Genomic DNA, 68,843 nt, shown 5'->3' with positions numbered 1-68,843 from the left:
CGGCATGCTGTTGTCGTTTGTAGGCACTCCTAGATTGCGTATCTCCGTCTTTTATTTCGCCGTTGAGATGCTCATCAAAGAATTGCTTCTACCTGTCGACCACCTCGCACTCGTTTGTGACTAGATCTCCTCCCTCGTCACTACACATTTCAAATTTAGGTATGTAGCCCTTACGAGTTTGGTTCACCTTCTTGCAAAGCTTGCGCGTGTCATTAGCCTGAAATAGTTGTTCCAGCTCCTCATGATCTCTGTTCTCCTTCTGGTGCTTTAAAATTTTTCACCTCAGGATCGTGGTCAACTCATATCGCGCTCGCCGATACTTGGCCAAATTCTTTCTCGTGGATATGCTTAGATATTCCAAGCTCTTTTTTCCTCTCTATCGCTTGTTGGCATTCTCCATCAAACCAATCATTTCGTGCGTTCAAGGTTTTCCCTCCTAGCACCGTGTTTGCGGCCTCGTCGATGGCCGAGCGTATCAACATGCTCCATTCGTTTTCGAGGGTCGAAGCATCTAGCTCGACAGAGGAAGCCAGGGCTTCATCCAATACGCGCGCTTAGTTTTCGGCCACTCGCGGGTTGTCTAATTGCCGAATGTTTAACCAAGAAGGGCGACTTTGTCACGAGATATATACCGTCGATAATTTTAAGCGCACATGTACTGCGACTAGCTAATGGTCCGAGTCGATATCCACACCCCGTAGGGAGCGTACGTTGGTGATGTTCGTGTCACACCGGCCCTCGATGAGAATATGGTCGTTTTGGTTTAAAGATTGTAACTTACGACTAGCTCGGTCGGACTCTTGGTTACAGGGTCGGCTACCCACCAATGTACTGGAGGAGACTCACTTCCCAGAAACTTACCTCGGACTATCAAGCGAACATAACACGAAATACACATGCAAGACAGACATAGGGCTCAGCGATCAAAATTTATACAATACAAATCATTTTTATACTTATATTTATATGCAATTGTGCATTATTTAAACGGTGCGGCCGACTGGAACTGTTGGGGCCCTGTAGACAGGAACATGCAGACGTAGAGAGGGAGAGAGGGTGACGTACCTTGGCTGGAACGATGATGTGGATCGAGCTTCTAAAGTCCTGACGGTCGCTCTATCCACGGCGCTCGTGAACGACGTAAGGACTCATCGGTTCTGGCGTCGAAGAGCGGGGCCAGGCTCAACCAGACCTCCTCGGGCCTTCCCCTCCGAAACGTTCGTCCCTACCGACGAACACGTGTGACTCGACGATGGCGTAACTCGTCGGCCACCAGCACCTCCTCTGTCACCGGTGACACGTGGTCAAAATAGCTTCTTACTCGGCCGGAACGAGATTTCCGTGATGGTTGCGGGTATAAAGCAACCGACCGATGTCGGCCGCGTTGATGACAACCTTCCAGGAATCCACCCGAAGATGTTTTCCGAGATGCTTCAATCCTCCCTTGGCGAGCGAACCGAAATGATGAATTCACGATGGCGACTGAAGACGTGTTACAAGATGAATCCGGTTTTCCTCTTGCTGTTGCATACGTCCGTTGGCTCTAGCTCAGTCAGAAGAAGGCTGTTCCTCCGGACGAAATATCACACGTGGACCGATCAACTACGGGCCGTTTTTCCTTTCGTAACGGCTCAACTACCGCGGAATCGACTTTTGCCCGCGGCGATGGAACTTTTCACCGGTAGTCAAAGTAGAGAATCACTTGTTAGGTTTTTTCTTGAGAACAGGCAACAACGCTCCTGCCTCTTGATCGGTCTAACCACGAATGACACGTCGCTGTTCGCTCCTCTGTCACCACTCTATCCCCCTTTCACCCTCTCCCTCTGACGAAACCGGAGACAGTGGTGCTGCGCTGATTTTGCGGCAACCTAAAATTCGCCGAAGAGATGTTAGTCGTCTTTTTTTTCAGGGTTGGATTTTTTTAATGCGGTTCTTTGCCGTCTTTTTTCTGGTCTGTACAATTATTATTTTGCGCGTCGACTCCATGCGTAGTCTAACATCATTTATTTTGGGCTGGGTGACTAATTAGCTGGGTGGTGAATTTATTGTTAGTACTTACCTAACTTACAAACTATTACAACAAAATGAGCCACAAAAATGCTAACGAAGAGAAAACAAAAGTTACTGAAACAACGAATACTTCAATTTTAATTAACAAGAAAACTAAATGCATGCCTTAAATGTATATTTAATGCCTTGTTGCCGATGTCGACGGTAACAAGATCGTTGATTAGGTGATCTCCAGGTGGCTTTGTAGATATCTTTGCAGAAAATGAAAGTGCTTCTGATCACCAAGCTTCGGGAAGCTGCAAAGTTGATGGATTGCAGGCCGTTATCGTTTGTGTCGGTGTACAGGTAATGGGGCCCGATTACTGGTCCATACATTGGTTTCCTGCCGACCTGTGTGTTCATATCTCCGAGGACGATCTAAATGTTCCGTGGTGAGCAGCTATCGTAGGCCCAGTTCGCATAGAACACTTCCTTCTCGTCGTCTGGTTTACCTTTATGTGGACAATGCACGTTTATGATGGTGTACTTGAAGAAACGGCCTTTTATACTCAACATGTACATCAAGGAGAGATCGCTTTCCAGTCCATTGCTCGATCCTGCGTTTTGCCCATCACTACGACGCTCCCCAATAGAAAATTTTGACAGATGCTGTTTTACGCATCTATCGACCAAATAGGATGCCGAAGAAATCAACCAATTAATCAACCGACTTCATCGGATCGCGTTGGGTGGTTGTCTCCGTCACCCGACGCATTGGTATATTTAATCTGTTACCGTCGGGTAACGATTAAATCAGATGATGATCGGTTTACTCTGTACAGAATGATGTTTTGACAGCTAAGTCTGATTGATTTTTGAACAAGGCCAGTTTACTTCTAATTTACTTGTTCTTTATTTGAATAGTTAGGTAAGTATCCTTTACATAAAAAGACAGCTGCATTGAATTTGTAACTTATTATCGCTATTTTAGTTGGAATTTCGCACTGAAAATTATCGTGCGACAATTTTTTCCTATCGGATTGTGGAGCCACACAACGGAAATAGAGGTTAGGTCCAGTAACAAGCTGCTCTTGACTCGGTTTATATCTTCCTTAAAGGAACTCCGTCCGGATCTGCGTCGCCGTCAATAAGGCATGGAATCGAAAAGCTCCTGCGACAAGTTCATCTCCTTTGTCACGATGGGAACGGATTGGTTCTGCGGAGGAAATTGATCGATTGGCTTCATGAAGGATGAGCAGGTTAGTGAAATTAAACTATAGGAGTCAATATAAGTGTTCGTGTATGTTCCGCAGAAGAGAGAAATTTCTTCAATGAACAGCTTTTTTCGATTCCAATTAATTACCTTCTGATCGTTACAGGTTGTCATCGCGCCGACGTCGCTCGTGCTATTTCAAGCAGTCTTCTTCGTTCAACTCGGTCTTGGGCCGCTGGTCGCTAATTCTCAGAAGTCGAAAGTCGCTTTTAAACTGGTCGAGCGATCCCGCACGGTGGGCATCTCTGTTCCTGAGGCAGGAGGAGTTGTTGAAGAGGGCCACTTTCAGGGCATTATTAGGAGCATTTTTATTAGAATTAGGTTTGGTTCTATAGACTTCAATATAATGCTCAAATTGATCCACCTATTTTGTCTGTATTGATAAATTTTATGTCCCGAATAATCGACCTATTTCGTATGGTTCCGTAGGTTACAAAATTTTCTCCATCGATTAATCCACCTATTTCGTATGATTTACGTATTTCGTCATCTGATTCCTCCACCGATTCGATCGGCTTTGGTAGGCAAGTTAACTACATACACCAATTAATCCACCTATTTCGTCGATATATTGACAAATTTTATCTCCCGATTAATCAACCTATTTCATTTGGTTCCATCAGACACCTTTATTTCATCACCCGACTAAACAGCCAATTTAGTCGGTTTTAGTCGATCGATTAAACGTACCGACGAATCGGTAGATCGCCCTGTTAAACTCCCATAAGCGTCGTTGCAACAATCGGCCGATTCGTCGGGTCCAAAATCGGGCGATCCAGCCGACGCGAACCTACTAAATCGGGGGAAAAGTAGGGGGGATTTTTTATTGGGTCGTTGCCAGCTCGTTGGTCGCTCCATTGCTCTGGTAAAATTAGGCTTTGCCGCCACGAATCCTACACACTTTCTCGCCTTTGCGAAAGATCTTCTGCAGTGCCACGATGTCGAGCTGTCGGGGTTCTAACTGGTTGAGCAGCACCCTGTCACCAGTAACGAAATTTAGCGATCTGCAGTTCCATGTACCAAGTTTCTATTCCATGTCCTTATTTCGTCGCCTTTATCCATACTGAATGTTCCGATTAGAAATTTCTTGATTCTTTCTAGTGTTTTGGATTTAGATAGGTAGCCGTACCACGGCCTACGCTACCGAATCTCGTGATGGGGCTGCTATATCTTATAAACCTTTGCACGGTGCCTAACCTCAACTCTGGTTTGACGTTTTTGTGTGTTTTGTTTTGATTCCCTTTATAACCTAATTTTATTGCTAGTGGGTTTTTTATTTGTAATTCGTACCACTTGTTTGCGGAAACCGGAAATGTCCGACTTTTCCGAAGTAGAAAAACGATAGCAGTTCTGCACAACATATATTTTTGCCATTTTTGCAGTTTTTTGCTTCTGGGTCTTGCGAATAAGTAATCAAAACAAACCCCACAACACTGTCAAACCTGGGTTGAAAAAAACGCACTGACATCTGCGTGCAATGCTTTATAGTGTCGAGACAGCACTGTTATAACATATTAAAGTTATACATTGGCAAAGTATTTGTTCAGCGAAAGAAAAGGAAAATACGGGTACGTGTGGGTATTTTCGAGCTATTAGGCCAATAATCAGTGTTGGGCTCCGCTAATTCGCTAATTCGCTAACCGATACAATCGTGGAAAATAATCGTGGAAATTTCGCTTATCACTAATCGCAGACTGCAAATTAACAGTCACTGTTTATTTTTGAACATATCGCAACAACTTACATTGTAATCTATTACTGTACAAATTATTACTAATTTGTATATATTACACAACTTTTCTTAATTTAACAAAGATCAAAACCTATTATAATGGATAAAATGCTTTACAGTTTATCAATTTTAAAATAAACAGCGGCACTTCATTTGGAATTATGGACCAGCAACAATTTGGCTAGTCTCAGTATAAATTATAAAGTATAACTAGCGTTTCTCGATTGGTCGGTTAGAGAATTAGCGAATTAGCGGTGCCCAACACTGCCAATAATACAACATTCATGAATTACGTTGAAACTATTGGATAACTATTCGAGACAAGATTTTCATACCAATTGGTTGATAACATTTACTGAATATCTTACCGTTGGAATACGGTCGCGAAAAGTCCACCCGGAAGTTATACGATCAAAAGCTGACGAAACCTACGTGAAAGCAGACTTGAACCAGATTCCGGGGAGCCAGTATTTTACAGCAAAGGGAAAGGGGAAGTTTGATGTTCCAGAGAACCTCTGAAAACAGAAGATACCCAACAAATATTTTTGTTTAAGAGTAGCTTGTTCAACTACTGTATAGCTAAAAACAATGGAACAAGCGCTTGATAAGCTGCTATACAACAAAAATATTCCTTGGGTATCGAAGTTTGCCAAGAAATTCCTGATTTGGCAAGCAATTTGTTAATGTGGAAAGCGGAGTATACCTTTCTTGACCACAGACAGGAATGGTCCAATCACTTTGACTTAATTTTGATTCATTTGACAGTACCGCCTCCGCCGATCAAAATTTGACAGAGTTATGTATCGGATATTTGTAGAACTAGTTATTATCTACAATTTTGCTGAATAAAGTTTTGTTTTATCTTTTGTAGTTGCGGTGCTACAATGCTACTTAGTACCTCATTAGTAACTAAGTGAACGAGATTTTTGACACTTATCCCAAGTAACATTTTTGTTGTATAATAGTTTATTAAACTGTTGAACAGCTGATTCACGTGGAACAAGTGCTCGATAAACTATTGTACAACAAAAATGTTACTTGGGATCTTACGCACACTTCGTCGCGTATACGTATACACGATTTGTTTTTATTTGGACAAACATTTTCGGAAGCAAATCTCGCGTCACTTTTCATTTCGTCCAATGTAACAAATGTAAACAAATCCGGTTTATCACAACAAATTATTGCTCTTTTTAAACTCTATGTTATACAAAAACACCTGCCCAAATAGAATTATTTTGAGGTTAAAAAGTTAGCATTATCAAAATGTCCAATGTGCACATTCGAATTACGGATGACTGACTGTTACTTCGGTTGTTCTCATCTGATGTCCAAAGTGCAAAAAAAATCAAAACAAACCCAATCTGTACATTGGACGTTTAGCAAGTGAAAGTTTTTTTCGCATTATTTATGCATTTTAAGTGAAACAAGCAGCCTAATATTGAAAAATAGCCTCGAAAATAGCGTAGCACGGCAACGCACGTATTTTACGGTGATCTCGCTTAATTTATGTGCAATAGCCTGGAAAAATAAAAACGTCCAAAGTACAGCACGAGATGGTAAACAGTCCAATGTAACTTTTTCCATAATAAACCAAAACTGCTTAGTTTTAATTAGATTTTTAAAATCTCCGTTAAATATTGAATGTTATTATTCATCAACCACGTTGAGTGAATGACTGAAAATTATTTCATTTTGAAACAATTTAAAGTTCAATTCGAAGAACTTCGATCTCGTTTTTCTCAATATGGTGGAATTGTTACATTGGACGAAATCAAAAGTGACGCGAGAAATCTTTTGCCGACGCAAACAATCCGCCAATACAGTGGCACATCTGCAAGCAAATCTTTAATCCTTATTTTACAGTCATTTCCTCACCAATATTCACCTCATTGGTATATTACAATCTGAAATCAAGAGCAACATTTCAAATAGGCCGATGTCAAAACTGACAGTTTCGAGAAAATCGATGATGAAACTTGAGCATCATTTTTTAACTCCTCATTTGATATAAACAGTGTTGCTTAGAATTGAATGTCGCATTTTGATGCAAAAACATAATAGTTTAATGTGTAATGCAACAACTAGCAGAAAAAACATTGATTAACTTTGTAATTTGCAAAAATATGCATTAGGCCGTATTTATAACGTTTTCGGCGAAGGGCCCTTTTCATAAGGCCGATTTGATTATTGATTGTTATTTGGGCTTTTCTGATGAGGCTTTTGTTTACTGTCATTGGTGATATGACATTGTTGTTGAGGCTGTTTTTATTCAATGTTTTGCATTCGGCCAATTTTTTGTTTTGATCATGAACCTCCAGAAACAGTGGGAAATAGCTGAAAGATACATCTCCAGTTTATTATGTTCAAATATTATAGAAATTTATGTTAAATAACGCAATAACGTATTTACAAAAGCAGCATGTCTTGTAAATGAGATTGAGATCCGTTAATTACAAATACGTGAGTTTTCTGTTGCGGAAGTTGCTGCATTCTGCACATTGACGATGTGGCAGAGACGGTAACTTGACACATGGACACAATTAGACGTCAGCTGCCGATTAAGAGTCATCCGGCTGTAGTGTTCGACATCGGAACGAAAATTGAAGTGCCGGTTAAGAATCGGCACTAACTTTTTAGTCAGATCAATTTTCGTTCCGATGTCGAACACTATCCGGCTGTGCACGGTTTGAACCATTCATTATTAAAAGCTTTTGGTCAGGACTCCAATTATGGCAGTTCAATGAAAAAGTTGTGCTTTGATCTATAAATCTTATGACTATTATGCAGATTTTCGAAGCCTAGGCTGAAGTTCACCTGTTAAGTAGTGCCGATTTACGTCAAAGAATCTAAACTAGCTATCGCAAAAACCATTAACGGCTGGCGGTTAGTGTTTGACAAAAATTATCCAGATCCAGCTGTGTCAATTCGTTCGGTGTTGCGATTGAAGATCTGAAAGCAAATCCCGAAAGTATTGCTGGGACTGAAACTTAAACGGGGTCTATCTATATATGTCGGTCACAGAGAATTTCGTCATAACTATTGCCAACTGATTCGAAAAATTGTATTAACCGGGCCAGAAGAATTGAAAAAGATCATAGGAACTAAATGCTCTCCAGGACACAATTCTGGTATTAGTTTTCAGTCGCATAATCCATGTAAAAGGGTTGACCTGGACACCTAGAAAATATTTTGCTCCGCTTCGATTCCCAAGTCCACGGTAGAGAAAAATCCAAATACAAACTGGTGGAGATCGCGCATTTTCCCCTAGTAAAGCTCCAGTCGGCTCAGGCTTTGGGAGCCAATTTTAATATTTCAATCTCAAAATGAAATTTTTCATTTAAGTCGCCAGTTTGCCATCTTCAAGCCATAAGAAAGCCAAGGCGGTACCGTAATTTACGATTGTATCATTTTGCTCGAAACATCCGTTGATAACTTTTTTAAATTATTCATCATTTCATATTCAGATCAATTATGCTCGGCTCGACATCGAATAAAAGCTTTTCTAACGTTTAAAGTTTGGAATTTGTCAATAAAATTGAAACAAATCTTAATGTTAATAAAGTTAAAGTTGTAATTAACTGTATATATATATATATATATATATATATATCACGTTTTTTTCTAACCATAGTTGATTGAATTGAATCGGGCTCAGTTGGTTACCATCAATAAGGCAAATTTTTTACATGGTATCGGCATTCCACAAGTTCCGTCCATCAATGCTTTGCGTGAAGATAAAATGTGAACCTGGGTCTAAAAATCCTATATTTATATTTGTGCAGCTTCCCTGTGAAAGCACATTGATATCAATTAAAAAAAAGCGCAGACTTTAAATCACTACTCACCGGTAGACGTATGTGGTGGTATTCCGTGAAACATGTCAATCAGTCATATAATAGAGCCGTTGGTATCATCAATAGCGTCCTAACGTCCCTAGAGAATTTCAACTCCTTTGTTCCTAGAAATGAAAACAAACACTCCCGTTGTCTTCATACCGATCACCGGGTTCGGCGTGCGACAAAAGATGTTCGCCGCCAACTACTCCTGGCAACGATATTCTCATACATTGAAGTCGATAGATATCAATCTTCAGAAATAAATAGCGCATTGGGTTTTAACATTGGGTTGAGAAATCTAACATTATTTTCGACGGTCAACTAGATCAGTACATTGCTTCTGGCATCAAACAGCGATCGCTTCCTGTGAGCAGCCGAACAAAAATCTTCAAATATTGCTTCGTATTCGTTCTATACACGTTCTTGTGCTTATCGGCATTGTTAAGCACCGATGGCAATCATCAGCAATATGCGGTTTCTAAACATTTCACTGACTGATGAACGGACAGCACCGGAAAACTCATTAGCAATATACCTAGTTTATGAACTGCTTGTGACAAAATCTTGATAAGAGAAAATATTTATTTTATTAAATTATACCGTTGCAAGTATTATTTGAAAATATTTACCTTGAATTCTTTTACTCTTTACGTAAACATGGGAGGTTTTTTATGAATTTGGCAGAATTGTGGCCGATTGTACATTTTTGATCTTTAATTTTTTATGCCTTCAGTGTAATTACCGTTCAATCTATTTACTTTTCCGCTCCACCGTCCTTTTATCTTTTTTCTTCATTACTTCATTACAACTCTTGATTCTTCTGTCCTCTATAATCGTTATCTGTGCAATCCAGGTAGTCCACTGGCCAATCGTCTTCAATTCCATCTAAATCTGCTTCGAAATGATCAACTGCTTGAGATTTCTTTTTTCTTCCTGGTTTAGCAGGCACCATGTTTTTGAGTAGGGTCTGATAATATTGTTTATTTTTTATAAATGGCAATAACCTTTTCAAGTCCTCTAATTTTTCTTGCGCCAACGAAATTGGCTCGCTTTCAATTGGAAGCAGATTTGGAAATGGGTCATTCACTCCTTCAGTGAAAACAAAGCTGTTATAATCATCTTCATCTGTTTTATAAAAAACAACTCCCGGCGCATTCGTGCGGTACTCAAACAAACGGATTTTTTTAAACTGTATACGCTCTCCAGCACAGTTTATTTTTGGACGTTTGTACCGTTGAGCTAAATTCTTAAGAGAAAGAAAATCGATTCGCTGCATTTCGACAACATTCATTGGAACCTTTCTCCTAATTTGGGATATGAACACCGCCCAATCCCGCGGCGTCTCAATGTCCATATTGTTTCGTTTTTTTGCACGCTCTATAGCCGCATGCACAGTGTCGACCTCCATATGGGAGTGACCAGATGTCATAAAATTATGTCGGATAGTTAAATCGAGCCCTTCTCTCATACGCATTTCGGTAAACATTGACAATGCCATGCATATTACAATATTGTGGTTCTGTCCGCCACATCGATCGGAGTACAAATTGATAACTTTGATAGGGTTTACATTTGCATCTCTTTGCTTCAATAATGTGTCGAGATTGCGTAGCAAACAAGATCCTATTTCTTGTGACCCGCGGCGAGCAATAGTTTCATCCCATAGATAACAACGGGCATGATTTTGCTCATTGAATGTTTCAAATACAGTTAGATTAAGCGTATAGAGTTGACGACTGTAGAATGCCTGCCCACACAGTAAGTGCGGCGTCGGCAGGCATTTTTGCAAGTCGAATGATGCTGTATATACCGAATTATCCTTTTTTGCTTCTTGGACATCCTTTTTTTTTAATTCGTACATGCTTTTGGCTTGCGCCTGATGCTTATCCCTTGTAGCTATAAGTTTTTCCTTTTCAGGTGCTGTAGAAGTTTGCTTAATTAAAACGTTAAGCTTATCACATTCTCCGCAAGTGTCGGATCTTGGTTTTCTGAAGCTAAAGTTAAATGAATTAAATATTTTTCTGTAAGTGTTGTAATGCACAGCGTGACCACTAGTTGTACTATTCTGTGCAAGATATAAATCATGCATTTTTGCTACTGACAAATCGCTCGATAAGTATAGCTTCGAAGTTTTTTCTCTTGAGTAGTGTGCAGTGTATGCAGGGAACGAACGAATATGATTTTCGATGCGTTGCTTAGTTTCTTCGCTAATTTGTATTCTGCAGCCATTTTCACTCCGCCTATCGTCCTCAGCTACACCAAATCCGGCAATTTTTTTTTCTGCGAGACCACGTACTTTTTTCTCCTTTACGTCAAATGTAGCTAGATACATCAACTTGCAAACACGAACCAACCCGCCGACTCCGGGAAGAAAATATTTTCGGCTGTAGGTTCTTCTAGAATTCACTACCTAAACATAATATTGTATATGATCAGTTTGTCGGTATTGGTTTCAAGCTACAATTATACATTATTTCTCCGATTGAATCAGCCTCTTTTTGGGGTGATAAAACTTATCAATATAGGATATTTTTTACCTACAATCTACCAAATTAATTAATAAAATATATTAGTTTTCCAACATTCTCAGGGTGATCATTCATGATAAAAGGAAAGCCTTGGGATTTAACGTCTTTTCTAAGACTTCACCCTTCTTTTCCGACAGGCTTCACAGCCGGCTATTAGAGTACAGGACAGTTACGGGGCTGGTGCAGCAATCCTACTGACTCTCTGTAGCAGCCCCGCCTAGCCGAGATTCGAACATGTTGCCTGGTCAGGGATGGTTCGATCACTTTGCCTCAATTTTGATTCATTTAATAGTACTGTCTCAGCCGAGAAAAATTTGACAAAGTTATGCATGGAACATTTGTATTACGAGTTATTTACAATTTCGCTGAATAAAGTTTTGCTATATCTTTTGTAGTAACGGTGCTACCAAGCTAGTAACTCATTAGTGACTAAATGGATTGTCTACTATTCCCCCGAAAACCATTCCCCAGAATTCCAAACCCCAGAATGACCCATTCCCCAGAAAACTATTTCCCAGAATATACCATTCCCCAGAAAACCATTCCCTAGAAAGTCATTATCCCGAAAATACTATTCCCCAGAAAGCCACTTCCCAGAACCTACCATTCCCTAGAAAATTTTGTCCCAGAATGAGCCACTTAGATAGTTATGATAGATCATTCGGGCGAACGTTACTGGGCCGAATATCAGTAGCTCTAATAACGCTAGCTCGACTGTAATTCTAGCGGTTTGGAGGATCTCACCGTTTCAGTTGTGAGTCGTTACGAGGACTAAAGGTTTGTAACTAACGCTCAGTAAATCTAGGCAAAGGAATAAGAAGAGGTGTTTTCTGCCTAAAAAACCAAAACAGTTGTCACACAGTGTTGTTAATCAAGCAGTTAGAATCAACAGGTAATCAGTTACTATGATTGAGTATAAAGAACAAACAGCTGGAATTTATTGCGAAAACTGAATTGATGATTTTTAGGACCTGCACTGCCTAAAAGCATTTTATTGTACCTTAGTTTACCCCCTTTTTGAAAACGCCAACGCGCGCCTAATTTGGACTCCGCATAAACTTTATTGGAAGCTTCAAAATGAACGAGTGCGCAAGAGGTTCAAACAATTGGCCTTGCGTAGTTTGCCTTGGCACAACCTGGAAAATTATCCCGATCGCTACTGCTTGCTTGATCTAGATAATTAGAACGTCGAAGCAAAATTCAATCGGCTTTGTTTGCGGTAGACTGTTACATGGTTGATTCACCGCAATTACTTTCGTTAGTGAATTTCTGTGCAGTACAAGGATCTTGTACTCTTGTACTCGCTGCCGCTCGTTCGGACTAAACTAAGGGATAACCCCTACTAGTCAGTAAGCCTAGGAAAACGCCCGCACCTAAATAGAGGTGGTTTCTGCAGGGGGGCTGCCCCCTCGCAGTGGCCGGCGCTTCCGACGGCGGGTCGCCGGCGAACACTCGCGGCCTGCGGCCGTCTCGCCCTGAATCGTCTAGGCGACGCTTGCTACTAATTCGGTGATAAGCGTGGCTCGGGAATCGATTGCATGAAACCCCTGCTTCCCTTCGGATTATAGATGATTTAGGGCGAGACGGCCGCAGGCCACGAGTGTTCGCCGGCGACCCGCCGTCGGAAGCGCCGGCCACTGTGGGGGGCAGCCCCCCCCCCCCCCGCAGAAAGCACCTCTATTTAGGTGCGGGCGTTTTCCTAGGCTTACTGACTAGTAGGTGTTATCCCTTAGTTTAGTCCGAACGAGCGGCAGCGAGTAAAGACAGCATATACTTATAAATTGACGAGACCGACATTTAAACACCTCGTCTAAAATTCGTTTTCCTAGGCTTACTGAACTCTAGTTACAATCCTATAGCCATACCCCTTCGCAATAATTAATTTACAGTTCGAAATTATTATTCGGCAAAGCTGCTGTTATAGAAACTTCAATCCGCTGGTGTTACATTCGGGTATGCGGAATTCAGGGTATTGGGGACACGGGGAAACATATTCTTCTTTTTCTAATTTTGCTTCTAGTTCAGGGTGTCGACTCAAATCCAAAAATAAAATTCCCTGACTTTCCCTGATTTTCCCTGATGCTTCAAATATTTTTCCCTGACCCTCAAAACTCGAATATCAAGCTTATTTGGGCGATTTCTGGCTTAAGTTTTTAACCCTTTAGCATGGCTTATGCGAGCTGCTGAAAAGTAAAGCTAGATTTCGTCATGATTTAAGAACACATATCAAAGATTCTTAACCTATTTCTTACCAGCGTTTCGAAAACGCCCTCTTCTATCGAGTCTAGGGACAGTTATGTTTGAGGTATCAACTTGAATCCAAAGAAACAAAGATTGAGAAATAATCTAATCGACCTGTTTTTGCGCAAAGCTTAGATGTTACATACAACAAAATTACAGCCGTGTAAACATAACAAATCTTGCTAATTTTCAGTCAGCTCAAACTAGTAACTTTGCCGCTGGAAGGTGGACACATGTCTGCGGGTTTTCAGTTCAACTAAAACAAAACTTTCCTGGAAGTTTCAGCTTGTTATCTTTGCTGCAAAAAGTATGGGGTTAAGGAGATGATTCCTCAAAGATTTTTGGTACAAAAATGTGCGTTTTGCTAGCACGGCAGGTACGGGAGGTACGGCAGAACTTTAGCTAGATATATTGTTATAAAATGTCCAAATGGCAAATATTTTAACCCTCAATGGTGGACAGTATGCGAAGTTAATACTATAAGACTAAAGCTGTGTGTCATGATTTCGGATTGCAACTATCGAGGCTTGAGAGCAACAATGACTCGAAGGTAGTTCGATGGCCGGCCGTTCGGTCCGATGACCGTATATGGGTGTTGAGAATTAAGGCAAATTCTTCAACTACAGCTTAATCAACGTATAGTCACCAACAAATCATAAATTCGACTATACTAGGAACGAATTGAACCGCCCAGTTAGCTTCGAGGTACGATGCTGATCTAACAAGCCAGTTGTGTTCGAAACTCGGCTAACCGATTTTTGTTACATAGAATCAGTAGGATGGTTGCACTGACCCCGTAATTTTCCTGTACTCTAACAGCCGGCTGCGAAGTCTGTCGATAAAGAAGGATAATGTCTAGTGACGGTTAATGCTCAAGACTTTGCTTTGCTTTGCTAGGGACGAATTCTATGACAGGTTCGAAAGGATTTATGGAGTGGGCACGACTTGAAAATTCAAGACTCTAGCTCCCAGATCGATCCTGTTTAACGGTCAATACTTTTTGGAAGTCACAATATACAGTCTTTTCTTAGCGACTTTGACCACTATCTAGTCGTAAGATCCACGCAGATCCACTCCACGTTGCAGTGGAGTACACCAGAAAGCTTGATCAACGAATCGCAGAACAGCATGACGAAAGGGAATAAGACGTAAGTAGGCTGTGGAGGATCCGCCATGGCGCCAACAACTACGAGAGAAGTGATAGGCACCAAGTGGGGAAGACAATCGCCCTTATTCTGCGAGTCACGTGACTCAATACGATAATTGTCTCTCGCCGTGACTCGCCACGGCGAGTCGAATTGAGTGCTGTCACTTAGGTGACAACCGTGTAACCTAGGTAACAACCCCGTGCCACCTAAGTGACAAACCGTGTCACTTAGGTGACAAAGCGAGTCACTTAGGTGACAAAGTGAGTCATCTAGGTGATAAAGTGAGTCACCTAGGTGACAAAGTGAGTCACCTAGGTGACAATTATCACCTCATTCGCGATGACTCCAAATTAGTTACGTCACTCGCCTCGCAGAATAAGGGTGAGTGTAACAGCTTGTTTGATGTCGAATGCCAGAAAATGACAGATGAGAAGAACCAGGCCAAGAGTCGCATGCTCACTGCGGATCACGTCAGAACAGAGAAACATGTAAGCTTTCTGCGTAGTACGTAACCAGCTGAACCAGTCCCGAAGGTTGCCAACTCGCATAAACGCAAATTCTACAGAACGTTAATGCTCCCGGTAACCCTTAACGGACATAAATCATGGACACTGAAGGAAGATGATCAATGCTTGGGGCTTCTGAGTGTAAAATTCTGCAATTGGTGAAAACGCTGTGGATCGTGTGTAAATAACAGTCTGTATCCCGGTTTGTGCTCTAGATGTCTGCACCGTGAAGTGCGTGAGGCCTGCCATTGCCGATTTCGAGCACTACAGCGAGTGAAGTCTGACAATTGTACGGCGCAAAACAAATAAGAAATTTACGGCAAACTGAAAGATAATCGACTCGCCACTAGACATGTAACAAATTTTAATTCAACCGATCAATCTGCGTATATTTTACACGAAAATTGATTTGATTCTAAAGTTGATCAACAATATTGCCGGGTAAACAAAATTTCCCTGATAGAATTTAGAAATTCCCTGATTTCCCTGATCCAAAAATGAATTCCCTGATATTCCCTGATTTTTCCAGGAAATCGACACCCTGTAGTTGTAAGCCAGCCCTTTTTATTTCCAACTTTCTTTCTGGGGAATGGTTTTCTGGGGATTGGCTTTCTAGGGAATGGTTCGTTCTGGGGAGTGTCTTTCTGGGGAATGGTAAACTCCGGAAAATGGTACATTCGGGGGAATCATTTTCTGGGAAATGGTGCTTTCTGGGGAATGATTTTCTGGGGAATGGGTTCCTGGGGAATGGTTTTCGGTGGAATAGTATACAATCACTAAATGAACCTTCAATTAGTCACTAATGAGTTACTAGCATTGTAGCACCGTAACTACAAAAGATACAGCAAAACTTCATCCTGCAAAATTAGGGGTCAATCCCGGCGTAGTGGCTTGCATTCACGCCTCTCACGCCGAGGACCCGGGTTCAAATCCCAGCCCCACAGAAGTCACGAATGACCTAAGCTGTTAAAGTGACTACAGTCAACTTTCGCTAATTGCACTAAGCTCTTAGCCCACTTAGTGAAAGACTTTCGTTAATTGGGCTGAGCTGTCGAGCCGAGGGGGGCTTTGAGAAATAACGTCGCAATCCATACAGCTGTAAAAGGTACGCGTTACGGATAGGGGGGGGGGGGGGAGGGGGTGTAAGAAACAATTATTACAAGGGGGGAATGTACGTGAGAATGGCATTTTTTTACGTTACGTATTATTTGACCGGCTCCTTGAAAACTAAAATTTTGGAATAATCGGAAGCTGATATAATCGGAATACAGCAGATTCGCTAATGGGGCGGTTCGTTAGTTGAGTTTTTGCTAGTTGGTCCAGGCTCCAACTAAGACATTAAATGGCAATAAATCGAATTTTGAATGTCAAAGTTCTATCATATTTTTGAGTTAGGAGATTTCTATCAACTGTCAGTCGGCCCTATTAGCGAATCACGATTCGATAGTTGAAGTGTAGAGATGACTCAATTAACGAATTCAGGCTGTAAATCTGTGCTAATAGAAAAATACTTACTCTGTGATATGAGACTGTGCCAACTGTTACGTGGTTGCTCAAAAATTGGTTTTGAGCGGAAGGCGACAACTTAAGCAGGTTTTTAAGAATCTTTGTTCTTAGTTCTTCGCTGTACTTTCTGTTACACTGACGCTTAGAACAGTTACAGGCCTGTCTGACTCTTCTCGCTGGCACCTTGGTTCCATTGATGCGATGGTATTCCAGTCCTTTATGCTTTCGTTTTCTGTTTTCAATATAAATACGCCGTGACTCACCTTTTCGCTTTTTAGTGTTGTCTTCATTACTCAATGAAGCAACATCAACAAAATCATTGCCCATATATTCACATTGAATAGGGCGATCTGTAGAAACAAAAAATAAATATCACACATATCAATTATTTTTAACAATATTCTTACCACAGTGATTTGCAGATGCATCATCGAGCTCTTCTTCCACAATGTCTTCATTACGAAAAGGCTCAAAATATTCATTTAAAGTAAAATCATTCAAAAGTGTAGGATCGCCAGCCTCACTTTCCTCATGTTCATTTCCTGACTCGCTATCTGTATCTAATCCATGTAACTCTTCAGTAGTTGGTTTTGCTTAAAAAGCAAATGAATGTGAATAGGAAAAATATTGTAAGACATGATAAAAATATGAACTAATCTAATTATAAGTGGTGATCATAAATTTAGATTAATTTTTTTTACCTGGCATAACACACTCGCTAGTTGTATAAATTTCGCGACATCCGAGCGTATCTTCTCGTGGAGTCCAAAAGCTTTGGTCAGCATGTCTCTTATTGCTTACATTCGAACTTACAATATGATGCATGTCGCTAGTTTTATCAGACCGAATAGGTTGATTCAGCATTATACTGGTGTTCACGTTGATCTCCGAAAATGGCGAACGTTTAGTTTCCCCTTTTTTCCAGGGTACCACAAGATTTAGCGCAGCTATTTTTCCTGATGAAACTGTTGTACTCTCATCGACTTGAATTTTTTTCAGCGCTAAGTTCATTGGAGCATTATTCTCGATTTTATTTACACTTAAATCCAGTGGTGTATCGCTTGAGCATGATACAGATAAATCAAGTGCAGGTACGATAGGTGTAGATGATGCAACGTTAATAAATGAAAGTTCAGAAAATGACTCAAAAGAATGGTAGTATACACTGTTATACGATATTTCTTCGTACCGAGCCACCGTAGGTGTTCTGCTCACACTTGCACTATTTTCTCCCTCGTTGTTTTCGTCGTAATCCGTTTTGACGAAACTTGCGGCTTCTATTGTTTAAATATAATTTGTTCAGCGTTAATTACAGAGTTGAAAAAACAAAATACTTACTAAGCAACAGGTGTATCCCATCACTGGCCATTGCGCTGAAATTTAACAACTTTAGTTGTTAAATGTGCAGCCGAGTGAAAAAGTAGCCGAGTGCTATGCTTCCTTGTGTACCGTGCCGTGGTGGAAGCGTCGTATTACAAAAAAAAAACAAAATGGACAAGACGGCCGAACGCAAATCAATTTACAAACTGCATAAAGGCTTTTTCGAACAAAAGGGCCGAATCACAAAATGAAAACTTGGTTGCCAGTTTTCTTATGAGGCTTTTTTTAAATTTGCTTTTTCATGCATTTATAGTTTTCTAATAATTATGATGTTCTATATTATTATAGATATTTATAAATGCTATAGTTATAACCAAAAAACCAGTTTGTTTACATTTTGCACTTGGGCCCTATTGAAATGTTGCTCTTGAAATAGCTGGAAAAGCAGACACCGCTAAACATGCTCTTAGGTGTTCATCTGAAGCAGAGATGCCAAATGTGAAAATACTAAATAAGTTTATGAATTCATTGTGGCGACGTCGGAAAAAATGAGTAGACCTGTTCGAAAATTGGATTTGTTAATTGCTGTACAGGATTAGTCGAATTTTAGAATCCTGAAAAATATTTCAAAGAAATAAATTCCGTCCAATTAGTGCTGTAAACCTGGAAGAAGACGCATTTTGTAGCTCTTTAATTATTTCATAAGTTCATATGGCATCCCTGATTTAAATGATAAATAACACTTTGTTTTGAAAACGACTTGCTGTAACATAACTGCAGAAGCAGAAATAAAGTTTGCATCACTCCGACTCCGTAGCGTTTAAAGAAAAATCGATACCCTATCAGTGATCTGCTTGGCTGTTGGCTGTTCCAGTGATTTTTCGACAATTGGCTAATTTTCAGCAGCCCGCTTTTCAATTATAATCCTCTGTTTTGGTAATGCTTTACGATGGAAAATATAGTAGAACTAAATGGTTCCAACAGCAATAATAGCTCGACAGCTTTAGAGGCCGAAGAGATCAGCAAATCACTGACCTCATTTGAAGCGGATCGCAGCTTCGAGGAATATTGTGATGAAAATACCCGTCTCGTCGATATCAAGGACCATGCCGAAGAAAATGGAAATAAGCTGGATTCAACACCTCCTGCAAAGAGTATTGCTTTCGTACAGCCAAACAATCATCGCAGATCCGATGAGCCAACAGAGCTCAGCTTCGAGAAATGTATGTGTTTGTTTGAAGCATTGAAATTTTTCGCTTATCGTAATATTCAACTTAATATTTTACAGTTCCCGAAAATCACGAAGAAAAATTGAAACGCATTAAAATTGAAAATGCTCTGGATGATCCCTCCACTACTCAGAACGATTGGCGGATGTTCGCGAAATCCGAATATGGCCTCATTAATGGTAAGCATAAACAATTCTGGGTTGGTTCGACCAAAATATGTGAGAGAAAGTCTATTTTGTCGGAAATATTTGCCTGCTATATATACCTGCTTACAGTGGATAACAGCAAAGGTAAAAACAAGTGAGCCTTGCCGTGCTGTTAATTTGGGTCTTTATTGAACCTATTTCTAGTTACCGAAGCGAAACGGCGACGAGCGCTGTGTGTTGCACAATTATTTTTCGATTGCACCTCGCATCGCGCTTCTCACCTCAGCGGCAATTGTGTTTGATCAATGTTAGGTATATATCCCAAAGTAATTTATTTTTTATTTTCAAAATATTGAATTAACTTTGCATTTTCAAATCGATTCTTAAGCTTTGTCGATTTTTGTTATATCAATCAAAATAAAAATGTTTGTTCAGCAATAGTTTATATAATCTGTGTGGTTACTGGTTAGCATAAAAAAGTTTTTTTGGAAGTCTGGTTACTGTAATATGTAGCAACCTGTACTTATATGCTGTATTTCCTATTGGTGCCGTGCTGAGTGATTTAACAGATTTTAAGTTAAATTTAAATTAAACTCCAATGATTGTTATTGCTATTATCATACTTCATCATAGTTTGATATGGAAAGATCCATCAAAATATCTCTGAAATTATTTCGATAACATCAAAGAAGACAAAATTAGCTTATTTTGTTACATTAAAACAGTTGTTTCGAGGAAATTTCGTTGTTTACACTGATTCAAAACTAATTAAAATACATATTTTAAGGTCCTCTCCAGAAGTTGAAGGTCGTTTTTTCAAATATGGGTAAATTTTAATTAAGTTTTTATTCTTTCAAAATAACATTGAAATGTGATAAACTTGAGTCATTCAAAACGACCTTATGCTAGTATTGCATCTGTTAATTCCTTCAATCTGTTAATTGGTACCTTGTTAATCCATATTCCCTCTTAGATGACTTACGACGCAAGGTATGGCCGCTACTTGTCGGTGTCGATCTGAACATGATCGATCCCGCGCCATCGCTTGCAGAGCTTAACAATCATCCCGAGTATAACCAGGTGGTTCTTGATGTAAACCGTTCTTTGAAACGATTTCCTCCTGGTATTCCTTACGAACAACGTGTTGCTCTGCAGGACCAACTAACGGTGTTAATTCTACGAGTGATCATTAAGTATCCTCATTTGAAGTACTATCAGGTATGTCCTTTGAAAAGAGTTCAAGTATGAGTATCTAAACAATGTGTTTTTCAAGGGATACCATGATGTGGCGATCACGTTCCTGTTGGTTGTCGGAGAAGAGGTCGCTTTTCATGTGATGGAGATTTTATCAACTAACCATTTAGTTGAATGCATGCAAGAAACAATGGAACCAACACAAAGACGACTAATGTTTATCTATCCTTTAGTTAAGAAAGAGAACCCAGCTCTATGTAAATTTCTAGAGCGGTGAGATCACTCTGTCAACAGGTTTGGAGAACATTTAATACAACTAACTTTTAATCGCAGTTCAACCGTTGGTACACTTTTCGCTCTGCCGTGGTACTTAACATGGTTCGGACACAGCTTAAACTCTTACCGGTCGGTAGTACGGTTATACGACTACTTCCTTGCATCGGATTTCCTTCTACCTATATACGTGACTTCGGCCATCGTATTGTATAGACAGAACGAGATATTTCGAGAAGACTGCGATATGGCATCTCTACACTGCCTACTATCACAAGTAAGTTATTTCTTCTTCAGATTAACCTACTAAGCGTTGATTTCACGAAGCTAATACATTCGATTATATACTCAGCTACCAGAAGATCTACCCTTTGAATATCTTCTGCAAAAAGCGGAGGAGTTGTATAAAAAGTATCCACCCAAAAAAGTTGAGAAGGATGTTGAAAATATGATCGCCAACGAGTATGTTCACAATTGTTATTGTTATATTTTCCAGTTCTAACTTATATGACTTCCGTTGCAGAAAAGCGCAACGGCTCAAGGAGGAGCAGGAACGTAAACGACGGAAGACTTACGGAGTTGCCAAACCAGCTCATAACTCGCTTATCGGCCGACTACTACCACATCTGCAAATGACACGTCGATCTGTGTTTGTGACCACTGCATTTTCCATCCTAGTTGGATTCTGTGCGTATTACTATCGAGCCCATTTGATGCCACTGTCAGAAGCAATCAGATGAGGCGAACTGTTCCGGCGGATTCCGTCGTCTTTTACCGTCACCGCCGGTCCGTTGAGTGCACTGGACTGGGGCACTCCTCGAGTACAGTAAGGGCAGTCCCATATGAAAACTTGAACGATGGCCAAAATTGAATTGTTTAACATTTCGCATCACCAAAAACCGATTACACTTTTTCAACATAAAATGTGATTAATTTTGTTCTTGTAGCGATCATCAAGACAAATGTAATATCGTTTGTTTCATTTCTGTAAATAGGAAGCATATGTCATCAACCTGTAAAGTGTCGCACCACTAAGTTTTCGAAGGCAAATGGTTTGTATTTAGCAATGATTATATTAGTTGTAGATTTAATTAGTGGGACATCCGTAGAAATAAGTCTAACCACTGTTATTAAATTCAATATAAAGCTATTTTATTATCATTAAATTGAAAATACATACACTAAATAAATAACGTATCATCTATTGTAAAATTGCTTTTATTGTAAGTATATTAAAATAATGATTCATATGGTCATGTGTCTTGGGGAAAATACCGAACCGACTTTATACGGTTGCGTCGCAACAGAATATTACGTTCCATTTACACGCAGGGCACATACATGCTAACAAACACGAAGCGTAGGAAGCAATAAAACCGGTAGTGCGGTACTAAGTATTGCTCTGTCTTAAGTATTTGCAGCGCACTCTCACTTCACCAGTAACAGCCTTGTTTGTGATGGTACTCCCGGATTTTGAGTGCCTCGTCGCCTCCGTAACCTATTAGTCTGTAGTCATGTTAGTTCGTCAATGGTAGAATAATCTACCCTACAGAGAATATAGGTTACAGAGGCGACGAGGCCTCAAAACCGCTAAATTTTGAATCAAAACGGTGAGTTACCTTTCCCAGGAAACCAATAAGCATTAACGTAAGTAGCAACTCAACCATTTATTAGCGTATCTGGCATTTTAAACTGCACGTTGTTGTATATTAGCTTTTTGACTGCATAGGTGTTGTAAATTGGCATCCAAAATTCAATTCTAATTCTTCGTGTCGGTAATTAGCTGCAAATTAGCATTGTCAGCACTATAAGAAGGTTAGCAGCAAAAGTAACAGGATCTTTTGCAAATTAGCATTCAAGTAGCATTTAAAGCGACTTATGCGCGTATGCAGGAAAGAGAAAGAAAATACGCATTGCATACTTTTGGGATGACATGTGGCCACTGCAGTGTGAAATGCGCAAATGTATGTATTGTATTTATTGTCCGTTTCTTTGGTAACAAAACGCGCTGCTCACTTTTTTGATAGCTTGAAATCGTCGCAGAAAGAATCTGCTTGGCTGTATGCAAGTTATAAGTATATATTACGCTTATCTAGCACGTAAGCAATTGATTTACTTGACAAAATAAACGATATTTGCCCCCGCGATGATTCCGGCGATGGTTTCGCCCGCGACGGTTATAATTCATCGCGTACGAAAGGGTGGGAAATTGATAATATTTATGATGACAGCTTTTTTAATCAAAAAGTTACGCAAAAAACACAAACCGGTTGAATCGGTTTCGGTATCGGTTCTGTTCGACATGGCTGACAGAAATCTGGCAAGCCGGAAGAAGACAATTGTAGATAGAATTAACAAAAGGGCGAATGTCGCAAATGTAAACAAAACAAGTGAGAGTTATTTTTTGCTGGGCCAGCAAAGGAAAATTAACAGCGGGGTGCTATCCTTATCTTAACGAACGGTGTTTGACAGTCGACTTAACGAAGGGCGCTATTTGCAAGAAATGCAGGAAATAGCGCCCGTCTGACAGGTAAATTTGCTGCCAACCTTGTCGAGATGTGCTGAGGATGTTGGCAACAAAAACATGGCACCCATCGCAAGCCCCTGAAAATTAACTCTTACTCGCTTTGTTTTGAGGGGATGCGCTGTGCTATCCCTTGCTATGTATTTGACAGAAGATAACATCGCGCTTCCAAAACTGTCAACGCTTCCAAAAGTGTCAAACTTCAATGCAGTAACCAAAGTAAATTGATATATACCAGGTATGTGACCATCGAGGGTTGCATTAGTGTGTGTAGAAAGAAGAAGAAATAGTTCTGAAATATGATGGAACTTGCATGAAAATTAAAACTAAATTAATTGTAATTAATGAATGCAGCTATATTATTCCAGACAAATATTTGAACATTTACAATGAAATGTAAGGAATATATTTTAAAGTCATTTGCACTTGTAGCCTTCTTTATTATGCGTAAAAAATTTGAGAACATGGGTGACTAACTATTTCGATGTGCAATTGAAAAATGAATTAATGTTAATGTAATACTTCACGATCAATACGGTATACAGTTGCTTGAATTAAAACACGTTCCATCCAACATTTTGCTTGCATGATGCTCTTGAATATCTGCCTTTGATGTCTTCTTTTAAAAAATAGTTTTATTCGAATAGATGCTTGTGCTATTGCTTGAAAAGTCACTGTTCCAAGATGATACCTTTTTATCATAAATTTACCCGTCTCAACACTACGTAGAAAACCATAAAAAGTAATCTTAGATTGCTACAAAACGGTCTTAGAAGATAATTAACACTTTAAAAGCTTACCAGAAATCAGACGAAAAATATCGCGGGCGGATAACAATGTTGCTCATGCTGCTTATTGAACAATCATGTCCGAGCATTTTAAAAAAAATCTTTTTTGTTTTACTACTTGTAGGAAAGCGATATAACGACATTTCTTTGAGACATCTTGATACCGCTCTGACGAAAAAATTTCCGCTTGCAATTTGGAATGTTGCACTTCATTGTATTCATGAAAATACATACTAGAAATAATGTTCTAAGCATAAACATAAAAGCTGTAAGAAAAAAAAGACAAATCTTGTGTATCCAACGATTTTTTTAAAAAATTAACTAATTTTCCATACAAAATGCTCGAAATCTCAGAACTAGTGTAGATGTGTTAGTGCAAAGTGTATATGACAGCTCGCATTGTCATATACCTGGTATATATCAATTTACTTTGTGCAGTAACATAGCGAGAAAAAAAAAGAAAAAAGCAAAACATCGAGTTTCATTGTTCGATGTTGTACTTGCTGCTCTCGTTAATGGAGCATTCCCTTGCTTTGTTTACGCTTGCGACATTCGCCCTTTTGTTAGTTCTATCTTTAATTTTCCTTGATTCGTGAAGACTTTTCAAAAAATCACCTGGCATCCCTGGGTGCAACAGTCATTGACGTCGTCTTGTTTGACATCACAACCATCACAATGACGATGACGATCATCTATTGAAGCGCCGGTTAACGCTGACGCTGACCGACATCTATAGTCCTGTGTTCTTTAGGCGCGAATTATCTTAGTTCGCACTACTGTTTTCAGTAACGGATTGAAATTCTGCTGAAAGTTGATTTTTGTAGTTTTCGTCAAACGTATAAACATGGCAACTCGTTCCAAACGAGGCGCTGTGAAATCGGCTGAGGTATGTAATTATCTCTTATCAAGAATAGAAAATGAATGATTTAAAAAATATTTCTACTCCAAATTTTGAACACTGCGATTCTTCTACCGAATATAATACAATATAGCATTCTTCACCACCAGCGTTCACCAAACCCAATAATTTTGAAGTTTTATGCGCCTACCGACATTTTCCTGTTCAAAATATCATTGACATACATAGCATTCGAATCCGCATAAACTCAGTCTAATCTGCATAAACAATTTTTCAGGACCCAGTTCCAACGAAAAAACGAGCTTCGCTAGAACCACCGACGGAGAATGGTGTAACTGTTTTCATCGAACACTGCAAATCATGACAAGTGTTCAAGCGCAAAGCTACACAAATATACGAACAATTGTGTGAACTTGCGCCGGGACAACTTTCCGAATTAGTGTTGAACGAGGATGGCAAACCTCGTCGAGGTGCTTTTGAAATTTCTGTAGCCAAAACAAAGAACGCCGACAAAATCTTGATATGGACCGGTTTGAAGAAAGGACCTCCGCGAAAGGAAAAATTTCCTGAAGCTGAGGAAATACTTTCCGATGTGCTTAAAGCTGTGAAGTGAATGATCACCACCAAGTCGGCTAAATAGGAAAGCGATTGCTAAAGTTTCTATAGTGTTCTGGAATCTGCCGTATGACGATGCGAAATGAAACCCGGGAGGGACATTTGCGTTCGAAGTTTTCAGATTTCAGTGCGCTACTGAAAGTATTTCGCAGTCGATGTTTTGTTAATTCCTAATACAATAAACTTGTTTTGTCTATTTTCTGTTTTTTTTTCTACGGTGAGTGAAAGAAACTCGGACTATCGAAGAATGTATTCTTCGGGATAATCCATGATCTTAGGGAAGTTTTTAACTTGTTCTGGATCCATCAAGTCTAGCCGTTCCGGAACTCGCCTTGGCTGACGTATTTGATTAGTAACGTTTTCGAGAATTTCCTTAGGAACATTTGCGTCCTTGAAAAGATGCAACCTTTGCATAGTATGTCGACGTTGGAGATTACCATGCATCGAACGATAAATTGACTTTTTCATAATCTGTAAAAATGAAAAGAGATTAGGTATAAAGTTTAAAAATCATTTGCACAACTTTAGACGTTGTTTAAAGTTTAACCCCGTTTCACTACTTACCATAGTAGGATCTTTTTCATGCAGCTCCCAAGCTAACGTCCAGGTTGCTCCCCCTGCGTATCCAGTGTGATGAAAGTAAGCTCGTTTTTTCCATTCATCACCTGGTAATGCAATGTCTGCAGTGTTGATTACAACTACATGATCACCACAGTCATCTGCGAGCAAAATTATACAGTTATACCGACTGGATTTCAAGGTTCAAACACGCGTCATGGATTTATGGGTTTTCAAAAGCAGTTTTTAGGCTCAAAATAATTATTATATTCGTGAAACTTCTAACTTCTACTATTTTCTTTGCGTCTGTTAGAACATAATTACAAATTTCATAAACATATTTTTTTTTAATTTTGAGTCTGTGAAATCCAAAAAGTCAATGACTGACAGACGCAAAGAACACAATGAAAAATTTTCGTGAACATTATTATCTCTTGTTTTGAGCCTAAAAACTTCTTTTGAAATCCCAGAAACCAACGATTCGTGTTTGAACCTTAAAACTATGCAAATTATGCATATGATAATGATTGTACAGCACAGCAAATTAAGAAGCTTTATGGTGAATAAACCTAAGACCTAAGAGAACTGCAACTTACTCATTGGATGATATATAGGCTTATGCAATCCCATCAAATGTTTTTTGATTAAACTGGCAGATTCAAATGGGTTTTGCCAGGTACAATCGTAAATATGCCAAACACGAGCAAACGTTGCCCATTGCTAAAACAAAATTTATGCAATCAATATTAACAGAGAGCGCATTGTTATTCTTTATATACCTGTACTCTTTTTATAGCAGACATTGAAAATAAGGACGTTTCTACCAACTGGTCTTTTTATTAAGCAATTTTATCAATTTTACACTATATTGCTTGAGAACCTAACATCCGAATACCATCTAGAACATATGATATAATTATAATTTATATTAAAACCGCACGTGAAAACAATATTTTCAGGCCAAAATCAAAACTAAAAGTAAACATAAACGACATAAACGCTTTGTCATTTCTGACTGTCAGTTTCGGAAAATTTCGTTTTGCACTCTTAAGTCCGAATTACATTGACCGTCATCATCCGACAATCGCAACGCAACGTAATGATTTAAAAACTACACTGAGAAAACTTTTCGTATAGTTTCTATGTGTCCCACACATAGATTTTTGCAATGTGCCTAGTCAATGAACTTTATATGCCGCACAGTTATAATTTATGGGTACGCGAAACTTTTGCACATACTAATTCATATGCGCATATTTTTTATGTGTATAATTGCACATACTATTCATATCCGTATAATTTCTATGTGTATTTCTAGGCGGATTGTGTTTATATGCGGCACATGATAATCATCTAGAATTTCATATGGAAATTTACCATTAGTTATGTGCAGAATATTTTGAGTGTACCAACAGCAACGCAACCGTAAAGTACCAATAATTGATAATTAAGAATCTTGTTAAGAATTGATACTTTATGGTAGCGGCTGCGTAGATTTAACAGATTATCTGTCAAATTGTATGGGCAAACTGTCAGATTAACGCAAATGCAACCGTAAAGTACCAATTCTGCGCGGGCCTTTAAAGTGTGTTTGCATCGCCATAATAAGCGGAAGAGACTTGAAAATTTATTATCTCACTGTAATTTACTTATCTATTTCCTTTTCTAAAGTTACGCGAAAGCAGCCTGTAATAGATAGAAAGTGGCTGGTGATAAAAAATTATCACCCTACACAAAAAACGAAATGTTTCACTTATTGTTCCACTATCGGGAATGGTACCCTGATGGTGTTCATACTGGATGGTGTCGGAGTTGAAGTTGTCTGCATTTCTATGAATAATAATAATTATTGTAAATGCTTCACGCAAGGCTTTACGGTTCGGTTCGTACTTGTTGCTAGAAGAGGCGTATTTTTATTTTCGATATCGTGTACAAAACTAGAATAAGAACGGTTATCGTTTGATGATAATTATCTCTCGGAAAAATCAGGTAGGGTAAAAAAATGCTTGTGCAAAATAAAGTGAATAAAATCAAGCCTGATACTTGCGGACAAGTCTAGTTTAATAATATTCTGACTCAGCGAAACGCCTACAAGATTTTTAATGATGTCATTTTTAGTTGAGCAGAATTAGTAGAATTTTTCAACAGATACCTAACATGTTCGTTGTATAATTTGCTGTGCCCAAACAGTATTCATTATCATGTAAATCAATGATCTATGATACCCAGCAATGTTAATCATATTTCCAACTGGTTTCTGTTGTACATACTTTTATTTCTTATCAGCAATAGTGACCATTTAATTGGTCGAGTATGTGTTATCTTGACATGTGGCTTTCTAGTCTTGTTATTTAAATCACTTGTGTGGTTTATTCTTCAATCATTTCAGATATAGACATTCTGTAAGATGCGGCTAAGTCCGATAGATCCTAGCTCGTACTCAAATGCACGTAAGTGATTCAGTCAAAAATTTTATTGTTACTATGTCAAAAATAAAGCGGTAAATGAGCAGTGAAAAATCATTTTTTCTCCGTCTAGATGAACTTATTATATATCATGTGGATTTAGATTGGAAGGTCAATTTTGACAAATCGACACTCTCGGGAAGCGCAACACTACATTTCAAGACTGTAAGGAACGATGTAGAAGAAATTGTAAGAATTGTTTATTTAGCACTACTTCAAATATAATAATAAGCATTGCGGTTAGTTCTTAGACACCAGTGAACTTAAAATTGCCTCAGTCGCTGCGTCTTCTTCCGGCGGAGAAATACCACTGAGCTGGGATGTTGGAACACACATAGAGAACATTGGTTCGAAACTGACCATTTATCTTCCCACAAAGACGACAGGAGAAATTAGCGTGATTATCCAGTATGAAACTGACCCGAAGGCGAGTGCTCTCCAGTGGCTAACAGCCCAGCAGACTTGTGGCAAACAATATCCTTATCTTTTCAGCCAATGTCAGGCCATTCACGCCCGTTCAATCGTGCCTTGTCAAGATACACCGGCTGTTAAATTTACCTACAATGCAACGGTACGTAGTATATTTTGTCAATATCCATATAAAATAATAATTTAATTTCAGTTACGACACCCATCTTATGTAACAGGGCTTATGAGCGCCGTTAAAAAGGCATCAGAACCTGGGTTATCTAAATTTGAACAAAAAATTGCCATTCCAAGCTATCTATTGGCGATTGTAGTTGGCGCATTAGTGGAGAAAGAGATTGGTCCAATGTAAGTATTCAAAAAAAAAAAAAAAAAAAATTCAACTGGTTTTTTAATGTTCTGGTTAAAACCACTGTTTAATTATTTTTCAGCTCCAGCGTATGGGCGGAACAGGAACAGATAAATGAATCGGCCGAGGAGTTTTCTCAAACTGCCGATTTTATCGCTAAAGCAGAGGAAATATGCGGACCTTATGTGTGGGGTCGCTATGACCTGTTGGTGATGCCTCCAAGCTTTCCATTCGGCGGTATGGAGAACCCATGTCTGACTTTTGTTACGCCGACACTTCTCGCCGGTGATAAATCGTTGGCTACGGTTGTGGCGCATGAAATCGCTCACAGTTGGACGGGCAATTTAGTCACGAATAGAAATTTTGAACATTTTTGGTTGAATGAAGGGTTTACTGTTTTCGTTGAGGGAAAAATTGTGGGACGTTTATTTGGAAGTGCCGCACGGGATTTGCACGCGCTCCACCAGCTAAGCGAGCTCACAGATTGCGTAATATTAATTTCAATTTAGTTTCATAATTCTCTCACTGAAGTGTCTTATTTCGTTAGATAAAAACGCAGCTTGCCGACACGCCGGAGTTAACCAAGCTGGTGGTTGATCTTAGCGAATGTAGTCCAGATGATGCATTTTCGAGCGTACCGTACGTAAAAGGTTCGACATTTTTGCGCTATTTAGAGGATCTATTTGGTGGACCGGAAAAGTTTGAGCCTTTCTTCCGTAATTATTTGGACAAATTTAAATACCAGTCTGTACTGACCGAAGATTTCAAGAAAGCTTTGTATAATTGGTTCCGTGAAAATCCCAATAATGATGTGCTTCTAGAACGAATCGACTGGGATCAGTGGTTGTTTGGCGAGGGAATGCCTCCGGTAATTCCGAAGTAAGTTTCAGCTCTCTTTTGCACGTAGCACGTTTGAGCATGGGTAGAATTTGCATTTGTTCTTTTTTCTTTTTAGCTACGATCGCTCCCAGTTGAACGCTTGCAACAATCATTGCTCTTTGTGGGCAGAACAAGGAGTTGAGGTCATCAGAGCATCCCCATTACTATCTGAACAGTTGACTAGTGTACAAACCATAGAATTTTTGGCACAATTGCTGGCAAAGAAAACGATCAAAGAGCTAAATGCAGAGAAAATTGAACTGCTAGAAAAAGCCTATGGTATTGATGGCACGAAAAACGCGGAAATACGATTCCGAGTCGTCCGGTTGTACATTCGCGCTAAGCTAATGGACAAAATGAATAAGATTTTAAGCTTCCTGAATAGCAATTTCCGCATGAAATTCGTTCGCTCCATTTATAAGGAACTTGCCATGTGGCCAGAAGCAAAACCTATCGCTGTTGAAAATTTCTATAAGGTTAAAGACCAGATGATGTCAGTTTGCGCTTACGGAGTATCTAAAGATTTGGATATTTAACCTTTGATATTTCTCCACCGGATGAGTTTTTTACCGCAGAATGTTTAGAAAATATACGAATATCAATAGGAAAAACATGTATTAGTTTTGTATGTGGCATTTTTCTTTTCATTAAATAAAAACTACCTAATTAGTTAAATAAGAATTGATTTTCTTGATAGATGAGGATTATTGTTTTGTTGAAGATGCCGCGGAATGTTCATCTGAATGTCATCGATGTATTCCTTTGAGCGCCAATGAAGAAAAAGTTGTGTTCCTCCTGTTGCCAACAGTATTGCGCCGATTATCGTTAGCGACTGGTAAAACAATTATAATAGTGTTATTTAAAGAGTACAATTTAAGGCGCATCTTACCTCAGGGACATAGTCGATCGTGTATAATTTGTTCGTGCACTGTGTCATCATGATAATCGAGACAATCAGCAGCAGAAGAAAAACGGCATACGCGAACGTTATCTCTGCGATATGTTGCACTTTCAGAGCGTTTGGTGATTTTATCAACTTCAAGGCATAAAGTGTGTACGATACCATAGATAGAACAGCACTGACTGTTGTGGAAATTATATATGTGACAGCCCTGTATGACAAATGTACGACAATAAGTAATTGTAAAAACTAACTTCTACTAAATACAGCAACTCGTTATTGGTAGAAGTTTAGTAATTTATGAATGCAATAAACACAAATGTCCATTTTTTGTTTTGCAAAATTCTAAGCGATAGAACATTTTTCTTCTTCGTGAAATAACTCGTAATACGCAAGCACATAAGTTTATCGTCAAGTATTTTTATTTTCAAATAAACTTACCACGTTTGTGATTCTTTACAACCTCCAGATGTAACAAAAACGAAAATTAATCCTCCGATTATCATGCATAGCTGAAATACAAAAAAACACACATTACCTTTCAACTTGAATGTTTATACACAGATCCAACCAATGCCAATAGTTTTAAGATGCCAGGAAGAGATACAATAAATCCAACGCCGCTCAACATGTTTGGAAATATGCTTTCGAAGTAGTCCACAATAGCTTGTTTTGTTTATAGCTGTGGTTTCTATCAAACTGAATGTTTAGTTCCGTATATTACAGTTTCAGCACTCGACTCTCTGTCGCTTTCTCCCTTTAAAGTGTGATTTCAAATAATGATAATAGGCGAATGTTGTATCTCATCAGATAAGAAATTCCCCCTACAACAGCAATCAGAAAAGTAATTTGTCGCTGGATTTTCTGTACTTTTTTTTGCTGAGCATCTTGTAAAAATATTGTCGAGTAAAGATTAATGTAATGAAAATATACTGAGTATATTCTAGCTTTTTTTTATTAGTGTTATTATTCGAAAAATCTATTTGAATTCATTTAAAAAAAGACATTTCAAGCAATAATTTGAAATAAAACATTTTCAAACTGATTATTCTATCTTTGTTTAAATCCATATTTTTTCCTTTCGTAGAACAAGTCCGTTTTGGAGCTTCCAAGATTGACAATTTTTGGACATCCATCTCTCTGAAAATAAAAACCGAAAATTGCAATGTGGAATTGTGAATACATTTTAAATAAAAAATTACATCTTTTTCCTGAATAGTACATTCCTTGCAATAGTAAGCATCGGACACGCCGGGTCCGCCACAAATCACACAGCGGCCCTGGTAAGAGCCATAATTACATTCGTCACAAATCCTCACCAGCGTACAAGGGCGCACATAGGAATCACAGATAACGCATTTGCCGTCACATTTCTCACATAATCGACCTATAGCTGTGAAAGAATGTTATTTCTCGTTCAGGATTTATTCTAACTTTAAGGACTAACCGACTCCTGGTTGTTTACGACAGAATATTAGATCTGGATGATGTTTGGCCATCGTTTGTGCGGTTTTATACAACTCACGTACGACTACGCTCACCAAAGCGAGCCGGAACCTTTTATGTTTTTAGTTTTTCAGCTTGTTCTATTATAGCGTTTTTTCCTGATGTCAGTTGCAGTTGTCAGATCTGTTGAACAGGCTAAAACTATATGTACATATAAACAGGTTAAAATGACCCAAATACTAGGTTAACCTGATTAGAGCGCCCATTTCGCTGTGAACTGTGAACCATTTCGCAAAATTTTTAACTTTTTAGTTAAAATTTGACAGTTCGATTGTTTTTCCTCGAGTGGTTAAAATCAGTTCAGAAGGCGAACCATTTCATATTTGACAGATTGATAGTTGTTTTACTCAATGAGAGCATATATAAGGTGAGGATGAAGATATGTTTCTATAACAGCAAATTTATTTATTCAGTCCAGGTTGGAATTGGATGAATTTTTGGTGTTCATTTGCTCCTATTGGATAGATAAAATTTATCTCATTTTATTTCGGGTTGAATAAACAAATTTGTTATATGTTAAACATCCATACATTGGTGAAACAAAATTCAAAGTAAAATCAGTGAAACACATCGAAGCTCTTTTCTCGCCTGTGGCATATCTCATTAGCTCTCAGAAGCGAACCATCGAACTGTCAAAACTAACCCATGCTCCCGAGCAGGGTAATTTTCGGAAAACCATCGAACTGTCAAATTTTAACCAAAAAGTTAAAAATTTCGCAAAATTCGCGACTACGAAGTTGCTGATATTTGTTTGGTTTTTATGTGAGAAAAAAGAAGAAGGAAGTATTTTTGCTTTTGTCATCATTCATACAATGACAGTTCGGCATGGGATTAAAAATCTTTTTCAGCTTCGTACTCGCGAATGGTTCACAGCCTTAATTCAAACTTTTCAACCTGAGTTAATTCCAACCTCGTTTCAAGCCGGTCACTAAATAAAAATCATTTTCGGGAGAATAGACAATTATTTTGGGATTGTCATAGTGTAAAGGCCCAGACACAATGCATACGGATTTTACTACGTTGCGGAAATGCCATGGAAAAACTGTCCCATGAAACCCATGGAAAAACTGTCAAATTGCCGCAACGTAGTAAAATCATGTATGCATTATGTCTGGGCCTTAAGAGTCGAAAGTTAGCATATTCCCTAGTCCTTGACACAGTTTTCGCGTCGTAAAAAGGCACTTCTTTATAATGGAAGAGGAGAGGATTTACTTTCCTAGAGAATGTGATAACTTCACATTTCTAGATAGAATTAACAAAAGGGCGAATGTCGCAACTGTAAACAAAACGAGTGAGAGTTATTTTTTGCTGGACCAGCATAGGAAAATCAACCCTCACTCGGTTTGTTTACGCTAGCGACATTCGGCCTTTTGTTAATTCAATCTTCATTTGTCGGAGTTCAGCAGTATACGGTTATCTAAACACCATCTCACAAAAGTCGATAGCTGCTTCTGGAGAACCGCGCCATCGGACGGATTCTTTCCCTTTGCAGTTAAGGAACGTTATCAAACGATGGTCGCAGATATTTAAGCGGGAAACTTACATTCTTGAACAAAACGAGAAAGACCAAAGTCCGAGATGGCTTCCTTGTGGGATTCCAGAACAAACAGTGGAAGATCTTGAGATAAGACCGTCAATCCCAAGTAACCAGTAAGCACTTAACACTAGTCCTTGGACAACATTATATAAGCATACAGAACTATGATTAAAAGCATATTTTTCTTTATATACTTCTGTAGAACTCACATAATGCTAAAAAGGCGAAAAAGCGGGTTATTAAAATGGTACGCCACAAGCATCAAATAAACATTAACAGTGTTTGTTTGAGGCTTAATCGAAATGTCATTTTGTCTACATTATCGACGTATCGAAAAAGTATCGACGGCATATCGTTTGCTTGATATGGAAAATAAAAATAGATTCGATCGGGATTTAAAAAACTAAAAAAGCAAGCGATTTTTTTTGCTGCATCTCAAGAGGAGCAGGATAAACAGAACTATTTTTTGAAATGCTGGATAATGTTACCACCTAGACAGGGCTCGAACCGGGAATTAGTCATGCAACCTCATTCGTTTCCTTGCACCTTTGCTATCTGAACCATAGCGGATGTGATTGAGTGAGTTGAAATTAGTCGTATTTAAACCTTGGTGATATTCCCTCTCATATCACAGTTACTTGTCCTGCATTACCAATAGGGTAGAAAAAGACGGCTTTCGTTGGGTGGAAGAGGACACGAATAGTGGCCGTAGAATAGCAAAATAAGAAGTCAAGTACAAGCCGTTTATCAACACTTACGGCTCATTTTAATGCAATTAACTAAATGCATTATATTGTTACGTTATATGCGCATATATTGCTTTCTTTAATGCTGATTTATGTTAATGCTTCTATGCATCAACAATGTTATTATAGGTTTTATAAGCATTAAGATTGCTAATATACAAAAGTTTGGCACTAGGGATGCGGAATTATTTTCAATATACGGTTTTAGATTAATGCTTATGGTTACTTGGGATGTTTACTTCTGGATGGCGATCTGAGAGATATGAGCCTCCCAAGCTTAGCCAAGCCAAGCCAAGCTTATCCAATTTAGCGATTGCGATTCGATAGTTCAATTTATCGAAGGCAACGAATAGGTCCATGTAAATCCCATCCGTCTGCGACTACTATAGTTCGTAGTCGTCGAACTGTAAGCAGGGTATGGTAGGATGTGAATCGTAAAAGCCTTGTTGGTCGTCTATTGCTGACGGTATACTGTTTGAAAAATGCGAAAAAAGCTGCATAGACAACGAACTCAAACAGTTTTTAAGTTTAGTTTAGTGCAGATACCCCGATAGTTATTTAAATTTCTCCTTTTCCTCTTCCTATGAACAGGGAACACGTATGCCGATTTACGTACTGTTGGGAAAACACACCTGTACTGTTAGGTAGTGTGAACAAGTGGGTGTTGACCACGCCAACGAACGATAGTTGACTGTATTTACTTAACTTTATTTTTTTTTTCAGGTATTACACGCCTAAAAATTTCGAATGAAAAAAGTTCACTTGATGATTACTAGTAGTTATTTTTATTTTATTAGTGTAATTATTAAAGCTTTTGTAATTGTTTGCAGTCATAATCATGGTTTGTTTACACATTGCACTTATAACTAAAGCACAGAACAGAAGTGCAAATTTGAACGATCAAAGATGATAACAGCTTTCCTTTGCTTTTATTTTTCTTTGGGAAGGTTTTCGCATAGAAAGGATTAACAGCAATGTAAGCTGAATGCTCGCTGTCTGTGCTTTTACATGCTTTCGTATGCGTTCGAATATGTTTTTGTGGAAAAGTCACCCGTTATCGTCAGGTTCGCTAGAAGGTAGCATGTACGAGTTTGGACTGCAACGTCCACTTCTGTTCTGTGACTAAAGTATCAGAAATTTCAGTTCAAGATTTGAAAATATATTGTTTGCACATAGTATACCTTCAAGCGAAAAGTATCGACTTTTGCAAATTTTCTACTAAGAAGTAACAAGAAACTGAAAATTAAGTTTTATAAGACAAACAATAAAAACATAAATTTCATGTGACTAAAATTGTAGTTAAATTTATAAAATAGCATACCTTTCAAACGTTATATTCCGATTTCTTATATGTTCTTATATTTCTTATATGTTGCCTGAATGTATACTACTAGCAGATTCAACTGTTTTAATTTTGTATAACATAAAATAGTGGCCATATACCGACATTATTTTACAATTGGATTTAAATTATAACATTATCAAATTTAATAATAGAAAAAGTAAACGGTTTTTATGTGTTAGACCAAAAGACTGCTCAAAGATGTTTGCTTCTTACCAACACGAGATTCAGATATTTGGTCGCATGACAACTAGACAATTTTTAATTCAGCATCGAATTACTGCGGTGGATTGGTCAGTTATACGCAATGTTACCTATTGTTTAGTATATAATAAGTATGCCGCAAAATTTGCGTTATACATTTGGAGAGAATGGCTGATGAGGACGGTCAATGTCTTCATAACTTGCAGGGTTTTCGCTTGATCTTCCACCTGCAAAATTAATATTGCCGCCCCGATCTAAAAGTTCTCTATGCAATAATAGCAACGAAAATGGCCTTATTGCCATATTGAAAATAGCAAACACAACTGAAAATATTCCTCCATTGCTTGGAAAGTAAGCGATTATCGCAATCAGATCGAACACGAAACTAGTAGCGTTGATAGCTGAGGCCTGAAAATGTAATATAAGGCATTTAGGCATTTTTGAACTACGTTACAAGGTATAAAACGTTACTATAAACACTGCATCTATCGAATCTCGGCAATGAATAGACCAAAATAAAACAACGATAAATATTTGGTTATAGAACAAGTAAGCCGAAGGCAGCCAATGACTTTGCATAGCAAACGCGATAAGGGTGAAATGGAGAAGAGCGATGAGCTGAAGAGAAAAGAAAATCCAATGTAAAATCGTCAATTACAGAATTTTCCAACTTACTTTAACACGCAAATGTGGCGTGTTTAGCGCATTTTGAACATCCATTTTAAGAAACAATTACTTGGTGCAGGAACACCAGCTATAATTTTTGAATATTCTGACTTTTTTGCACAAACGAAATATTTATAAACTTTTGTTTACAATTTGGTTCTAAAAGGGATTCAAGCTAGAAATGCTCCAAATTAACAGAGATACGCCGAAACGAAACCCGACAATTTGGCAACCACAACAGTGTACAAAAACTGCCAGCATTGGTAGCATACACGCAAAATAATCGTCCACACGTCCTTTCCGCGTAAAAAATCACGTATTTAACAGCAATATAAGCAGAACGCTCGCTGCCAATGGCATAGCAGCTTTCGCATGCGTTTTGCGTGTTTTCGTGGAAAAAAGTGACTCGCAACCGCCAGGTTCGCTACTATCTGTAGAAAGTAATATTGGTAGCATGTACGTGTTTGGATTTCTACTTCCACTTCTGTTCTGTGCTGTAATTCTACTTAGACAGTTTTAACTTGCGCTTCAAATTGGATGCTATCTGTCTAATTGTAATCTAAACTAATTAATTCTAGCATTAGTTTTCAGAAGGTCGCATAATGCATGCAAAAGGGTTGATTATGCGAGCTCTTGAAAATTAAAGCCTGAATTTATTAACGTTTTGATAGCAGTTCGATTAGCCGGAGAAGGCAATGCGTATCTCACTGACAAAGGAATGCAATATTTTTATCTGACGACCTTTATATAAATTACCCCATCGGCAGGCAACCATGTTTTCGCCGCCAACATCTCGTGTGTGCTAAAATGAGATAGCATGTCAGCACTGCGTTTCACTCAACTGCCAGTAGTTTGATTTGAGCCCGCTGTCAAATTTTGAGCCCAGGACATGCCGTCGCTGACGTTCACTGCAGCTCGATATACAGATGTCGATGGGGTGATATAAATATCTCAATTTCAACTATACATGCACACCGCACTAAGCCGTGATTACGCGTAACATTATCATTCAAAGCCTCCTCGCGGTAAAATTTGCGCACCAATCTGTAACAGAAATGTAAGGAACCCCCGCCCCCGCTGCATTACGTAATATTTGAATGAGACCAAGGAGCAGTCAATAATTTCCTTTAATTTCAAGTATTTTTTAAGAAAGTTGGGAACTCTGATATAGTCATATAGTGTCATGGTGAGTTTGTGTTCGTGTTTACGATGTTTTGAATTATGTGCAGTTTGCAATTTTCATTGGAATATTTTTAGAAAATATTGCTGTAAAACGTCGAATTTGTGTGTAGAAAAGACCTGAAATAGTGATGGCGGAGTCACTTCCAAATAACTCATCTGTCGCATCCTCTTCAGCATCGGCAGACACTGGGCTTAGGCAGTTCGTTAGTGAAGCAATCTCGAACAATGGCGACGACAATAAACAGGGTCAATCGTTAGAAGAACAAGAGGAAAAACTTGAGCCAGACATTCGTAAGCACCAACATAATATAAATTTACGAATCATATTAATGATATGGTTTTAGTTAAGCTAGAATGTCCTGTTTGCCTTCAAACATGTATCCATCCTGCGCGGTTGCCATGTGGGCATGTATTTTGCTTCCTGTGCGTTAAGGTAATTAAAAAAAGATGCATATGAAAAAATCTCCATTACCTTTTTTTCCTTTGTAGGGAGTTGCGTTTAAAAATCGTCGCTGCGCAATGTGTCGTCGTGATATTCCGCCTAGTTACTTAGAACACCCACAGTTAGTGAATGGATTGAAGGAAGTGGAGAAAGCAGCTAAAGCCAACGATGGTGCCGAATATCAATGGTATTATGAAGGCCGCAATGGGTGGTGGCAGTATGATGAAAGAACCAGTCAAGAACTGGAAGAGTCTTACCAGAAAAAGGAAAGATTCTGCAAGATTCTGGTTGCCGGCTTTCTATACATTGTAGACTTTGAACACAAGTGCCAGATTAGGCAAAACGATCCATCCAGAATAAGACGAGTCAAGCGCGATTTGACGACTATTCCGAAAAAGGGAGTTGCCGGGTTGCGACTGGAAACGAATGATCTTACATCTGGAGCAGCACCCAGCTCTAATTTGGATGGTGCTCTCAGTTCAGCAGATTTGCAGGCAGAAACCAATTTACTACAAATGCATCGTAATATTGTGGTCGAAGAAACCGCAGAGGAAGAAGTGGAAGAGCAAATTCGACGAGTCAATTTGGATGGTAGCGTGAGCAGCGATACAAGTGGCAGTACAAACAATTCCCTCGACATGGTCAATCTATCACCGAATGTTTCCAGTGAAGGCGATCACCATCCCAATGACGATGTTGAGTTGAGTGAAGCAATTAACAATCTAAATTCGCTGACATTGGGAGATACTCGAGCAAACGACCGTGCACGGGAACCGATTGCTATTAGGAGACGTATCGTCACAGACTTGTTTCCGCTAAGTGATAGCGACGATGATAATGAGGATAGCAATCATGTTATACTTTAAATTTAGAGCAGTTTCGTGAGTAGTCTGCATGTAGTGCGTGTTCGTTCTGGCAATTTATCAAAATTTAAGCGTTTTATAGAAAAAATACTACATTGATAGTTGCTGAATTGTTTGGCAAAAAATAAAATTACTAGGTTATTAATACTTCCATTTGCTACAAAATGTTCCGGTATTAAGTATTTCACAAAATTAGGTATGCCACAGGGTAACAGAGCGAACAATTCATTGCACTATAATGGTTTCTTTAAGTGCAAAAAGGATGATTGCGACCATGGATGTTGTATCTGTGGTGTACTAAAAAGCATATGTTTCAATATATCTCAAGAAAATCCTCTGGATTGCAGAAATTTATTTTAACAGTTTCGGCAGTAGTAGAATAATTAATAGATTGTTCGCTTTACTATTCCATAAGAAGTAAAAAAATTTACTTCTTCAGAGCTATATTTTTATATACAAGATACAATGGCTTGAATGCTTTTTAATCTATTTTTGTTTTTCGCATCAGATATTTTGGCATTGCAGCTTTTTCAACTGGTTAATAAAACCAACATTTGGTTGTACGCATGGTCGTTTACTTTTAATGTGTCCGAAGGCTTGTAAAAAACTGTAGTCGTGGTTTATCATCAGATATCCTATTACGATGGCAGTTGACCGCGAGACACCCGCGTTGCAATGAACTAAAATTTTACCACCAGCTTCACGACAGCTTTCGATGAATTCATTTGCTCGCCCTACAACTGCGGCAAGGTTGGTTTCTGGCAGGTCTAAACATTCTATAAATTCAATAACAATAGCGTGGGTATCTTCCAAGGGGGGCGTCGAAACGCCAATACTAAGAATGTGACTAATATCATATTTTTCAAGAACTTCCTTTCTGACACAATCCTGTGATCCGAGGTACAGAAAATTGCATAAAATACAGGCAGGCGTCTGGTCAGGGCTGTTGTCAATGATAAATCCTAGTCGGGCTGGGGCAGAACGTTCTAGTTCACCGCGGAAAATTTTTCGAGAGCCATCTGCATACGTTACAACAGTTTCAGTTGGTTGCAGTGTCTGCTTCTTTCGCTTCAGTTGCTCCAGAAAACTCATTGGGCGATATAAAGGTCAAATCCGCCGAGTCGTATTCAACTTGACAAAGATAAAGCCCGTAAGCTGGAGCCACTACCGCTTGATTGCACCAGGAACGATGCGAAGGTACTGTTAGCATCTGTTGCACGTCCCTTTCGGTTATTCGTCCTTCTGCTGCGGCGATCCAAACACCTACCATACGCCGTACCTGAAAGATATTTAACCTGATAAAATTTCGGTTTACATAGGCTTATATTCTAAGAAAAATTTTTGCTCTCGAATCTAATATTAGTGTATACGAAACTGAGCTTATCTGCAAAAGCAGATGCTTATAAGCAATATATTTTAATTTGTTCTTAAATTCCTTCGTGACTGAGATACTTTTATATCATTAATGCATGGATGTTTGTATATGCATGCAAGGGCAAAGGAATTGATTTTCTAATCGTCTAAACTTTTGTTTGTAGTCCATTTAGCTCCAATAACGCAAAATTTGGAGCAGTAATAAAATAATTTGCTATACCTGTTTATATAAAAAAGAACGTCCCATTATCCGAATATCCCAGAATTCGTAATACTGATCCGCCAAATTGCGGTTGAACGCCGAAGTCATGCATGTGCCTTTTTCCACCGAAATTTTATGGATGCGTCTTAGTGTGTACGTAGCATCGTGTTGCTTCTGATTTCCACGGGAAACCGTCATAAAAGTACGAAAATCATGATACCCTACAAACGAACTGGCGGCTCGCCGAAGCGTTTCAATATCAAACGCTGGATGACTGTAATTTAAGGTGTCAAATTTAATTAAACTTGAAAACAAATTGAATGTAATGTTAATTATTTACGCAATGAAATAACACCGATCGTGCTCCTCAATCGGAATGAACCGATTTAAAGCGTGCATAGAAGGACCTTCGCAAAACCTTCGACGCAGTACACCTAACCGGTAGAGATAAGTGCGTGATTTGGCGCACATACGTGCGTGGAAGGTCATGGGAACTAGTTGGGTGTTGATTATTCGAATCGGAAGCTCCTGAGATCCCAAAGCCCTGTTTAGGCATTGGGTAACTTTAACCTCATCATAAGGTTTTCCATTTCTTCGCTCTAAGTCAACATGGACTGTGTTGTGAAGAGCATGAACTCCAGCGTCGGTCCTATATGATAATGATGATTATATATACCTATGTAAAATGTTTTGCATGAATTTTCATGAGTCCGTGACAGGGCTGTCCTGCTCTTTGTGCATTGTTGTTGTTGCTTATTTAACGGTACCACCTTGGGTACCACCTCAACCAAGCAAAACTTGAAGAAGTTATATATGGGGTATTCATAGGCATTTATATGGGGCATAGTATTGCTCTAACAACATATATATTTATGGCGTACTCCTGGTTCACACCGTTTGTGTAGCACGTAGTGTAAACCGAAAACGCGCCGTAAATATAAAAGATAGAGCTATACTTCATTCAACAATTTTGTAGGTAATAATAAGCTCCATATAAACTATTTTCAAATTTAGCTTGGCTGAGGTTTTTGGACCAATTAACTATGTAAAATCGATGCAAAAAGAACAGGACAATCCTCGTCTGTGATGATCCTAATCCTAACTAATACTATTCTATTAAAAGGTTTGTTGATCTGTAGAGCAAAGACGAAACACGAACTAGAACAGGAAACTTTAAATGCGCTGACAACAAAAATTCATTAGAATTTTTTGTAAAATATACATTTTCTATTTCAAGTTGTAAATCAATTTAATATAGCCAATGCTTGATATTAAAAATTAAATCGAATTCCCTTTGAGAATAATGACATATACCAGCAATCAGGAGGAATTTATCGAATTATTTATTCCAGTAAGCTTTATCCAACATAAAGTGGATTAATACAAATTTCAAAGCAAAGACCAACTAAGCATAGTTTAAACTTGTCTTATAAATCTAAAGCTCTTGATTAAACCTTAGGCCGTATGAATAAAACAGTTTTGCTTGGCTTTTCCCGTTTAAATCGTATGGGAGCATTTGGTCTAACTCTTTTATTCAAAAGGCCTCTTACATGATCCGCTTATTCGGTGTGTAATAAATAATTGATGTTGCATAGCTTACCTGCTCGATAATTTAATTTTAAAATCGTTCGCCGGATGCAGCTTTTTCAGGGCAATTTCCAAACTGCCTTCGATCGATTGTGGATCTTCCAGAGTCGGATTTTCCTTCGTAAGATTTTTTTGAATCCCCCTGTAAGAAATGAAAAATCTACCCTTAAAAGCTTTTCTCCTATACTGTAGCTGTAGCTTTGCTTACCTGAACTGTGTCCCGATGTAAGATAAATGAATAAGGTATCGATTCATCAGGATATATAAATTTAGAAATACGACAGACGAAAGCAATTTACAAGGAAGTGTTTTAATGTGATGTGATTTATTTATTGGACCACAATTTCTGTTTGTTTTTATTGTAATTTCAACTTATAGGTTAGGATGGGAAAGTTACGAAAGTTATCGATATAATATCGGGTACTTTTTCGAAAGGACGAAAGTGCAAACGATAGATAGAATAAAAATATTTCTCGGGAAATTTTACATTTGCATCGAACTGAGAAAATCAACATTGAAACTATTTACTCATCATTTTAAATCCTATTTAACAATCCGGCAATTTTTATTTTAGTGGATACTGCCTAACGGTACTTTTTACTATGGTTTTGCATTATTGTAGTAAGGATTCTAAGTATTTTTAAAAATAACTGAGTTTTGAGCAAAAATAAGGTATACAACGCTTCGGTTCAGTAAAAAACACATACACCCGATCATAAGACATAATGACAGCTAGCGTGTTACTCTCCACTTGGCGTAACGCACGCTATAAACTAGTGCGTTACCTTACGTCAAAATGTTGTGTCAGATTGAAAACCGTTATGTTATATGCGTCAAAATCGTCAATATGTTTACATCGTTCAATGCAATCGAATGTTACTAACGTCGAATTGAACATAAGCATATTATGCTGCATTATAGGCTTTTACGTAAACAGTGTTGTGTTTTGGTTCGTTGTTCGTATCATTGTGAGTTAGAAAAACTCGAGGAAAAAGTAAAATAAAGCTATCCGAATAAAAACCACAAATTCACACAAAATGACGGAAATGACTGTGGTGCATTTCTTTTTTCTTTAGTTACTTCGGCTGATTTTATAAGAGCGTATGTCAAATGACAATTCGTTTCATACATTCGTCCCGAAGCGGTGCAAGTAAAAAATGTAACTGTAGGGATGTTCGGTCATATTGTCAAAATTGTTTAAACTTATTCAAGAGTCGATTTTCGTGAATATAATCTAATAAGTGCTTTCATAACATGTTATATAGTAACATAGCATAAAAAAACCGTTTGTTGACATTTTGCGACTTAAGTCCCTTTGAAAAATTTCCCGTATTTAAATATTGCGCTCTTTGCACTCAAATGGACTGTATTATCAATTTCCCACCCTTTCGTACGCGATGAATTATAACCGTCGCGGGCGAAACCATCGCCGGAATCGTCGCGGGGGCAAATATCGTTTATTTTGTCAAGTAAATCAATTGCTTACGTGCTAGATAAGCATAATATATACTTATAACTTACATACAGCCAAGCAGATTCTTTCTGCGACGATTTCAAGCTATCAAAAAAGTGAGCAGCGCGTTTTGTTACCAAAGAAACGGACAATACAGTTATAAAGTGCAACCTTCAAAACTGTGATGAAAAGTGTGCTACTGATAATATCGCTGGTAATCTTATATCGATAATACCATCAAACTTTATCGTCACGGAAAAGTATCGAAAATTGGAGGGTTTAAAATGAAATCTTCTTCTTGGCTTGTTATTATTTTAACATTTTTATTCTATTTCTTACGTATTTTTGCTTATACTGTCATATTATCGTTATTAATTATTAACGATAAGAAAACTTTATCAATAATCGTTATGGATTTTGATCGGCATTTCCCATCATTACAACTCTCCCATCTGAGCTGACATTTGATTTAGCAGTGGCGCCAGTACCAGTTGTAGGAAAAGCAAATAGTATTCAATTTTTCATTTATTTCATATATGCTGCATATTTGTTCAAATTATGAATTATGCGCGGAATTATGTATTTAGAAACTAGAAACGTAAGCATTAGAATTCAAATAGGAATCAACCAAGATTCATGGGTTTTACCACGAAATTTTGGCAACTTTTCTCACCAACAAAATGTGTGACTGAACAAGTGTGCTCAAAATCCAACCTTCAATGCAAAGGGCAATAAGCGTTTTTGTTTTTTAGCCTTGATGCTTGGTTCCAACCTTGGTTCCAACCGTTCCAACCTGAACACTGAATAAAAATCATTTTCGGCAGAATAAATAAATAAACATTTTTGTATTGTCAATTGCAAGGAAAATTGTACCATCCAAAGTGCGATATCGCTCATAAAAGTGCTATTTTACATTAAATCGCTTTGGTATCTTCGGCGCACTTATTGCTTGGAAGATATTGTGCTTTGCAAGAAATCTTTTCATTCTCGGAAAGTTCTTAGCAAGCTGTCAAAATAATTCTGTATTGAGCGAAGCTGACGAATTTTCGTTAATTGAATATCGATATTTTTCACATATCGATACGTATACTCAGCTGAAAGCATAATCAGGAAAATTGCTCGCATCACGTGACGATCTGCATTTTACATTTGTTTTATAACACTCCGTATAACGTGTTAACATTTACAAAGCTGTTATATGCATGCCGAAATTAACTATTTCGAAAAAAACTATATCGAGATTTCGTCCACGAATATCGATACCAGTTATATCGATACATTATCGCCCAATACTGACCTCGCCAAATATTGAAGGATGTGCTTTTGTCCAGAGCTGCCATACAAATAGATTAATTTCTATTGTTTAGATATTTGCAACCCCATTCCGTACTTCTTAAATTTTGTTACTATTTACACATATTTTTATACTTATGATATTCAATGAATTTATATAATACATATTTTTGAATGTAAAAGGCTAAAAGACGTTTTTTAACGTTGCTAAACCATCAGAAACAATTGCGCATATAAACCAAAATATATTTGGCCACCTTGCCTTGTTCTCGTTGCGGTGATTGACGATGCGGGTTACCGCCGTAACAGGTTGAAAATTGATGTAAATAACCGCAATAACGAAAAATGATTTGATGCAGAGATGCCAGGTGATTTTTTGAAAAGTCTTCACGAATCAAAAAAAAATTGTCTTCATTTGTTTTCTTTCGGCTTTCCGCCCATGTCTTCACATGTCTTCAAGTGAAGACATTTCACTTTTTTGTACCAAAAATGTCTTCAAAATGAAGACATGTCTTTACTTCTGGCATCTCTGGTCAATGAGGTTTAAAAAGGTGTGGCAGATGAAGACATTTGCTGGTATTAGTAGCGAAAAATCAGAAAACGACGTCAAACTAAAAAAACAAACCGCGTCGGACAATGGGGTTTGTTTTTGTAGTTTTACGTCACGCTTCATCGTGATTGGTCGATTTACGATTCCACCCACACCATGATGAAATTTCTTCATTGCACTAACACCACTTAACCAACATTGCCACACCTGTATATATTACATTGAACCGGGCCGACTAAACGTGACACTGACAGTGAAATTTTAGGATAAACAACAAACTAGCATTGGGCGATACTGCGAAAAGCATCGATATTCGAATATCGATACAATTTTTGTAAAGGTATCGATCCCGTTGGAATATCGGGCGGCAAGTATCGATACCAGTGGTATCGATATCGGTATCGATACACTAACAGGGTGCAACGAAAACCACACTTTTGTTTATTATCAAGCTTAATTTTTTAGAAAATTATATGCGTGTGCTTTTACTACTGTTGATTCTCTTTCGTTCTCATACGAAATCTCGTTAGGAACGAAATAATAGCTGAGTCGGACTGGTCAGGCCTGCGGTTTTAAACTCTTTTGACCGGAAACTGCAACGAATTGCTCAGGATTGCTACAAAATTTATTAGAAAATCTAGTGGAATGATGGAAATGAAAAATAAATTTTAAAAATCGGACAAAAAGTACAAATCCGTTTTTTTAAGTTGGTAAACCGACTTTTTGCCAGATTGATCGGTCACCGGCTTTGCAAGTGAAAAACCGGCCGGACCGACCAGAAATCGACCACTCAGCCAAGCGCTAGCAAATGCTTTTATATTTTGCATACGGTTTATGCTCCTTGATCGAAATGACTTACGAAGGGAAAAGTAGACCTGACTTAGCTAGAATACGTCGTTGAATCTGCTTACTCGTATGATTGACGGCGGTTGCCAGAGATCCCTAATTTATGAATTCATCAACCCCTTCCAGTTCATCTCCGTCCAAAGTTATTTCATGCACTCAGGGTTTCTTCACTTAACAACACAGTTGCGGCTTCATTGACGGTCTAGCGTATCCAACCACATCCATCTTCGAGTGCCAAGACAGCTACCTCCATTGAGGAAAGCAGAGCTTCACTCAGCAACTTGTGAGTTGTCTAATTGCATTTGAAATTAATTTTAAAATCGGAGCTGGAATTGCACTTGAGATTTTACTTAAAATTGAACCTGAAATTAAACGTGATATTGAACTTGAAATGGGAACTGAAATCTTACTTAGAATTGAGCATGGCATTATGCTTAAAATTGAACTTCAAATTGATATTGATGAACAAATAATATTGGACTTCAGTTTGAATCAATTTCAACTTGAATCTTTACTTTAAATTGAGCTGGAAGTAAGACTTTAAATTTAACTTAAAATTAAACTTGAAGTGGAACTTGAATTTGGACTTCAAATTACACTTAAAATTGGACGCTAAGTTAAACTCAAGTTTGGACCAATTCAGACTAGAATATATAAATTGGACTTGAAATTACACATGAAATAGGACTTATAATGAGACATGAAATTGAACTTGAAATAGGACATAATAAAGAACTTAAAATTTTACTAGTAACTAATAGTGAATTGGATGTAAAATTTGACTAGAAATTATACTTACAACTTTGCCAGAAATTGGAGTTAAATCGGACTTATACTTGAACTTGAAATAGGATTTGAAATTGAATTTGATTTTTTTACATCACCCAAGAAATCCGACTTTAAATTAGATTTCAAATTGAAATTGAAGTTTTACTTAAAATTTGATTTAAGACTGGAACTGGGAATGCATCTATTTTTACAGAGTTTATTTTTCGAAAAAAAAATTAGCTGCCGCATTAATTAGGTACACCTCTTATTTTAATTTCTACGAGTTCGAGGTGGTCGGATAACATCTGCAGCAGAGAAATACGCAGAGGTATTCTTGCCGGAAGTCGTGCTTACTACGGATTCTACAAGACCCTAAAATCTGGCAAGCTTCATCCCTGTACCAAATGTACCATGTACAAAGCGCAAATAAGACCGATAGTCTACGGGCACGAAACGTGGACAATGCTCGACGGAGACTGATCACTTTTAGACGTCGTGTGCTTAGGATCATCTTTGGTGGTGTATGTGAGTACGGTCTATGGAGGAAAAACATGAACCACTCTGGCGCAGCTTTTCGGCCAACCCAGCATTCAGAAAGTTGCTGAGGCTGGAAGAGTACAATGGCCGGGACATGTTGTGAGAATGCCAGAAAACAATCCCGTAAAAATGATGTTTGCCTTGAATTCGGTTGGTACCAGGCGCAGAGGTACGCAGCGTGCTTGACGGTTAGACCATATGGAGCAAGTCCTGGAAAGTGTGGGACATTCGAGAAATTGGAGGCGGACAGCCATGGATCGAGTTTGTTGGCGGAACATTGTTATGCAGGTGAAATCCTAATGGACATCGCATTAGGATAAGTAAAGTATTTTAGTTTCTCTAGCATTTACTATAAAGGTATCGATACAAATATCGTCGTTTTAGCATCGATACTGGCCGGTATCGGGACGCTCAGTATCGATCCAAAATATCGATGTATCGGCTCAAAAGTATCGATTTTTTCGATACAGATACAGTATCGCCCAATGCTACAACAAACGTTCTGTTCTGCTGGCTCCTGGCTGCTCGTTCCTCGTTTTGCTGCTTTTGCTGCTTACCATCAGCCAGCCTGAGTTGAGATTGAGATTCCAAGTCCAACTAGCCACCTCTCCAACTAACTTGGCGTTTGGTTTTTCACGTGGATGTCGGATCGGTCGGTTGTTTTCGTTAACACGCTTTTAAAGTTATACGGCTCTATCCGTTCCAAAGCTAACAAGGTTATCACATTATCGGTAAGTGGAATAGCATCTTTTAACAAGCTCAAAGAAGTGCAGAAGTAGTAATACGAAATGTTCAACTGGTTGCGTGTACCTACATTATCAATAATGTTTGATTGTGACCACATTTAAAAAACATGGACCCTTTGCCTATTGTGGACCATCGAATGCAATCTCACATTCACTAGCTTGTGTTACTTATTTTTACGACCTAAAACAAATAATTTATTGAACAAACCATGCATTTTTGATCTTAAAATATGCTTTGGCGCTAACAAAGCTTTAATTGCGGATCGCGAACAATAGCGGACTTACCCTATGTAAATACAGAATAATTCCAATGATGATCCTATTTATAATAAGCCCTGCCTTTCAGTTGACCTCGAGTTATACGATACTGGTGCTGCAACGTGCTAAAGTTATTAGGATCGTAGCTCTAGCCCCGCCATTGTCGGGTACAAAATAACAGCTAGCTTCGAAGTCTGTCGAAGAAAAAATCAGCATGTCAAATTCTGTTGAAATGTAGGGCTAAGACTTTGTAACAAGACTTGTAACTCTGTACGTAGACTTACAAGCTTACAATCTGAATGGCAAGGGCCCAAAAAAGGATAAGAGACAAGATTATTATTGATAATGTAAATTCATTTATTGGTTAGTACGTAAAGAAAAAAAAAACGAAAATGTGTATTATTTTTTAAACTTCAACTATATCCACCTATATCTCTACTTGTTCCTATTCTAATTCTAATTATAGTTAAAATATATGTTTGATGGATTTCTTAGTTTTACAAAATATTGTTTTCACTTTTAGGAAGACGATGGCAGCAGACACGATTAATGTTGGTGATTATTTGGTGATAAAACGTCAAAAGTATACAAAACTTCAGAAGTTTTCAAATTTGGAAACTATTGTGCATCTAGGGAAAGATCAGATCGAACTTCGCGGTGCCGAGAACCATCTTTACCATTCAACGTTTCAGCTGATCCCGAAGGAGGGGCGAAATAAACGCTACTATACGTTGGAGCCGGTTGCAACGGCTTCAGAGATACGAAACTTGAAACAGTTACTCATAAAGGAAAGTGGGACGGATAATCGAAATATTGTGGATGATCGTAGTACGCAGAATTTGACAACGGAGGAGATCTTGAAGCTGAGAGAGGAATGTGAATCGTCTTCGGAAGTCATCGGAAAATTGGTGGAAAATTCGAAAAGTTTTGCAGCAAAGACGGAATACTCGCAAGAGAAATATTTGAAACGAAAAGAGAAAAAATACTTCGAGTATGTTCAAATCAAACGCCCCACTATTAGGTTGATATCGGATATTTACTGGCGTTTAGATGCAGATAAAATACTAGGTGTTAGATTTGACACATTGTCGCAGATCATTTCGTACAGCGGAGTTTGCGGAGTAGGAAACTTTTTGTTGTACGAGTCTGGCACCAACGGTTTGTTACCCGCGGCATTTTTAAATTCGATTGGAGCGAACACTGAAGCGAAGCTCGTTCATTTGCATCCGGGAAATGTAGCTCAAAAGCAAGCAGTATTGGCAATGGGATTTCCTCTGGAGCAGTTAAATCGATGCATTTCGGCTAATATTTACTCTATTCTTAGACACTATTACCAGGAAGAAAATAAGGATGGCGTGCAATTAGTTTCCACGGAGGAGTCGGAAATGCAGTCAGTAGAAAATGGTAGTAAAGATAATTCATTGGCTGAGCTGGGCGAAAAGCGAAAAAAAGATTCCGTTGAAAAAGTTGGACCAGAAGCAAAACAATTGAAATTAGCTGAAGTCACGAAACAGCAGTGGGAATTAGATAACGCTGCAGGTTGTGAGTTGATGAAAGAAAAATTTGACGCATTGGTTATTATTGCCAAGGAACATCCATACAATATTATCAAATCACTCTTGCCGTTCGTAAAACCCAGTCGGCCACTGGTAGTGTTTTGTTCGTTGAAGGAAATTCTTCTCGAATGTTATACGGAATTGAAGACTAGTGGTAACGCAACCTACCTAAGAATTACGTCAAACTGGATGAGACCTTATCAAATTTTACCTAATCGTACTCATCCTGATGTTACGATGTCTGCCAACAGTGGATACCTACTTACTGGATACACTATTCGGTAGTTTATAGATAGGACATTTTCACCTGATAGGTGAACTAAATAATTAAATTAATAAAAAGGCATTTTTATTGTAATGAATACTTGTTTTTTTTTCACTATAAAGATCACATTTAGCTCCAATTCGGGGTAGGTACACCATGGAAATGCTCTATTGTCATGTCAAATATCAGTTGAGACGATTCCTGCTTGCTTGGACATCCGACAACTGAACAATCTGCAATCTGCCGAGAATTGCGCGCCATACGGGATGAGGCATTACCTTCATCTGAAGAGTTAGGCACTAAAACTCTCGAAGACGCTTAAAAATTATCCAAATGAAAACAGATATCGTGATAGAACAACACTATTACGAACTAGTGATGCGTACGTTCCATAAGAAGTTTGCTCAATCACGCTATTCTGAATACCGATCGGACCGGTTCCGATGACAACAAAGACAGCTTTCAGACTAAGGAAGCACATATGTGAGAAGTTTTCTAGTTCTAGAAAATGTTTCCTAGATCCGGAACAGAGCACTGTTTATTTATTGTAGTCGAAACGTTTCATCTCTCCAAACGTTTCAATTACTCGCAAAATACTGGAGCTTTCGAAGAAAGATCTAAGCATTTATACTGGTCTTATAACAGGACATTGTCCGAGCCGCTATCATCTGAAGCTAATGGGAAAACTTCATGATGATATATGTCGCTTCTGGGGCATAGAAAAAGAAGACTCGGAACACCTGTTATGCCGATGTCCGGCAATTCTCAATAAAAGATTAAGGTTCTTCGAAAGAGGGCTGTTAGAACCCTCTGATATTTGGAGAACAACTCCCAGCGCAGTAGTGCACTTCATCCGAAGTGCATCACCGGGCTGGACAAATGCTATTAGTCAAACAATGACAATCACTTCTGCTAGTGGTGCGTCATCTTGACAACATAGCTATAATAAAACGGGGAATATATCACAATAGATCAAACAAATGGTCGCAGTGATAAAAATACCCAACACGGAAAAAAAAAAATTTATTGTAATTTATCGAATTTGAAATTTCCCGCGGAGCTATGGGACTTATAGAGGTTTAATCTGCGAGGCGAGTGACGTGATGATCTATAAATTTCATTGTACCGTCATTCGCATTTACTTCGATGTTATGTGATCCGAGTCACATGCCGTAAAAGGTTTGTCAAAAAATAATCGCGTCATTCGATTCGACACTCGACTAATACCTGAACAAAACGCGAATTAAAATTTGTGGTGATCACGCGCCTCGCAGTATAGACCCCATTATTTTATTAATCAGCTCCGTTCTACATTTGAACAAATTTACGAGGGTTCCGGGTTCTGGTTAAACATACGTTTAAAACATTGTACCCCTAATGGAGTTCAGGTTTCTCAGGGTTAAAGCTTGGTTCGGATTTGCCCGGACTACCCGGCCGTTGTGGTTAAGAAAATTTCGGATTAACTGATAACACATTGGATTTTTCTTAATAAATTCAAATACATTTGATGCATTTCTTGTTTAAAGATTTTCCTTTTGCTCTCTAGTTTCCTCCTGACAATAATTACATTTATCGCTGTCATATAAATTATCATAATGTATTATTCGTGTAAGTATTCAAAGTATAATTTAGAAATTCTAATGTTCATCACTTTCCGTTATTTCCCGCACAACTCATGTGTTTTGTCCAACCACATTTCGACCACTATTTACGTTGTAATTGGTAGCATCAATTTTCGACTGCGATTTTGTGTTTGAATGATATCTTCTTGCCTCTTTGTGTGCTATGTATTTCGATCATTGTTCGCATGGAAGCTATAAACAGTTATTCCAGGCTCAATCTCGTGGTGAGTAAAACTAACGCATGAAGCGAATATGTAGTTAGATTTCGATTTCCCACAACATAAATATATCTGTTCCATAAAGATGGGATATTTCTGCAAAATGAGGGAATGAAATCGTATCGTATCGCGGACAGATACTGTTTAATCAAAATCCAGCAAAACTTGAGTTTTGATTGTAAAATATGTAGATATACAAGGTAGGCTGGCGGTGAGTGAGTTCGTTCGGGTTTCAAGCTGCTTAATTGGTTTGATTTTTGACAGTATTAGGCTAATTTTACACATAATTGATTAGGAAGCGTTAAACTTTATTCTTGTTTCCGCATTAGTTTAAGGTTGTGTCGTATTATTATTCTCCCTAGGTTATCTGTATTATGACTTCATCGTGGGTTGCTGAATACATACAAGGGTACTTTTCAAGATGTACCATTATAGTGTTATTGTTTGCGTTTATGACATTTCTCCAAAAAGTAATTTGTTAGATTTTCAACGTAAATAGTCAGTTAAAGTATGCGTACCTAGGCTTAAATTATTAGGGCATTTTATGCAATGATTTTTTTAAACAAATTTTAAACAAATTATTCAAAATGATTTTAAATCAATCAGTATTTAGTTGTTCAAATAATTTACTGTTTTTCGACGAAATGTCATGCGTACCTATGATTATTGGTTTGCATTGATTAAATCAATGACTTATCTTGTGGCTGAGTACGGATTGTAAGACTGGGATTTGAAAATATCGTTTCGCCTGAAAATGGATTTGCTTCCAGATTTTATGTTTTCCTGATCTTTAGACAAAAAAGCTGTATATATAATTACAAGACTTGGATTCTCGAATGAAGTTGACATTTTTTGTGGATCGCAGATTTCTATTGAAACAGTGAACAACTTTCGACTTGCATTTATTTAGCTGGAAATTTTATAGCAAGCAGTTTGCTGGTACGAAGATTTCTCGAGGAATTGCCTTTTTAGGTTTGTTAGAAGTCAAACAATTTTTTTTCGATAAAGGGGGTTGAATGGGGCAAGGTTGAATTCATTGAAAGATTTGAGTTCAAGGCTGTAATTTGGACTACGACCACAGTTTCAACGCAAGACAATGCACATAACTACGGCAATCTCAAATGGTTAATGATGACGTAGGACGTGTGGTCCAGATTGATAAGAGGGCGGAAGTGAAGGCAACATTTAGCGGAAATTTTTCCCGTGTCGTGAATCGCTGTGCCAGCATCAAAAGCGAGCCAATGACCTAAGCGCTTTCTTCCGCTGGTACTTCTTGTTGGTCTTGGTCTGTGCCATCTGTCTCTTCCGTTCTGTTTGCTGTTCTGGCGGTCGATGATGTTGGTTGTACAGACTCTCCTTCTAGCTCGTCGTCCGCCGCATTACTTACCACGTGTATGCAGTTCTCGGTCGATGATGCGTTATTTTTCGAGAAGCGCATTTGCTGCAAATAGTGACGCTGGGTCGGCTTGTGACGAGCCAACTGCGTGAGAGCTTCCTCAATCGTGAACCATTGACGCTTGCGACCGATGGTTTTCGAGTCCTCCCATTCCTCTAGCTCTTGAGTAACTACCATGACAAAGACTTCGGTTCGGTGCTTGTGCTCTGTATTCTGTGATTAACCGATTTTAAATTTTTTTATTTAAAAAAAGTATATTTTCTTTATTCGCTCTGTACTCACTTCGAAAATTCCCAGACATCTGCCCAGCTCTCCAAGTACTCCTGCTTCCTCGAGAACCTCACGGGTTGCTGTCAATGAGGATTCCTCCTCTGGTTCAACTCCTCCACCTGGCACTATCCATAACTCAGGACGGCGAGACGATGTTACTAGTAAAACCTGGAATGTAAACAGTATGTTGTATATTGAGTAGGTACCTTGGGTTTCTAAGATCCGAAATGATTCTTGATTCGAGAAGGAATTAACAGGATGCGTGTCAGCCCCAGTCATAATAAAAAAGGTTCAGCCAATTATTCTAACATCTTTATTTATACTGTTGCTTATTATTATTCGAAAAGATCGTCTCACTCCAAGCGCTACTATAAAGTGGTTAAACATCCACGTTTAAGCGTCCAACAGGAACAACGCTTCGAAATTATGAGTGCGTTATGAGTTAAAAGTGACCAAATCCAGAGTCATCATCGTAACAAAAGTGCTTCGGGAATATTTGTCGACAACCAGAAAGTCTCGAGCAGGCGAAAATCGAATGCGGGAAGCCTTAGTAATGACAAAAAGAATGATCCCAACCTCTGCGCTGCCTCCACGATTGGCAAACAAGCTGGTAATGTAGTCTTCAATCGTGAACCGAGCTGAGAAACGAACCGGACTGCCGACTTATAAGAAGGTAGTAACTCCAAATCGTGACGATAAACAAAACAGGATGATCAGACTTCAAAACGTTTCCTGGACAGGAGAAGAAGAAAGGTGGCAAATATTTTCAAAGATATGAAAAAGTTGAAGTTTGTTAAGAAATATCTGGTTTGGCAAGCTATTTGCATTTGAAGCATGGCAATCATTATTAAATTCATTAGATTATCAAATCAGTTTCAGATTGCGTCGTTGAAACGGCACCGCGATATAACTACGCATAAGGAAAACCTACAGAATTGGTGTCTATTAACATTGACAATATCAAATACATAGGCAATTTAAAGGGTATCATATTGGTTGGTAAAGCTTTAACCACAGCTTCAACTGTGTACCACAATGATCCGTTGTATTCATTCGCTTAAATAACAACTATCCTCCTCCTATGATAGTAGCCGAGTACGAGCAACCTTAGTGGACATCGGGTAACTATAACCCCGGTGGAAACCAAGGTCGAACCAAGGTTGATTGTTGGCATGATGAATAACGTCGCCAGCTTTGAGCGTATGTTCCCATATCAAAACTGGGTGATTCTACTAATGTGGAACATCGTTTTCTCAATGTAGAGATCATTTGCACTTCATGTTATGAGCAGTTCACGACAGCGGCTGGTAGTTGGACGTGTGTTGAACATTGTAGCAAAGATCACAGTTCCATCACGAGACTTGCTGTGGCTCTAGTAAAGCAACCCGCCTGGATAAGAATACGAACCACTAAAAAACTGAAATTTCAGTATTGTGATAATGCAGGAAATCGGTCGCAATGGTAAGGTGTGGAAGATTGTTATGGCAAGGCCTTATATCCCCAAACCGGTGGAACCTTAAATAAACAAGCCTTGTAATGCTGGGAAAATGCAAGATCACTTCATGTACTGGAAAGCGACTAACGAGAGGATGTGTCGGATGAGGATAATAAGCCGTTTCTTCAATTATAGCATCATCAACGTGAACTTGCTCGATGATAACAGTTGTTCGTCTCCGGACATCAAGATCGAGATATGAGCGCCCACGCCCATAAGGAGACGATGTATGGATTGGTAACAGGGTTCTATAGCATTTCTTACTTCTAGCAGCATAGAACCGGGGTGGCTCTTGCTATATCAAATATTTCTCTCCACTGTACTCGGTCCTGGCCTCCTAGGCCTCCCAGTTGGCTTTGTGGTATGATGCTGGCCTAATAAGCCAGTCGTCGTATGTTCGAATCTCGACTAGGAGAGGCTGTTAGAGTCAATAGGATCGTAGCAACTGGCCCTGCAATTGTCCAGTACTCTAACAACTGGCTGCGAAGTCTGTCGTATAAAAACAGAAGGTCAAGTTTCGATAACGGAATGTAGCACCTAGACTTTGCTTTGCTTTGCTTTGTACTCGGTCCTGGGATACTCGTCGTCAATCCGTTGAGCGTCTCGACATACGTAAGTCAGCTTCAACCTGGTCGAGCCATTTAGCCCGTTGGCCTCTTTATTCCTGGTGCTGATCGGGCCCGTCCCGACTTTTACCAGGTCCACGATGGGAATCTCTGCAGGTATTGCCTACAGCTGGGCTCTATAGATAGCACATCAATACGACCTATAATGGCAAGCGGTGCAACAGTTTTACAGATTCCCGGTAATCTCGGTCCCGCCTGGTAATCAGAAGCACCCTCGCAAAAATATCCACATCGTCCACATCCACGGAATAAAATCGTCTTCCTTGGTTAAATACTCGGCAGTTAGCCAACCCACTAACTGAGAAAGGTGCAAACACGAAGAAATGTTCGGCCATCAGAGGGATTACAATTGCGGCGCTAGGTGAGGATACACCCTTATAACACACCAGGATTCTCACTTTCAGATTACTATTTCATAATAAAGGCAATTCTTTTACCGGGTTATGGGTATCCTGGGGAATTTTGAATTCTCATACAGGAATCCTGGTTCTATAAGCAAGGCATTCTGTACGAATCTTCTGCATAATTCCTACACCCTATGTCTTTCAAGGAGCCCTAGCCAGAGACTTTTTTTTGTTCGTCTAGGTGCTTTGATACGGAATGTCAGTAAGCGGCGGACAAAAATTGCTTGGAAAAATTATCTAAGCATTGCCACGAGAGAAAACTTGGGCAAGTAGGTATTGACGAGTGCGGAACGAGCTGACCACGATCACGATGAAGAGGAAAAAGCATCAGAAGAAGGACAGAGATCGTGGAGAACTAGAAAAACAAGCGCAAGTTTTATAGGAAAGAGAAACAATCTCGGAAGAGCTTCACACCAAAAGTTGATATGTGTAGGGACGGCATCATAGCTTCACAGGTGGCATCAGTTTTTCGATTAGCATCTCAATGGCGATGACAGTTGTACGCGGTAAGGAAGTTAATGGCCAAACAGAATGCTGCGTCAAGGCATCCGTTAGCATCAGTTTGACAGTAAGCCCATGGGAAAACTGTTAGAATAACGCTGACGGACGCATTGAAGCAGCATTTGGTTTGGCCCTTTAACCTACGTCTGCCTATAAACGAGAGTCCGGGACGTTATATTCAGAACTATATGGTTCATGGGTGCTTTCCTTATTGGGAATATTCTCCACTGCGACCAGTTATTTGACCTATTGTGGCGGGCCCCTATTTACTATTAGCCACGTCACGGTGTCGTGTACCACTATTAGCACGAGTGATTTACACTTGTTCACTAATGGCATTGTCCCAATAAGGTGTTATATAACGAATAAAGTTTATTGCCTTATTGGGTGAATGTGTCCATACAACTGAGGGATGTATTAAAGCCTCACCAAAGAATTTACTAGTTTTATGATAAAGTGCTTCGCAGTTACAAAGCAGATGTTCTGCAGTTTCGCTATCTAGGTTACAAAAGCGGCAAGAATTATCTTCCAGTTTGCCTAGCTGTTTTAAGTGATAATTACTTGAGTGTAAATCTATGTCAGGCAATGTGAATCGCTTTGATTGGCGAGCGGTTAAATTATTTTTCCATGCCTATGTTTATCATTTATCATTGATTTTTCCCAGTTATTCAATTCCATTCTGAGCGTACGTGTTGAGGCCCCACAGAATGGTCATAGTTTTCATGTTATATGGTAAATTTTTGATTTAATAAGCGTAGCTAGGTTAACAACATTTAACTAGGCTAATATTTTTGCACGCCCCGTTAGTTCCGGGGTACGACGCTGGCCTAACAAGCCAGTCGTCGTATGTTCGAGTCTCGACTGGGCAGCGCTAATTATAGAGTCAATAGGATCTTTGCAAACTAGCGCTGCGCTGCGGCTGCGAAGTCTGTCGATACAGAAGGGTCAAATTCTTAAGGACGTTTATACCCATGGTTTTGCTTTGCAAGGTTAACAAAGCACAGAAGGCGGTTAAAACAAACCACATTGTTCACTACGCAAACTACTTGTTTTTAGATTTGTTTCTAATAGTTCATTCCGAATACTTTTTTTCATATAAGTAATTATTGAAAACAAAGTTATTATTTATTTATGTTTTGCGCATTTAATTGATATCTCTATCAATAAATGAAATAAAATTTAAAAAATTTCACTCGATTAGGTACCTGTAGCTAAAAGCATCTTTACTTTGGGAAACTAAACAAAAAAACATATAACTTAAAGTATTCTGCCGTGCTCGTGCAGCAAGTCCTTTACGAGTCATACGCAAATTTATATTTTAATAATAATTATCCTGCCAATACATTGAAAATATGCTTGTCAAGTAAGGAGGGGGTACAGAGGGGAGGCATTAACGAAAAACTGGTGGTTTAAATTGCTAAATTGCATACGTGTGTGGGATACGTAAAAAATAATCACGCTAATAATTTTCGCGTGGGAGTCTAAATAGGTGGAATCTCCGCAATAACAATATGCCGAATATCATTTCTAGAATTATTCATTAGGTCTAGAATCTTCATTAGGTAGGTATATGTTGGAAAATTTGCAAGTTAAATTGAATGAGTCATCGGGATAATATGAGGACGTTATAGCAATTGCAAAACAGAATAAACTTACTTCAGCTTCCTCTTCAGATCGTACGCAGATGCACGCGGCGCGTCGTCGATAGCCATCCTTATCGTAGATTCTGGTTGAATTCGGTTTTTCTTTTACCATCTTGACGGTGTTCAAAATATAGTGCAATAGGGATGGTACTATTCGTATTTAATCACTCTGCGGTCAACGATTCGAAACACTCTTAGAAATGTACACAAAATCTCACTGGGATTGGTTGGGTTGGTTCTCTAGGTAAGTTAAAACAATGTAAAATGTTGTCGCTGCTCAAAAAACACAAATCTATAAGAAATTACTCGCACTATTACGCTTCCTCTAAAAACTGCAAAAGAGAAAAATTGAATTCAAAAGTAAAGTTAGTAATAAACGAGATAGTTTGATTTCACGACATAAAACAATGCGACGTAATAATATGCTGTAATAGAATAGATAATTAACGGTTTGTAGCCCATAGAATATTTCTTTGATTCGCTGATTTCAGGAAAGTTTAGTGTTAGGTCAGCTTTTTAACTTAAAATTTAGACTTAAAAAATTTTTTGTTTCGCAATTAAAAAACTAAGGATTTTCGGAAGTATGGAATTTAATGGACCTGGCAATCTGAAGGCGGGAAGAATATACTAGCGTTTACGTAGGCAATATATGGTGATGAGTTTGAGCTAATTGAGTGTTGAGTGCACAAGAGGTATGTATTATTTTTTATTTTAGATAGACTTTCGAAAATCCTAGAGCGACATTTGCAGGCTATTATTTTCTGAAGGAATCCAGAACACATTATGTTCTTTTGTGATGATATGTATTTTAAGTATCTATGTCAGTTTTGTGAAGCAACGTCGTTATCGTCTGAAAAGCGTCGAAGCTATTCGTTATGTGAAAGCGTCAGCTGATTTTTGCACCTTGTTTTCTTAGCTCAACGAAATCGTTACTGTAAAAATTATCTTCTTGCTTTTCTTCGTGCTGTTTTATCTTCAAGTTATTCTTAACACACCTCACGTTTGTGATGCAATATACTCTTAATGAATTTTGTTGAAGCTACTTTTGTATCTAATCAACTGTACAGAGGATTCTATTCTCACGTCCATTATATTTCAAATAGTTTTTTAAACACTGGACATAGTTTTCCTGTTTTACGATACATTTCAAATGCTGTATGTATGCTTAATATTCAATGAGAATAATGGCTGCAATTTCTCATTTGATGGAAATTATCAAAATGAAAGATAAACAAAAGCGACATTTTACTTGGTCAGTCTACGATCATCCACTTTTTTGCACCTGTTGACCCGGTATTGGAAAATCGAATTTTAAATATCTATTATAATATTTGCTTACCACCTAGACAAGGATTTCCCTCTATTTAACAGGTAACAGCGCAGCTAGCTACGGGTGACCGCATTCGGCTTGATTTTAGTAATGCAGACTAGTCCCGGCAAAGCATCCATCTTGAAGGTTATCTTTGGCCGAGAATTGCTCGCTTTTGTTCACTGCTAATAAACTACAGGAGGATTCAAACTGGTCGGATACTCTCGAAGGAAGGTTTTTGAATTATAGTACTGCAAAAGTGGCGGCAGTTGCCGTGCTAATCCAGCGACACTAACTTTCACCGGAAAACGCACTTCCGGAAGCTAGACACAATAATCGCGACACCGTGATGGTAGAAGTATTCTACTTCAAGAATCACTTTAAACCAATAGCAAAGCAATTAGATTTATTGTCGGAAAACTGTTTTTGCTTTCTCCAACAAAAGAAACGAGTGCTTTATAATTATTTCGGCAATAATGGAGAAAAGCACACACACAAAACGAACGAGCAGACAACACCGTCCGTATCTCCGTCGTTTATTCGTTTCGTTCTTTCCGTTCGCTGTCAGTTGGACGTCACTTGACACTGACAGCCTGACGCTACTGTACACTGTTAAATATTAACGCGAACTATTGTCGGAATTCCTGTCGGAGCTCCGAAGCTTGCACCCGCTTAGGCGCGTCCGTTAGAAATCGAACATAAATCTGGCAGCGAAAAACTTTTTCTGCCAGGCATTCTGTCGGATTTCTGGCCGCCGTCACCCGTGAAAACTAGCAGAAATGCAACAACCGATTCTGGCAGAAATTTCGCCTAACGGTTTTGTCTGCCAGATTCCTGTTCGATTTCTGTCAGCCATGTCGAACAGAACCGATACCGAAACCGATTCAACCGGTTTGTGTTTTTTGCGTAACTTTTTGGTTAAAAAAAGCTGTCATCATAAACAAATACAATACATACATTTGCACATTTCACACTACTTTATTGTTCATTCTTACGTTCAGCTTATTTTTGTTAGTTTTCGGTGCATTTCAGAAGCTGAAACCAGATGAGCGGGACCTTTGGTCTGAAAACAAAAAGAATGCACGGAGCACGCACGTTATTGGAATCGACCATTTAAAATGTTTCGTGAGGCTTTAAAAACAAACTAAATCCCGCAGAAACAGGTTGAATATTATTTTCTTACCTGTAATGCAGAACTGCAACATTAGGCAGCATCGTGTGAAGCACGTATCTCCCGTTTTAAAATATCATTTTTGACATACAGAAAAGCGAGCGAAAAACGAAGAAGACGAACCGGTTCTGAATGTTAAATTTTGCCGGCGCCATATTGATTCTGTTCGATTTCTGCCGGGCATCCGAATTTTTCCTAAGCGGGCACCACGAACGAACGGACATGACTCATCGAAGATAAATAAATATTCCTTTCAAAAACATCGTCAGACATATTTATTATGCTGGCATACGAATCTGAGCTGAGATGACCCAGGAGGAGCCAGCTGTTTAAGGGTTTTGCGGGGACGATGGTATAGGTATTAACGCAAGGACCTGGTACAGTGGACCCCCGTTCGTTTGAACGATTCCTCATGCAAACTAACGTGGTTACTTTTTAATTTGAACAACTGGTAACCCGAAATATGCTGAAACCTGTGTGAACTGGCCGCCATGCTCTTTGTTATTGTTTTGGTGGTTTGTTTTAGTTGGCAGTTGCAAGTGCGAATATTGGATTTTCCGATCGGATTTCTCTCTTAATCGTTAGGAAAACGAAATGTGAAACCGATTAAACACGCTAGGTCAGTACAAACGAATCGTGTTTATGTGCATTGTCTGCATAAACAAATGATGTCATGTTGAGAATGACATGTGAACCATTTTTAATTTGCACGTCGTGCAAACCAACGGGGTTCAGATTAAAAATCGTCAAACGAACTGGGGTCCACGGTATAATCCACCTTTTAGCGTGCCTAATGGCGGCTAGTGGGTACTACAGAGACTGTAGATTACAGAGGCGCCAAGACACTCAAAATCCGCTAAATTTTGAACGAAAGCGGAGAGTTACCTTTATTTATTTATTTTTATTTATTTATTTATTTCGTCAACCGATGTAGACTAGTATAATGCATATACAGTTTCTTATATAGAAGTCTTATAATTAGATGGTAATTAAAAAGTGTTCTTATTCCTTTGTTTCGTTATCTACGCGTTATGATTACGTATTGAATTAAAGTGATGTTTAAGTCTAGGCCGAGACATTGTAAAGTCAATGGTTTCGCAGTATTGATTACGATAATGGCTTATCGTACGCTGCCATCATACGATTTAGTGGACCGAATTTTGCATAATTAGTACGATAATGGCTTATGGCAAATAAATTTCGATTACGAAGTTGCCGGGTAGGTGTATAAAAGTTCAGTTTTGATAGAAGTGTTGCTGAGTCAATACGGTGCGAAACGATATCGTTTACAAATGAGACCATTGCATAAATACGACGCTCTTTTAATGATTGTATATTTATAAGCATGCAGCGTGCTTCGTATGATGGAAGAGGAAATGCTGTCCAACCTAATTTACGAAGAGCATATAAGAGAAATTGTTTGTGTACTGATTCTATTCTTTCTTCGTGCGTGATTGAAAAAGGAGACCATACAATACTGCAGTATTCCAGTATTGACCTCACATAAGCAATATATAGTGTTTTGATGGTGTATGGATCTGAAAAATTATAGCTAAAGCGTTTAATAAAACCTAGCATGTTGTTTGCTCTGTGTATTATTGTGTTATAATGGTCGATGAAAGTTAGTTTGGAGTCTAAGATAATTCCTAAATCCCTAACTTTTTCACATTTTTCTACTATTTGATTTCCTAATATGATTGATATTTCCGGTGTAATTCTTTTTCTGCTAAATGATATAAGGTTGCACTTTTTTACATTAAGTTCTAATAAGCTTTTTTTACACCATATGTAGAATATGTGTATTTCGTTCTGGAATACATTGATGTCTTCTTCATTTCTTATTTCCAAAAAGAGCTTCATATCGTCGGCATATATTAGCACTTTAAGTTCCTTGAGAATGAAGGAAATGTCGTTTACATACAAGATAAAAAGAAGAGGTCCCAAATGAGAGCCTTGAGGAACACCAGAAGTGACTTGAATTGGATTCGAGGTCTTTCCGTTAAATTTAATTATTTGTTGGCGATTAGTTAAATACGATTCAAGCCATTTCAGGAGCCCTGGCTCAATTCCAATTTTTTTGCAATTTGAAAAGCAGCATTGGTATGTCAATGCGATCAAATGCCTTGCTAAAGTCCGTATAGAGTGCTTCTACATGGTTTCCATTATCCATTGCATTCAGTGAGTGGTCTATGAATTCCAGTAAATTTGTCGTAGTCGAACGTCCTTTGAAGAAACCGTGTTGCATTTCTGTAATTCTGTTTTTAATTTGAAGGAATAGTTTTTCATTGATAATAGCTTCGAAAAGTTTTGGAATGCAAGAGATAATGGCAATACCACGATAATTATTATGATGGTACTCTCCGTTTTGTTTCAAAATTTAGCGGATTTTGAGGGTCTCGACGCCTCTGTAACAGAGACTATCGACTTTTTCGCGTGCGTGATGGCGGCAAGTGGGTACAACTTTCGGAAAACGTTAGCATGCCTTTGGCAACTTTATTCACGTCAAGTTGATATTTCCAGCCTTAATTGTTGCTGTAGAACTTTCAAGCGTACGTGAGCGAACGTCCCAAAAGCAAATAAACATTGTCAAAAACTTTACCCACTAGCTGCCATTAAGCGCGCGAAAAGGTGGATAGATTACAGAGGCGCCGAGACACACAAAAACGCTAAATTTTGATCGAAAGCGGAGAGTTATCTTTGTTTATGATGGTATTCTCCGTTTTGTTTCAAAATTTAGCGGATTTGGAGTGTCTCGGCACCTCTTTAATCTATAGTCTCTGTAGTGGGTACACTTTTCGACAACGTTTATTTGCTTTTGGGCACCCCGCTCACGTATGCTTGAAAGTTCTACAACAACAATCAAAGCTGGAAATATCAACTTGACGTGAATGAAGTTGCCAAAGCCATGCTAACGTTTTCCGAAAGCTGTACCCACTAGCCGCCATTACGTACGTGAAAGGGTGGATAGCGTCGTAACAAAAACTGGTATCCAGCTTTTTACGAGTCATAATGGCGGACGTGTTCGTAATATTTGAACGGCATTTTTGACATTTCCCTAATACATCGCATGTTTTCTTTCCGTACATTCCTTTAGTTTTACCACGTTAAAGTATCCACCTTTTCGCGCGCTAAATGGCGGCTAGTGGGTACAGTTTTCGACAATGTTTATTTGCTTTTGGGAACTCTGTTCACGTATGTTTGAAAGTTCTACAACAACAATTAAGGCTGGAAATATCAACTCGTCGTGAATAAAGTTGCCAAAGGCATGCTAACGTTCTCCGAAAGTTGTACCCACTAGCTGCCATTACGCACGCGAAAAGGTCGATTGCAAGAAGCAATTAAAGACAATGTTTCTACGAATGGTTCGTCCAAAAATGGCGTAACAAAGTCAGATCATAACGGGCGACTTTATAATTAATATAAAACACAGATCGTGAGCAATTACATTGTAAGGTATTATTGTAATGGAATGTAGTTGGATATGTAGCTGTATCCAATTCTTGCGAGACGAAATTTATGATTAACCACTGTTAAATAGCTCAAAAATACGATCATGATCAGTTTGTTCTACCATGCCCAATACGATAAAGCCCCTAGTGAAACTATCATACTAGTGAAACTATCATCTGTTAAATTAAACAACTACCCAGGTCACCTATAAACATTTCCAATGCAATTTAAATGCAAGCCAATAAGCATTTAAGTTGCCTTAAATGCTACTTAAATGCTATTTAAATGCAAAATATGCGGCTACTTTACTGCTAGTCCTCTTATAGTGCTGACAATGCTTATTTGCAGCTAGTTACCGACAAGAAGATTTTAAATAGAATCGTGGATGCCAATTTACAACAGTTATGCAGTCAAAAGGCTGATAAACAGCAACCTGCAGTATAAAACGCCAGGGATGCCAATAAACGATTGATTTACTGCTTATACTAACGCTTATTGGTTACCTGGGTAGTTTTCGGGTGTAACTTGTTAATACACTCATTATGTTTACCTACTGTCAGAAAACATGTACTTTTACGGAAGCCTGTGGCCAAATTATCATTTATAGAAAGGTGCTTCAAATTTACAACGCAAATTGAAAATAACGCTCAAATTGAAAGTCCAATTTTGGAGTTTGAAATGCCAATTACAAATAATTTATAATTTTAAATCATGCGTTTGCACAGTATCTTTCATTTCTAGAAAGGTTCGGTTGGAGAAAATAAGGTTGAAGAGAGTTATGAGCTCCGTTCCCACTTACCCCGTATCCCCACTTGCCCCGGGGTACCTTACTAGATTCATAATTTTTGATTGACTAACCAAAATAAAACTTGTGACGAGTCAGCTGAAAAATATTGCAAATATTTTTTACGGAAATTGTTTCAATATATAGGGGGCATTTTATTTATAAGTTATCTGTCAAGATGTAAATTAAAATGCATGCTCCACTTATCTACCTAACTTGTTGGTCTTACTTTACTTTTCAACTTAATGTTGAAAGGCTGAAAATAAGTTTAGACTGGCTAATTTGTTTATTATAAAAAACAAAGCAAAGCCTAGGTGCTACATTCCGTTATCAAAACTTGATTGCAGAGCCAGTTGCTATGATCTTATTGATTCCAACAGCCTCTCCCAGCCGATATCTGAACATACGACGACTGGCTTATTACGCCAGCATCATACATCGAGGCCAACTGGGAGGCTAATTTGTTTATTACACAGTATTTAAAATCAGTTTGCTAAATCTGATTTCGTAGAAACACAATTGCTGTTGTTCAAGATTCAGACGTTTTCAAGAGTTTTTTCATGGGTAGTTTCCACATATGAATTTCTAAGCCGTCGAATCCTGACGCGATGTGCCAACACTTAATACATCCATGGACTCAATATAAAACCTATTAAATGTAAATGATATCAAGTTAGTGGATAAAGAATAAGGATAGAGGTCATAATGAAAATACGAATTCAGGTGCCACGTCGTTATTTTAGATTTTACCCATCCACTCTGACAAACTTAGGTAACCATCCCAATTTTTTATGTATTAAAAAAAATAAAAGTAAAAGTACCAAATCAGCATGCCTTTTTTGGTTACACTTTTGGTTAACTTGTACAAAGTACCCACCAATCTTTATGCGATTCACAGATCGAACCCAAAACCCGAACACCCTCGAAGGTTCAGTGCTTGTTCTACTTGCCAACCAAAAAAAAAACTAGCAAAGTGCCAATATAAGCCCGAAGATACTTGACTGCAATCCCACAGCGGCGGACAGGCCACTCTCTGACAGGCGATACATTATTTATGTGCATTTTACATGTCGTTGATAAGAGTGTGGGAGCGGATACCTACAGTTAATATTATTAGTTTTTTTTCTGTTTCTCAAGAGATCTCAGTCGCGTCGCGGGGCTCGGTCGGGTTTGGTCTGCAATTGGAACTACTTATTGGAGGAGTCCCAGTCGTCGCGTACGGTGTGAATGGCTGCTTTTGGGTAAGGTTTGGTCCGAACGTGGAGCCCCCACAAAAGTTGTCCCACGCCGATCAACGGGGGCCACATCAGAAAGCGAGCAGAAAGATATCGATGGATGGACTCGGCTGGACCACGATCGCTCTTGATCTGTGTGACGGCGTGGCTCCAGCCGGTACGCCAGACGCAGTGCAATTTTTTGCTCGAGATATTGCGCAAAACTAGTCCCCCGCAATTTTAATGCTGCACTCACGCTGACTGATGTCGTTCTTTTGCGAATACTCTGCTGAACCAAAGGGTAACAGGTGAGGGACGCACTTAATATATGTTCAGAGGAACATGCAGGGATGCACGGAATATCAGGTGCGACAGGATCGAAGATTGTGCGTGAAGAATTTATTTTATGGGGTGTGGAATACTAGCGAATGACTAATGGGACAATGTCTGGCACTTGTTTTGTGACTGTGAATGGCGAATTAAATACCCGTCGTTCGAGTGCATGCATTTGAAATGTCATGCAAACATTGCCAAGGGATCGAAACAACAATTTTCGTCGTATGACAAAGCGAAACTTTAGTAGCGGGAACTGTGGTTAATTTAATTCAAGCATTAGTGTCGGGATTTTGCTTTATTAGGAACAGGAATCCATTTTTATATTTACTGTTAAATTTATCAGACACTGATGAAACCTGCAAGTTGAGTTGAAGGTTAACATATTTCTGTAAGAGTAATAATTTAAACAGTCAGATTAAAAGGGAAAATTTCATTATTAACTTTTCAAGTATTTTCAATAAAGCTCTGTACCACTCGATTTTTCCGATTCTTATCCTTACTACTTATTTGAGGGATGGTATCGGAACACTTAATTTGGATCATCTTGACATTCATCGAGCCAACCCCGGCCACGATGTACGATGTACGATACTGGTTTAACAAGCCAGTCGTCGTATGTTCGAACATCGATTTGGGGAGACTGTTAGTGTCCTGTACACTAACAATTGACAGCGAAGTCTATCGAACAAAAAATCAGAAGGTCGGAGTTACACCGCCAGAACATTCCTTTTTCACCTTCGCTACGCTTTTCTGTGCATATAATTTTCCTATTCTATTCTGATGAGTCACGGCGTTGGTAACAACACCTTTGGTTAGGACGAAATTGTCTTTTACTCACTGTTCTGCAAGCTTTCAGACGACTTTTTAGCTCGGCCGCCGAAATTGGGAAAGTTAGAATGAGCGTCAAAAATAGCACTGGCTCTGTCAATCCCCTGATTAGCGCCTCTTCGAGGATCTAAGTCAAACGATGACGATCGATAGCCATACCTGGAAATGCTCCATGTACATACCGAAGCAGCTAAGTAAGAAGGTGTGAATTTCAGCGGCTGTTCCCCAAGTGAGGGGCGGTTCAAATAGTGTCTGTCTTGGAGCGAACGGCTGAATCTGAAATGCTGTATCCCGTAAGCTATACCTAAGATGGCAGACCCATCAGCAGGATGTTGGTATCGCGACTACCATGAGCAAAGAAAATG

At 38.6% G+C, this 68,843-nt stretch overlaps 10 protein-coding genes across 12 annotated transcripts; 5 read left to right on the top strand and 5 right to left on the bottom strand.

The window, feature by feature from the left end:
• The first annotated feature begins 18,854 nt into the window (after positions 1-18,854).
• Positions 18,855-22,109, top strand: LOC128742546 (TBC1 domain family member 20). Its single transcript, XM_053838944.1, has 7 exons — positions 18,855-19,305; positions 19,371-19,490; positions 20,431-20,675; positions 20,731-20,924; positions 20,985-21,201; positions 21,277-21,386; positions 21,448-22,109. The coding sequence occupies exons 1-7, from the start codon at positions 19,032-19,034 to the stop codon at positions 21,662-21,664; spliced, it is 1,377 nt and encodes a 458-aa protein (XP_053694919.1). The 5' UTR covers positions 18,855-19,031; the 3' UTR covers positions 21,665-22,109.
• A 2,916-nt stretch (positions 22,110-25,025) lies between these two features.
• LOC128739184 (selenoprotein H-like) lies at positions 25,026-25,856 on the top strand. Its single transcript, XM_053834614.1, has 2 exons — positions 25,026-25,122; positions 25,373-25,856. Exons 1-2 carry the CDS (start codon positions 25,081-25,083, stop codon positions 25,706-25,708), a joined length of 378 nt encoding a protein of 125 aa, XP_053690589.1. The 5' UTR covers positions 25,026-25,080; the 3' UTR covers positions 25,709-25,856.
• LOC128739182 (39S ribosomal protein L13, mitochondrial) lies at positions 25,752-27,163 on the bottom strand. The gene is made up of 4 exons (XM_053834612.1): positions 27,048-27,163; positions 26,865-26,988; positions 26,275-26,429; positions 25,752-26,181 (listed from the first exon to the last, which is right to left on the bottom strand). The coding sequence occupies exons 1-4, from the start codon at positions 27,069-27,071 to the stop codon at positions 25,948-25,950; spliced, it is 537 nt and encodes a 178-aa protein (XP_053690587.1). The 5' UTR covers positions 27,072-27,163; the 3' UTR covers positions 25,752-25,947.
• Positions 27,164-28,129: 966 nt separating this feature from the next.
• Positions 28,130-31,056, top strand: LOC128739180 (leukotriene A-4 hydrolase). Its single transcript, XM_053834611.1, has 8 exons — positions 28,130-28,257; positions 28,658-28,718; positions 28,807-28,922; positions 28,978-29,304; positions 29,356-29,507; positions 29,591-29,996; positions 30,056-30,387; positions 30,464-31,056. Exons 2-8 carry the CDS (start codon positions 28,676-28,678, stop codon positions 30,921-30,923), a joined length of 1,836 nt encoding a protein of 611 aa, XP_053690586.1. The 5' UTR covers positions 28,130-28,257; positions 28,658-28,675; the 3' UTR covers positions 30,924-31,056.
• A 1-nt stretch (position 31,057) lies between these two features.
• LOC128739183 (uncharacterized) lies at positions 31,058-31,919 on the bottom strand. The gene is made up of 4 exons (XM_053834613.1): positions 31,860-31,919; positions 31,730-31,800; positions 31,277-31,499; positions 31,058-31,219 (listed from the first exon to the last, which is right to left on the bottom strand). Exons 1-4 carry the CDS (start codon positions 31,917-31,919, stop codon positions 31,058-31,060), a joined length of 516 nt encoding a protein of 171 aa, XP_053690588.1.
• Positions 31,920-32,251: 332 nt separating this feature from the next.
• On the bottom strand, positions 32,252-32,854 carry LOC128742514 (PHD finger-like domain-containing protein 5A). Its single transcript, XM_053838907.1, has 3 exons — positions 32,736-32,854; positions 32,491-32,681; positions 32,252-32,428 (listed from the first exon to the last, which is right to left on the bottom strand). The coding sequence occupies exons 1-3, from the start codon at positions 32,785-32,787 to the stop codon at positions 32,339-32,341; spliced, it is 333 nt and encodes a 110-aa protein (XP_053694882.1). The 5' UTR covers positions 32,788-32,854; the 3' UTR covers positions 32,252-32,338.
• Positions 32,855-38,514: 5,660 nt separating this feature from the next.
• On the top strand, positions 38,515-40,329 carry LOC128741355 (E3 ubiquitin-protein ligase rnf146-like). The gene is made up of 3 exons (XM_053837128.1): positions 38,515-38,762; positions 38,816-38,904; positions 38,961-40,329. Exons 1-3 carry the CDS (start codon positions 38,600-38,602, stop codon positions 39,777-39,779), a joined length of 1,071 nt encoding a protein of 356 aa, XP_053693103.1. The 5' UTR covers positions 38,515-38,599; the 3' UTR covers positions 39,780-40,329.
• Positions 40,330-40,704: 375 nt separating this feature from the next.
• Positions 40,705-43,341, bottom strand: LOC128741357 (tRNA pseudouridine synthase-like 1). 2 transcript variants are annotated; one of them, XM_053837129.1, is made up of 5 exons: positions 43,148-43,341; positions 42,953-43,081; positions 41,693-42,001; positions 41,371-41,626; positions 40,705-41,055 (listed from the first exon to the last, which is right to left on the bottom strand). In XM_053837129.1, exons 1-5 carry the CDS (start codon positions 43,192-43,194, stop codon positions 40,816-40,818), a joined length of 981 nt encoding a protein of 326 aa, XP_053693104.1. In that variant the 5' UTR covers positions 43,195-43,341; the 3' UTR covers positions 40,705-40,815. The 2 variants fall into 2 exon arrangements, with proteins under 2 accessions (XP_053693104.1, XP_053693105.1); XM_053837130.1 differs by lacking the exon at positions 41,693-42,001.
• Positions 43,342-48,916: 5,575 nt separating this feature from the next.
• On the top strand, positions 48,917-51,285 carry LOC128743024 (tRNA (adenine(58)-N(1))-methyltransferase non-catalytic subunit TRM6). The gene is made up of 2 exons (XM_053839531.1): positions 48,917-49,117; positions 49,914-51,285. The coding sequence occupies exon 2, from the start codon at positions 49,921-49,923 to the stop codon at positions 51,229-51,231; it is 1,311 nt and encodes a 436-aa protein (XP_053695506.1). The 5' UTR covers positions 48,917-49,117; positions 49,914-49,920; the 3' UTR covers positions 51,232-51,285.
• Positions 51,286-52,719: 1,434 nt separating this feature from the next.
• On the bottom strand, positions 52,720-61,165 carry LOC128741729 (diphosphoinositol polyphosphate phosphohydrolase 1). 2 transcript variants are annotated; one of them, XM_053837719.1, is made up of 5 exons: positions 60,726-61,165; positions 59,693-59,718; positions 59,400-59,626; positions 54,730-54,885; positions 52,720-54,660 (listed from the first exon to the last, which is right to left on the bottom strand). In XM_053837719.1, exons 3-5 carry the CDS (start codon positions 59,496-59,498, stop codon positions 54,298-54,300), a joined length of 618 nt encoding a protein of 205 aa, XP_053693694.1. In that variant the 5' UTR covers positions 59,499-59,626; positions 59,693-59,718; positions 60,726-61,165; the 3' UTR covers positions 52,720-54,297. The 2 variants fall into 2 exon arrangements, with proteins under 2 accessions (XP_053693694.1, XP_053693693.1); XM_053837718.1 differs by having other exon boundaries at positions 59,400-59,718.
• Positions 61,166-68,843: the final 7,678 nt, after the last annotated feature.

This window comes from Sabethes cyaneus, chromosome 3, assembly GCF_943734655.1.
Source record: "Sabethes cyaneus chromosome 3, idSabCyanKW18_F2, whole genome shotgun sequence".
Classification (NCBI taxonomy): Eukaryota; Metazoa; Arthropoda; class Insecta; order Diptera; family Culicidae; genus Sabethes; species Sabethes cyaneus.
This window is presented reverse-complemented; position numbering and strand designations above follow the sequence as displayed.

What these genes read in the sequence shown, in the direction of transcription:
- LOC128739183 (XM_053834613.1), bottom strand. Translation starts at nt 31,919, where the DNA reads ATGTTGAGCGGCGTTGGATTTATTGTATCTCTTCCTGGCATCTTAAAA. An exon ending in TCTTAAAACTATTGGCATTG is followed by an intron (nt 31,801 to 31,859) that starts GTTGGATCTGTG and finishes TTTGTATTTCAG; the next exon opens with CTATGCATGATAATCGGAGG. An exon ending in CGATCGACTATGTCCCTGAG is followed by an intron (nt 31,220 to 31,276) that starts GTAAGATGCGCC and finishes TTGTTTTACCAG; the next exon opens with TCGCTAACGATAATCGGCGC.
- LOC128743024 (XM_053839531.1), top strand. Translation starts at nt 49,921, where the DNA reads ATGGCAGCAGACACGATTAATGTTGGTGATTATTTGGTGATAAAACGT.
- LOC128742546 (XM_053838944.1), top strand. Translation starts at nt 19,032, where the DNA reads ATGGAAAATATAGTAGAACTAAATGGTTCCAACAGCAATAATAGCTCG. An exon ending in CGAATATGGCCTCATTAATG is followed by an intron (nt 19,491 to 20,430) that starts GTAAGCATAAAC and finishes ATTCCCTCTTAG; the next exon opens with ATGACTTACGACGCAAGGTA. An exon ending in TACACTGCCTACTATCACAA is followed by an intron (nt 21,202 to 21,276) that starts GTAAGTTATTTC and finishes TTATATACTCAG; the next exon opens with CTACCAGAAGATCTACCCTT.
- LOC128739182 (XM_053834612.1), bottom strand. Translation starts at nt 27,071, where the DNA reads ATGTCTGCTATAAAAAGAGTACAG. An exon ending in CTGCTATAAAAAGAGTACAG is followed by an intron (nt 26,989 to 27,047) that starts GTATATAAAGAA and finishes ATTTTGTTTTAG; the next exon opens with CAATGGGCAACGTTTGCTCG. An exon ending in ATGAAAAAGATCCTACTATG is followed by an intron (nt 26,182 to 26,274) that starts GTAAGTAGTGAA and finishes TCATTTTTACAG; the next exon opens with ATTATGAAAAAGTCAATTTA.
- LOC128741357 (XM_053837129.1), bottom strand. Translation starts at nt 43,194, where the DNA reads ATGAATCGATACCTTATTCATTTATCTTACATCGGGACACAGTTCAG. An exon ending in AAAATTAAATTATCGAGCAG is followed by an intron (nt 42,002 to 42,952) that starts GTAAGCTATGCA and finishes ATTATCATATAG; the next exon opens with GACCGACGCTGGAGTTCATG. An exon ending in GATCGGTGTTATTTCATTGC is followed by an intron (nt 41,627 to 41,692) that starts GTAAATAATTAA and finishes CTTAAATTACAG; the next exon opens with TCATCCAGCGTTTGATATTG.
- LOC128741355 (XM_053837128.1), top strand. Translation starts at nt 38,600, where the DNA reads ATGGCGGAGTCACTTCCAAATAACTCATCTGTCGCATCCTCTTCAGCA. An exon ending in AAAACTTGAGCCAGACATTC is followed by an intron (nt 38,763 to 38,815) that starts GTAAGCACCAAC and finishes ATATGGTTTTAG; the next exon opens with TTAAGCTAGAATGTCCTGTT. An exon ending in TTTGCTTCCTGTGCGTTAAG is followed by an intron (nt 38,905 to 38,960) that starts GTAATTAAAAAA and finishes TTTCCTTTGTAG; the next exon opens with GGAGTTGCGTTTAAAAATCG.
- LOC128742514 (XM_053838907.1), bottom strand. Translation starts at nt 32,787, where the DNA reads ATGGCCAAACATCATCCAGATCTAATATTCTGTCGTAAACAACCAGGA. An exon ending in TCGTAAACAACCAGGAGTCG is followed by an intron (nt 32,682 to 32,735) that starts GTTAGTCCTTAA and finishes ATTCTTTCACAG; the next exon opens with CTATAGGTCGATTATGTGAG. An exon ending in GTACTATTCAGGAAAAAGAT is followed by an intron (nt 32,429 to 32,490) that starts GTAATTTTTTAT and finishes TTTTATTTTCAG; the next exon opens with AGAGATGGATGTCCAAAAAT.
- LOC128741729 (XM_053837718.1), bottom strand. Translation starts at nt 59,498, where the DNA reads ATGGTAAAAGAAAAACCGAATTCAACCAGAATCTACGATAAGGATGGC. An exon ending in GATCTGAAGAGGAAGCTGAA is followed by an intron (nt 54,886 to 59,399) that starts GTAAGTTTATTC and finishes TTTACATTCCAG; the next exon opens with GTTTTACTAGTAACATCGTC. An exon ending in GATGTCTGGGAATTTTCGAA is followed by an intron (nt 54,661 to 54,729) that starts GTGAGTACAGAG and finishes GGTTAATCACAG; the next exon opens with AATACAGAGCACAAGCACCG.
- LOC128739180 (XM_053834611.1), top strand. Translation starts at nt 28,676, where the DNA reads ATGCGGCTAAGTCCGATAGATCCTAGCTCGTACTCAAATGCAC. An exon ending in TAGCTCGTACTCAAATGCAC is followed by an intron (nt 28,719 to 28,806) that starts GTAAGTGATTCA and finishes TTCTCCGTCTAG; the next exon opens with ATGAACTTATTATATATCAT. An exon ending in AATTTACCTACAATGCAACG is followed by an intron (nt 29,305 to 29,355) that starts GTACGTAGTATA and finishes ATTTAATTTCAG; the next exon opens with TTACGACACCCATCTTATGT.